General features: G+C 36.2%; 1 protein-coding gene across 7 annotated transcripts; it reads left to right on the forward strand.

The window, feature by feature from the left end:
* The first annotated feature begins 1,141 nt into the window (after positions 1-1,141).
* LOC121730516 (potassium voltage-gated channel subfamily KQT member 4) lies at positions 1,142-56,112 on the forward strand. Of its 7 annotated transcripts, XM_042119595.1 has the most exons (18): positions 1,146-1,312; positions 1,993-2,047; positions 19,008-19,184; positions 22,033-22,167; positions 25,095-25,177; positions 27,181-27,356; positions 38,246-38,374; positions 38,927-39,037; positions 41,824-42,011; positions 42,653-42,804; positions 46,801-46,899; positions 49,935-50,005; positions 51,848-51,975; positions 52,863-52,959; positions 53,295-53,596; positions 53,935-54,041; positions 54,313-54,396; positions 55,625-55,704. In XM_042119595.1, exons 2-17 carry the CDS (start codon positions 1,998-2,000, stop codon positions 54,348-54,350), a joined length of 2,043 nt encoding a protein of 680 aa, XP_041975529.1. In that variant the 5' UTR covers positions 1,146-1,312; positions 1,993-1,997; the 3' UTR covers positions 54,351-54,396; positions 55,625-55,704. The 7 variants fall into 7 exon arrangements, with proteins under 7 accessions (XP_041975524.1, XP_041975528.1, XP_041975523.1 ...); XM_042119590.1 differs by lacking the exons at positions 51,848-51,975; positions 54,313-54,396 and adding an exon at positions 50,765-50,892 and having other exon boundaries at positions 1,142-1,312; positions 55,625-56,112; XM_042119589.1 differs by lacking the exon at positions 54,313-54,396 and having other exon boundaries at positions 1,144-1,312; positions 55,625-56,112.
* Positions 56,113-58,826: the final 2,714 nt, after the last annotated feature.

Genomic DNA, 58,826 nt, shown 5'->3' on the forward strand with positions numbered 1-58,826 from the left:
GTAATTTCTCGGAGCTTTTGTACGATTTCCTTTATGCCTGACTTGCCCGAGTTTGGCTCGCACGTGGCTGGTTTTTTTTTCGCACAGCACAAACTACACGCCACTTAAGAGGAGTCCACACCGCCCATTTTTCCATACAAACGTTGTCCCCTGTTTCCTCCCTGATTTAATGCTACTAGAGTTATAATTTTTTTCCTGAATATCTACGGCCACTAATACAATGTCCCTATGTTTTCTTTTTTTTCATAATTTAATTATTAAATAAGATACGAACGTTCAAAAACCCAAAAAAATGGTCAGATTTTCCGCTGTGTTCAAACACCCAGAAAACAGATTTGGCTAGATTTTACAAAAAAAATAAAACATAGGAACACAGCTCAAGCCTTTCTTTAATCTTTAATGAAAAAATACTTAAATCGGTTAATTTTTGGAGAAGGAATCAGGGGACAACGAATCGTTAATTTTCTGCAGTTGTCTCTATCGCGTTCTGCGGTATAGGCTTGAGGTAAGGGAGACAGCTATATTATTATACGTCTTTTTTTTTCATTTCTCTAGCCCCTGGTGTATCCTCTTTACAATGAACCTACTATGCCGCGCCGCGCCGTGCATTACATGCCGTAAATAATAATATAAATATACGATATAGTAAATTATCAATATTACAATATCCTTTGATACTTGGAATACTCAACGATCATAATGAACTCGTAATAACATCAAAAAATGATCCAATAAAGCGCAGCGGCGCTTCTAACAAATAGAGCGAATACAAAAGAAACCTTCACTTTCCCTCGGTTCCGAAACGAATAAACGCGGGCGTTCCTAACATAAAGGCACTTTTTTATTACTACTTTTACGAAACGTGCATTCTGTATTCGGCCGAAACACGAAATTAATTCATCGAATTTTAAAAATACAAAGAAATTTTTCGTTACAAAAGAAGTTTAGGACTAGGCACGATGACCTGGATCGCGGGAGATATCCAGCAATTAGAATTAGAGGTGAGGCGGGCGGGCGGGCGGCGCTTCGGGGCGAGGGCGGGGGTGCGGCGCGGGTGCGGACGGTGGTGGACGGGGGCGGGGCGGAGGGCGCGCGTCCCGCACTCTGCCGGCAGCCGGCGCCCGCGGTGGTCGCCCCGGTAGTATGCCGGCGCTGCGAGGCCGCTCAGTCGCGCCGCCCCGCGCCCGCGCGCCGCCCGCCCCAGCGCCCCGCGGCCCCGACGCACGCGGCGAGCGGTTCACGTCTTCACACCGGAATGTAAATATTTATGGATGTCAGTTTTCAGTTGTTTAGATCGGCCGTAAAATTTAAGGTACGTAAGTGACACCCGATGTTTAGTCGATGTTTATGTTAGTACGTTCAGTTGCAATTTTGCTGGGTAGGTGTATCGTATCAGAGGAGCGCGTAAACGTAGCATGCTTTGTGTATCGCACCGAGTCCAGCTCTTTTATGAATAATAATAAAAACGTTAGTGGCGCGCGGAGTGCCCTTCTATATTTGGATCAATAGTTTACCATTAAACGTAGTGTTGGGTTCAACTGATTTTCGCATTAAATTACTCGATGTGTAGCTCACTCTCCGATTCCCCCGACGCCGGGGTTACATGTTTAAGAAATAATTTAGGTGGGTTCTCACAAATATTGTCAATGAATACTTGTATTTTAAGTACTTATTACATGTAGTATATGTTTTTTTAGCATTATATATATTTTATAAATTTATCGACACTACAACACAATCATACCCATAACAAATACAGTACATAGAGTTCAGAAAAGCCTTATTAAAAGCGAACAAAAGGGATCGTTAATAAGGGATGAAATCACTCGATAAAAAGAAAAATAACCAAGTAAGACGTTACGATTTTTAGTGAATTATTTGGTTGATTTATGATTTAAAATTTCGGCTTCGATATTATTTTGTATAGCGCTACATTAGTGGTACTATGTATATGTGTAGCATAATAACATATTGATTGGCATAAATGTTTAGGTGAAATGAAATCAACAAGGCGTGTGCGGGTACATGAAGATGCTATTCGTCATAGGTAATAAAACATCGTATTTTGATTAATATTATTTTCATAAATAAGTAGCAACTGCTGTAGCAAATTCTTTTCTTTTACCTAATTTAATATCTACACACGAAATACGTTACATACTATCCTACAGTAGTTAGAACATATCTTATCTAGTGTATGCTATCTAGTATAAATGTCAGCCTACATCGAGGCGCACCGAGATTCTCAAGATAACGATTAAATTTGAACTTTATTTCCGAAAGACAAAGTTTCATGAAGCGCACGACGCGGCACCTCTTTTGAAACGTGTACCTCGTATATTGTAAATAAAGTTCAATTTCAAATCGCTATCTCAAAAAAAAAAGATATATACAGCCGAACGTATTACCTCCTCCTTTTTGGAAGTCCGTAAAAATGAGACAGAGGTTGCGTCTTGATGTGAATTGACCCTAAGACTTGTACATAATACGACACAACACATTCAAACTACAAACTAATATTGTACTATACGAGTATGCCACCTTAGATCTTTAATTAAATCGATATTTGGATGCTACTTACTCTATATTAACTGGGCCTGTTACCCCCTGTTTATTAATCTTAACGTCTCGAGTATTAATAACCCTTCTGCGCTAACGAGGAGAGTTTCCTTTTCCCTTTTGTAAATACGATCCTCTAGATCCAGCCTCCACATTTGCACGCGATGATTGAGAATGTTCCATAATTATTATAACCCCTACTCGTGTTTGCATATTACACAAAATAAAATATAATAATCTTAAACTAACAGTTAATATGTTAAATCATCAATTTAATTTTTTATTGCATTCCGCCGAAATTTCAAAATGATTTTTTAGATAAAACATTAAAGAAACAACACCGACATCATTCAATATTATAAATAGAGCACTGAGCAGCGTCGTGTACATAGTCCAATGCTTTTAACATTGACGAATGAATTAAAGGAAAGAACAGTGAAAAGTGTGTCATTGCGTAGCAGTACTACGCACGTAGCAGCTCGTAGCGTGTAGCGGGGCTACACGACGTAATGCGTTTTTCATGTCATCCGTCAACTCCTTCGGGCTACGACTACCAACTAGGTATTTTATACATACGAGCAGTTTATGTAGAGTATAATTTTAAAATTCACGCTGTTCGCGTAGAACAATTAACTAATTAAATTGTTGTATGAGCGACTCATAAAATTTAATATTTGAAATGATTTACGGGCAATCATATGCCGCATGCAAACTCATTAAACCAGAAAAGAATATATCCTATTCTTCATAAAAGCTATGGAGTGTAGATGGAGGAGAACTATCTTATATGGGGGATATTTGAAAAAGTGTCCAGCTGTACGTAGTAAATAACAGTTGAAAAATCCTCCAAGAGTGGCGCTAGCTGCAGCAAAGGGTATGGAATGAATGTAGCCGTTGGTGACAAAATATAAATTGAAGTTAGCCGAATAGCCGAGTCACAGAATTACTGGGTACCAATATATTTTGAAAAATATAACCTTAAATAGAGGAAATAAAAGCTGCTAAATGATTTAAAATTTACCCTGTTGCTACTGTAGCGCCACCCTAATTTAACACATTTCAGCGGACACTTTTTACATACAGAGATAGTTCTCCTCCATCTACACTCCATAGTAAAAGCCCTTTCTCACGATTTATCAGATAGATAAACTCGGCGTTTGTAAGTGTAAGGATTAGAAAGGACTTCGATGAGCTGCGTGACTTTGTCCTATTCATTATACCGTTTCCCCTTCTGGGAAGTCTATTAAGAGAAAATCGTTATTTCACTGAATTGTACCAATGTTACTGACACAGCTTTTAACTCGGTACTTTTATTAAAACAATGTAGCAGTGTAGGACAATCAGTGAAAAATTTATATACTTACGATACTTGATGTAAAAATATTATAAAGTGTTTTAATCATAACATAAAAATCTAAATGCCGTTCACAGAATGCATTTTAATTTCAACAGTTTAATAATTTTTATAGTCTCAAAAAAAGTGTCTGTGATATGCTGTAAATGATAGTGAATATTTGTGCCGAAAAGGCGAAGTTAATGAAATAACCGTGTCGTGATAACGGCGCGGCGAGCGACGTGCGTGCACCGCAGCGCCATATTATCTGCGAATATGGGCCAGATAAATTGCCAAATTACTAAATGACGTGATACAATACCGTTTTGAATACTTTAACCCGTTCACTTGTGATTGATCGCAGTACCTTTCAGTGTTTTTAGGGTAAGAGCCTGCGATAGCCAGACTTTCCTTCGTTTCGGAAAGCCGAAACTTAGCTGTTTGTGACCTTTACAGAGGTAATAACGTCCAGCAACTATGGAGTTTCGGTCACGGTTACTTTAGGAGGTATCCAGTTCTGAAGGTCTACCTGACCTTCGAGAAAGAGTAAAGCTCAATTTCATAGCTTATATTCTTCGCGGTAAGTGGATGAATCTCGTCTTCCAGTGCCGGTCGTTTTTGACAGTTACCGGTATTAGACTTTGAGGATTGACTAGCTGTGGAAAGTAACTGTCAGAAATTTCCGACACTGGAAGATGACATTCATCCAATTACCACGAAGAATATAAGCTATGAAATTGAGCTTTACTCTTTCTCGAAGGTCCGGTAGTTGCTGGTCGTTCTTACCTCTGTAAAGGTCACAAACAGGTAAACTTTCAGCTTTCCGAAACGAAGGAAGGTCTGGTCACTCTGACCGTCGCAGGCTCTTGGTCCATTAATTTTCACTTTAAATATTATAAACTAAATAATTATGCGCCTCAGTATTCAGTGAGTATATTTTATAAATATTTTGTATATAATACTGTCATCAATAAATTCTTTAGATTTTCAAAAATGGTCTAAATTTTCACATATACCTACACGAAATGTAGGAAAAATCTATGAATGATGAAAATGTTATACAACGCTTAGAATTTAAATGTTCAGAATGAATTGACAAGTTAAATCAGACCGTTCAGAAGAACACTCTTTGAAAGGCTTTCACAAAACGGAATTTTATTTCTACAAAATATCCAGTGAACGTGAAAAAATCGCTATCGGCTGGCATGAAACTGACTCAAGAAATGGGAGTCTGTATAAAGTGAGCACCGTTTATTGCACGACAAGCTTGCTCAGATTTTTAAAATAAAATCCGATTCAGTAAATACGTTGAATCACATCTAGACTGTATTATTTTCTATAGACTTTTATTTTATTAAATATCAAGTAGGTAAGTGAATCTGTGCTTCACATACTTTTATTTGTTTTTAAGGATCTTTTTGAAAAAAAAGATACAGAGGGAACGGAAAAGGTAAAAAAGTCGTATACGGCTTATTTTTTTACATTTCATGAATTTATATTTTACATTGTTACATAATATACGGGTATTTAACAGTAAGTTGAGTCTGACGATGATATCACTAGAGCTCATTACGAAACACAGCGCGGCGTAGATGTCGATAACGTGCGGCGGACGGCTGTATCCTGCTAATGTGTATGTATAGCCCGCGGACGCCAGTCTCTATTGTCGGAATGCAAATAAATGTATCAGTTTCATGATTGCCAAGATAACGACGTATCCGACGGCAATAATTAAGTTTCATTATTGTACTCCGACCTGTTTCGCGTCGCCGAGCAAACAACGATATACGATACCCCACGAGGGGACCCTGTTGTGTGACGACAAAAGGATGTTTACGATTTGAATCAAATGTAAAGAAAGGAGTTGACGGCCGGTATTAATTAAGATGGAGCAGTTAAGTATTCGTAGAGAATTTTGCGGCGTTATGAGTGCTCTTTAATTTTGGCAAAGAAATAAAAGAGACGATTACAATTCACGAGCTTGTAAAATAAAATGTTGTACAGTATTGTTTTTTTTCTTTTTACATTATTATAACTTAACCACAATAAAATTAAATTCAAGACGTGAGTGGAAGACGTTTTTTTGCTTAAATAAAGACTTTAGGGCCGGAAAGATAATTTGAAATAGAAAAATTGTGGATTATGTGTAGCCAGACATATTAGTTAGGTTATGAAGTAGGTAAGTTACAAGTTTTAATTTGTAACTTACCTAATGCTCGTTTCAAGATATAAGAATATCTTATAAACGAGCAATTCTTGATTTCTTCATGAAATTTAGTATACAGTGTGTAACAAAATTGAGTGATAATACTTTAGGGTGTGTACGTGTTTCTTGTAGAGAGTTCACTGTGAAAGTTGCAGCTCTGAAAGACAAAAAAAAATTTTCACTTTTGTATGGGCAAGGGTCCGAGCGTCACGAGTTTCCCCATACAAAAGTAAAAAAAAAAATTGGTCTTTCAGCGCTGCTACTTTCACAGTGAACTCTCTACAAGGAACACGTATGTGTACGTGTTCCTTGTATAGAGTTCACTGTGTACCCTAAAGTATTATCACTTATTTTTGTTACACACTTTATAGAGGGTTTCGGGGGCGATAAATCGATCTAGCTAGGAATCATTTTTAGAAAATGTCATTTTATTCGTGTTTTATCGAATACCGAGCTAAGCTCGGTCAAATAGCTAGTGAAAATAATACGGGAAAGAATGAGTTATTGTCTGCATGTTACGAAATGTTACTTGTTCGATTCTTCCACTCACGTCTTCAATTGTAGTTGGCAAGTCACGATAATCCACTTAAAAATGCGGGCGTTTTCGTGTTCGAATGTCGTATTTATACAACAAACAGACTACAAAAGCAGTCATTGTTAAGTAATGAAAATACGGACTGTCCGTTAAAGTTTGTTTCCACTGCGAAGTATAAATATAGTCGCGTGTTTCCAGAATATTATCGTGACAAGTTTGCTTTTGCGGCTGGTGTGAACGGCGTACGAGTAAATATGCCGACCGGAGACAAAGTTCCCCGCGCGATGATAGGAACGCCCACGGAACGATACTTTGAGATACTATTTATGTATTTTGGCTCCAAGCTTTAAACATTGTTTGCGGAATCTAGTTTAATAATACTCGAATTAAGATCTGTGATACTCGCGAACTCGAGGAAAACTATTTCACTCGCTTTACCCGTTGCGAGGACTTTATTAGAATTATTAGAATTCTAGGCTACAAGGACAAAATTATACAAATTATTACCTAACACTGGTAATGAAATTATTTAATTATACTATATGGCATGTTATGGGGCCCCGTTTTTGTGTTATAATGAGTTTATTACTTACTCGATATTATTATCAGAGTAGTACTATTTTGCTAAATATTTAACAAACCTTTATGTAAATCTAAATACACACGGTATCTATTGCTTTTCCTTCAAGCGGTTGCCAGGGTTACCTCGGGAAAAGCAAACTTTCGTTTCAAAAAGTTAAACATTTTGATTAAGAGCTTCGTCTCTTTAAATATTTCCAAAAGTTTCTAGCTTAGTTACTTTGATAACTTTATAATAAAAATAATATATACAAAGTGTAAATAAAATAGAAGAATAACATTAATTTGGAAGCTAAGTATTTATTTAATGCAAATTAAAATGGCGCCAAAAACACAATGTACTTTTTGTCTGTCCAGATTATTTCTGGAGCGGTAAGACCAGTTTTGACCACTTTTTATCATCATCATCAAAATAACGTCTCAGAACAAACTTGCACAATAATGATTCCATTCATCACGTTCATCACGTGAAGCCCAAAGTTACCAAATGTCACAAAGAGGATTAAGCATAACATCGCTTTTTTTTCTAAAAGGAAATAGGTTTTTGTTATCACAATTTTATAAGTCGTTACACTGATAACTCTCTTACCCTTATTTACTGTTTACCTTCTTCTTATAAACAATTGCTTTTGTCACAATTTTACCGGTTTGTTGAACTTTCTTTCATTTTTCATTAATTTTATGTGACGAACGACGTATTAAAAGAGCGTTTATTATAGTAATTACGTCTCCCTCGCTCGGTTATAATGAGTATATGTTATGTTTATGTAGAGTTCCCTTGACATAAAACAACATAACACCGACGCGTCGCCACAAAAGAAACAAACAATATCAACATAATAACCATACACGATTTATAAGCAAAATGTCAACACAACAGGGAAAATAGACGCAGTCGGGTTATACGATAACCGAACAATATGAGACAATTACGCATTGAATAATGTTTCCTCCTTAACGAATACATTTTTCCTCATAAGAAATAAAAATACAATTTCCACGTAAGTACAAATCTACAATAACTAATTTACCAGAGCATAGTACATACACGCATAATCATAAAAAGATTTATTCATTACCAAAGCAAATAAAAAAAAAAAACAAATTGTGGTAGTGGTTTATTATTCTTTAAAAAATAGAGCGCACTAATATCTGGAACAAGTCGTAAGATTTAAGGAGCTATAGAATGTTACATAGCCTGTTTATTACGAAAACGGGAAATACTTGGGGAAAACTAGGACTGGACTTTTTATGGAAACATCCTTATCTATTAAATTATGGCCTTAATATATCATAATGGTAAAAGGAATGGACCTACCCAATGAATGTCCTTTTGGAGAAATGAGGGGTGGTAATGTAAAAATATTTATTTTATCTTTTAATTCGTATTATTCCATTTCGAAAGGATTGGGAATAACTAAAATTAAACGATTAATTTGTTAACCGATAAAATTCAAATTGACCTATATAAAATATGTAACTTCATTACTCTTACAATAATTATTACCTTACAAGTTTAATTCCTATCATTGTCGTATATTTTAACTCCGTCGGCAGTAACTTACTCTTACTATTCCACCGAACTCGCGTATAATTATGAACCCAACACCAAATTGTCGTAAATGTGCTACTAACACAAGCCTAAGCTTCGTATCTAGTGCTTAATTGCTTTGTTTGTGTGCTTCAAGATACAAATAACTCGAAGTCTAGACTCTAGTTTGCTTTTTTGTTTTCAGAAGGCAGTGAAGGTAATGTCGCAAATTCTGTTTAGTCCACTCTGTGTAGTTTGCTTTATTGAGTGTTAACGCTTCTTAAGCTTGAAATACAAAGTGTTGTTACTCTTTACTCTTCCTCGCGTATATTGAACCATACGCTTTTTATAGGAAGTTAAGTGAAATGAGTTTAGTAGAAGTACAAATAGTGAATCTCGTGTGGTCATATGCCGTGTTACGTAGTAAAATTTTTATTTTCGCATGTTAGTCTTATAATTTGAGACGATATTAATTCTGTGTTTATATCCTAATAGTCGATGCCACTCTAAACGTGTCTGTAACTGATTTAAATTTCATCAAACGAATTCTGTAGCGGCTGATTTTACAGACAGAGATTTGTGGGCAGAGCAGTAAATATTTTATGTGCTGTTTACTGTCTATCAATTGTAAAAGTAACAAGTATGTATTTAGCTTTACTCGTTTTTTATCCCTTTCCACTAGACTGTACGTCGGTAATTGAAAATCTTGTGTGCCAATTTTACCGACATCCGTTAAAGTTAATAATTGTCGATCTAGTATTATTACCCTTCCTGATTTTCGTAATAATGAAAGTGAAAGGAGTTAAATTAAAACGAGACCTTAATTTTACAGGCATGAATCAATTCATAAGGACTAGAATATTTTAATCTAATTTTCATTCGAAAAGAATATTATTTAGCTGATTTAAATTATAGTACGGGAGCCGTAGAACAATTTTTGTTTTATTACTAACAAGAAAATTTTTTGTGAGTAGTTTCATTTTGATAAGACGAACGACATTTTTATCTGCGAAAAATCTTGAAAGTGGTAGCTAACAGAAATAGAAAGGATTTCATACTTTGACTTGATGGTCCTTAAATATGGATTGTTCTATTTGTACGACAATGTTACTTTTAAATTATATATCTATTAACCTATCAAAATATACAAAAAATCAGCTTGTTAGGGTTCCGTTTTAAGGTTCAGTAGTCAACCAAGTTTTGTTGATTACAGAACCCTAACGAGCTGATGTATGTTGATAGATTAATAGTCATATAATTTAAGAGTAATATTGTCCTACAAATAAAACAGTCTATATTTTTGGATAAAGTATATGCTGAGTTTAAAAGAAAAATTGTCACGGCTAAGAAGGCTTCTTAAGTTTTTGAATAATAGTCGATCAGCTAAAAAAAATTTCGGCGAAGTATAAAGGAACTTTTCGTTCAAATTCCTTTGAATGAAACTGAAATTATGTTATTAGTAGTGTAAAAGACGTTATAAATGTACATTCATTGACCATACAAAAATTATCAAAAACTAGCGGTACTACGGAACCCTATATTGCGCGTGGCCCGACACGCACTTGGCCGGTATTGTATTGTTGATTTAGTGCGTAATTATAATTTGTATTAACATTATACAGGTAACAAAACTAAGTAATAATACTTTAGGATGCATAGGATGTACGTGTTCCATGTAAAGAGTACACTGTGAAAGTAGCAGCGCTGAAAGATCTGCTGAGCTGAGCTGAGCTGAGAGTTTTCCCATAAAAAAGTAAAAAGAATTGCTCTTTCAGCGCTGCTACTTTTACAGTGAACTCTATATACGGAACTTATACACACCCTAAGGTATTTTCACTTAGTTTTGTTACAAGTCAATAATTTTAATTATGTAAGTAATTAAAATTATTGACTTCTTGTGATTTTCATAGCAACTGCTAATTAAATTTCCGTCCAATTTCACTAATGGTTCTGTGACAACGACCCAGCGATATATTAAATATTAATAAAAAAGATTTATAGGTTAAGTTGAGAATCACGGGTGAGAATCCACATACATAATATATTATTGCGCGCTCGTTATTAACGCCTATTGAAATATCAAAAGTGCTTGATCGAGTGCGGCCTTACAAACACTATGGCCTTTAATGAATTTATGAAATGAATATTTACAACAAGAAAAGTTAAATTTCTAAAGCGAAAAAACGAGAAATGAATATTTTAACCAATTTTACTAGTAAGAGTCATGTCGTAACGAAATTTAACGCCATTTAGACACACTAGAGCCTGTCCTTACGACTGTAGTATATTAAGGCAATGTTACCGAAGTAAAATTTAATGTCCTTTTGTTAACGTTTTTATGTTCATTTCGTGTTGAAACAATAAAATTAAATGGAAGCTTTATTCTTTAGTTATCACCTTCGTGATACAAAATATTGTCTAGTTAGTATTTAATTTATTCATCCATAAATTTGTACAGATGAAATTAATTCTGTTTTTGAGACCTATATTCGAAAGCAAATATACAAAATTAGCATAGACAATTAAAAACTTGGCACAGATTTCTGTTGAATATATCTTAATTGATCGAAAATTACCATAGCGACAAATAGATTGAATAAATAATTCTGCGATGTAGTTATTTCACATGAATCAAACACTCAGCATTTCTATTTGACATAAAAACCTTCATGAAAGGACACATTATGTCCATATCTGTCCATCTACGTTAATTTCAAATCTACAATCTATAAATTGCAATAGTTTCCTTTACGTTACTAAAATAGCATTAGTGAAAAAAACCTCCAATCACAAAATGGTCCAAACTCCAAAACAACGTGGAATCCAGGAGTGTGCGTGTATTTCAAACGCTTTCGAACTTTTGTAAAGAAAGATTTTCTTGTAAAGAAAGTGAAAATCAATTTAGTTAGAAAGAAAGAAATAATACACTGTCAAAAGATATTTGATATATAAATTAAATATATAACATTTATATATAAATTATTTTGTATAATTCTAAAAAGAACTAAGAATATCAAATAATTTTGCAGCTACGCTCGTGAAATGAAAATGTTCTACGCACTGAAACATATTTTATCTGACGACATCATTTTCTATAATTTCAGATATACGTGTAGGAGGCACCCTACTTTTTCAACTTTGCTCTTCCTTTTTCTCGACATGTTTATCATCTATTTCCACACCAAAACACATCTATAAGTCCCTGTTTTAGGGCGCGGAGAAGCTAAAACATATAATATCTTCTAAACTGTTAATATGGATAAGTAATCATTAAAATTTAAAGTTATCGGCTGTAAAACACTGTAAGTAGTCACTAGTCAGTAATAAACTTTAAACATCATTTTGTTTGACCTTATTCTTGTAATTTTATGTTGTACATTGTATGTTTTATGGTTAATCACTCGATTTGTATCCTTATTTAGTTCGACGAATACGTAGGGGCCGGGACACATTAACATGACACGACGTCGTGTCGTACCACGATGCGGCATCGTTTCACGATGCGACGTTGCGTCGTGGGAATCTATGACGAGCATCGTAAAAACTACGTCGTGACATCGTAACGTGCTACGATACACGGCACGACGTCGCGTCGTAGAAATTTACGATGAGTCATCTTTGAATTTTGAATAACAACTGTGACACTGACACAGGAACCCATCGTAGAAATACGACGCGACATCGTGCCGTGTATCGTGGCACGCTACGATGTCGCGACGTAGTTTTTTACGATGCTCGTCATAGATTCCCACGACGCAACGTCGCATCGTGGTACGACACGACGTCGTATCGTGTTTATGTGTCCCGGTCCTAATTTGGGGAATATACAAATCGTGTAATCATAGGGACTATTGCGTAACCACTCAAAGGGGCCGAGGGCGAAGACACAGAGACGGCGAGGCGCCGCGATTGTTACTGGATGAATAAAGATGTTGACACCGCAGCCCGGTCGTTATCCACTACAGCCATTAATTAAGCTCCGTCTGCTAGTGCAATTAAAACTGCTACCTGAAGTCTGCACGCGCCATAAAACCCACATGACCTATTACATTTCTAACCGAATTATTCCGAGGCCGGATAAAAGAAATACGAAGGTTATTAACGCAAATGGACATAATACAGATTTTTGCTCTGTTTATTGCTTTGTAGGTTATTCGAAGATATATTTTGTATAGTCGCTCCTTACGACGTCCCAGCAAGATCACAATACTGCGTATTCAGAATTCTTTCGTTGTGTGTGTGTCTTAAGTAGTAAACAAGACAATAGATCTGCCGCCGGCGCTACGGATTATGAAGGATAAATGTGTATTAAGAAAATGATATTAAAAAATCGAACCCTCTAATCAATGTTTCAACGACGACGGGTACTCGATATCAAAATCCTATAAAACAAAGATTATAAAACTGAGAGCACTAAACTATGAAAACACTTTGAACAGCACTTCGGTACTCTCAAGATTAGATCAAAAGATTAAAAACAAAGTCTATTATGCTACATACTATACAAAAGAAACTCTTAAATTGTAAGCCATATTTTTGTTATATAAAACATTGTCAAGATGATCACCACACACCACACCACAACACACAACCCGCAGTTTCGCAGTTGTCATTCTGTGAAGACGCACGTTCAAACACAATGTTAATATCTCAGTGCTAATTGCGATAATACTCTTTAGAACGTATTGTATATGTCTTCAACAAATACTATTGTTCGTTTTGTAAGTAACATATTGTGATAAAATCTTTATTTATTTAGAGGTAAATTTATTATTACACAACTTTATCTAGTAGATATTTATGCTTTTGTTCGAAAATAAGCTTTAAACTTACTGGATTCATTTTACCTTATTATATATTTCGTATATTTCCATGTCATTTTGCGCACACAAATTCGTTGGCAACATTACATTTTTAGTTGACCGTATCGCTGCTTTGGTTTAAAAATAAAAATTCAATCGTTGTCAAATGCATAAGAATGAATGCGCTATGCCGAGCTTTAGATTAACTGGCGCTTAAATTAAAATGAAGTATACACAGCGACTGCATACAAAAAGAAACTCAAACAAGAGTGGCGCGGTAGTTGAGATTTGGCAAATTCGGTAGGCAAATTACGGTGCAAGTTGACCTGGGCCCATTATGCGAGGTCCGTGAAGAGAACTACATTTCGGAGTGGCATATTTTCTACCAAATTTAATTTAATCAAAACGAAACTGTTGTACGACTGAATATTTTGTTTATTTCGCTAACGACTCATAAGTTCTAAAATGTCCAAAATTATTCAGAAATAAACAAATTAGAGTTTAACCACGCAACGAAACTGATGAGACAACAAGCAAACACTTTGTTAAGATTTATCGTTTATCGTGAGATAGAGCAATTATAGTCCACATTCACTGGCATATTGTTTAGAGAGTGAAGCATTAATATGTGAATTAAGCATTTTCGCAACGCGTCCAGTGTCCACCCACATAATTATTATCATTGTGGCACTGATAGATTACCTATTCACTAATATAGAAATTAATTTTTACTTATAAATTCTTCTGGAGTAATAAGATTTGTTTTTAGTCTTGATAATATTATTTTCAACTTAAAATATAACAATATAAATTATACATAATATTATGTATAGTCGACTAGCCTTAACAATTATTGGGCTAGTTAGGTTTACTAAAAGGTGACTAATAATATATTAGAAATTTAAAAAAATCCTCATTGTTCTTATATCTTCGCATCGTTTGACAATCCTAAGCACAACATTTAGATTTGAAGTGCCTACGAGACTTTGAGAGAAATGAATCTTCATATCTTTTGTGCTTGTCTATTTGCTCTTTAAGTTTGTATCAAAAGATCTCGCAAAATAAGCCGCTTAGGGGATATTATTTCTTAAGGCGGTATTAACTCCGAAGACTTAACTGAATCATAATATTTTGAACTTGAATAAATTGCTGTCAATTAATATTGTTTATAACAATGAATTTATAATGGTAACAACGTTATAAATTCTCAAAAGTTTTGGAGGGAACGTTGTTTTTGAGTTGATTTTTTTGCGTATCGGAAGAAATTCTTTATAGTGAATATTGGAAATAAAATAGAAATTTGGCAAATTATGATATGTATATCGTTTGGTTTTTAGAATGATGAACGAAGTTCTGCCATAACTACTTTATTAGCCATTTAACTTCCTTTAAACGTTATTTAATTTTTACAATATTTTTCTCAATATATTTTCTTTGATCCGTTCCTCAACTATTATTGCTAAAGGAAAATATTGTAATACTTCAGCTAAAATTGCTTACAGGATGTTCTACTAAAATATATAGAATATATTTAGGAAATATGGATGGAATTCACACATTCTTATTACATCCACATATAATGTTAAAAATTATAGTACTTATAAAGATTGTTTTGATCCTGTTATATTATATTCATGTCACACGTGATGCTACGATTAAATATTTTTCTTCACGTATTAAATATATTTTACAAACTCAGGGTAAAGGCTAAACTACTAACATATAATGATGTCTACAGTTTATTAAAACATATTTTGATGCATCTTATTTATTTGCCTTATGAGACCGTTAGATTATTTGTAAGCTTTCTTAGAAACAATATTATGTTAGTAGTATATCCTCACCAGAAGCTGCTGAAAAGCTACTCAGAGACAATGTAAAGGAATGTGATGTCAATTTCAAGTTTAGGGAAATTAGCCCTAGAGATATTATTGATACCTTTAAATTGTTGAATATTAAAAATACTACTGATCTCTGGGGCATGTCTACAAAAATTATTAAATCGATAATTGACATCATAGCTCCTCATCTGGCAATAATTTTCAATGACTGCATTAAGAGTGGTGTTTTTCCTGACTTAATGAAGTAAGGTCGTACCTTTATTTAAAGCGGGAATTAAATCAGATCCGACTAATTACCGGCCTATTTCGATTTTACCGACTCTTAGTAAAATATTTGAAAAAATAATTTTACAGCAATTACTGTTACATTTTAATTTAAATAATTTATTACACAATAACCAATACGGTTTTACTAAGGGTCGTTCCACAACGGATGCTGGTATAGGTCTTCTTTGTAGCATATTTGAAGCTTGGGAGGAGTCACAGGATGCCTTAGGTATTTTTTGTGACCTCTCTAAGGCATTTGACTGTGTCGAGCATGCTACTTTAGTCAAAAAATTGCACCACTATGGCATAAGGGACTCAGCACTCAGCCTTTTGACTTCTTACCTCAAAAATAGGACTCAAAGGGTTGAAGTTAATAGTAAAAGATCCAATGGGACCAAAATAGAATTAGGTGTACCACAGGGATCCATTTTAGGACCATTTCTTTTTCTCATCTACATTAATGACTTACCTTATCTAGTTAAGGATAATGAGATAGTACTTTTTGCTGATGACACTTCACTTATTTTTAAAGTGAAGCGACGGCAGTCAAATTACGACGAGGTAAATAGTGCTCTCTCAAAAATAGTACATTGGTTTAATGTTATTAACTTACTTTTAAACTCTAAGAAAACCAAATGTTTAAAATTTACTTTGCCCAATGTTAGGCAAGTTCAAACCAATTTACTATTAAATGATGAGAAAATGAATTTGGTGGACTCCACTGTATTCTTAGGCATTACATTAGATAGTAAATTACAGTGGGGTCCTCATATTGCTAATCTTGCAGGTAAGCTCAGTTCTGCAGCATATGCAGTCAGAAAAATTAGGGAAATTTCTGATGAAGACACGGCAAGACTAGTTTATTTTAGTTATTTTCACAGTAGAATGTCTTATGGTATCCTTTTATGGGGAAACGCTGCCGACATCAATACAATTTTTGTGCTGCAGAAGCGAGCTATACGCTCAATTTATAAAATGTCAGCTTTTGAATCTCTGAGAGAAAAGTTTAAAGAAATTGGTATTCTAACTGTTGCTTCTCAATACATTTTGGATAATGTATTGTATGTTAGAAAGAATTTAACTAAATTTAAAACAAAAAGTGATAGTCACGGTAGAAACACTAGAAATAGGCACAAGCTGGAAATACCAGTGATCAGACTTAGCAAAATAAGTAAATCTTTTAAAGGTCAATGTATACGCCTTTACAATAAAATCCCGGAAAACGTTCAAAATCTATCAATTAATAAATTTAAAAAAGTAATTAAAGAACGTTTGTGTGCCAAAGCCTACTATACGGTCAAAGATTTCCTAAACGATAGCACATCTTGGGAGTAGGATGGCTGCTTGCAAGGCTGCTTCTACATTTATTATATGTGACTTACAATTGTGTATTCATATTGTATAGATTAAGTTATTTACATTGTAAATTTTATTTTTTTAAAAGACAAATTTTCCACTTTTTTACTAAAAAGTGGCCCGTGCGAGTTTCTTACGCCGGTTCTTCTCGCCGGGTTAGTTCCCGAACCGGTGGTAGGCAACATGTAGTTCAACATTCTGAAAATATTTGATTAAAATTTATTCAGAAATAAAACAATTTTTATTTTTATTTATTTTATTTAAGAATAAAAATAATCTGCCAGTAATATGAGAAGTATGTGAATCAGTAGATACCGCGACTCTTACTGTATAATATTATACTGTGAAGTACACGTTCTACGACATTTTTTTTATTTTCGAAGGTTTGCTGGATAAATCTCTTTTGATATAGCGAACGTCAGCAAGAACTTTGAGTGCGAATAGAAATGAAATTAAAATTCATTTTTTGCGGGCAACCGGACAAGCGGTCGCAATGCAGGTTACCGCAATAGTGGCTGACACGAGTCACGACAGCTGAACTGGCTGAAATAATCATAAATAGAAAATATACCTACTACGTAAGACAAAAGAAACACTTTAAAGTATTATATTTCACGAAGAAATGGTATTTTCTACTTAGGTACTTAAGCATGCATCGGTACAACGAATATTCTTTTTTATCTATGGACGTCCCATCAGTCTGGCCCCGTGCTAAGTACCCGAAGGATTTGTGTTACGGGTACCAGACAACGGAAATATATTTAATACTTTTATAGTTACTATACATTTTTTTATTGAAAATAAGGGGGGCAAACGAGCAAACGGGTCACCTGATGGAAAGCAACTTCGGTCGCCCATGGACACTCGCAGCACCAGAAGAGCTGCAGGTGCGTTGCCGGCCTTTTAAGAGGGAATAGGGTAATAGGGCCCTCCCCTATTAGGGAAGGGAATAGGGTAGGGGATTGGGCCTCCGGTAAACTCACTCACTGACCGAAATACAGCGCAAGCGCTGTTTCACGCCGGATTTCTGTGAGAACGTGGTATTTCTCCGGTCGAGCCGGCCCATTCGTGCCGAAGCATGGCTCTCCCACGTATATTATTATATGATACACATATTTAATACACATCCAATACCCAGGAACTTTGAAAACTTTTTGTTCCGTCGGCGGGATTCGAACCCGCGACCCCCGGCTAGAGCTACCAACATCCCACCAACTGAGCCACAGAGGTTTAATTTATGAGAATGTATAAAATTGTTTCACTAAGCAGTATAATTAATATAAACCTTTCAAAACATCATCAATTATAATCTGTAGTAACTTCATTACTTACTTCAGTTTGTTTCTAGGAGTGACAAGCGACAATTGCTTGTTTGTCGTTCACGATTACGTCACTTTAGTGAGATGTGGATACATTCCCGCTATTGTATCTCATTCTGAGTGCCATTACCGGTATTCGATTGCTCTGTTTTTCGTATCTCTGTTTGTAACGTAGTGGTACCTATTCGAGTTCGTATAACAAGCACGATCCCGCTCTATGTAAATAATTTGTCTCCTCTAAAATTCCCCTATGTAACAATTACTTTGCGACCGCACTAAGCGACACCGCGTATGATTTATAGAATAATAATGACGCAATACTTTGTACAAAATTATGTAGCGCGATGATGACAAATTATAAAGCGACAGAGCACGGACGCGCCAGGGGCGTAGGTAGCTACGGGCGTATCTATAGGCGTATCAATTACACGCCGGGGCCCCAGGGCGACGCGGATACGTAACGTCGTACGTTTTAACTTTTCCTAAACATATTTTTACGGGTCCTCATTGAGGCACGCTACGCTTCTGGTGCGCGCATCATCATAATAAATTTCAGGAGTCTTGTCGCTCGCCGTATCGCCTAGTACTGTTTGGGTACGCTCCTCTACTATAACTCCTTCGTCCTCGGCACCAACTGGCTACCTTTATATATCTATTAACATGCGGTTGTTGTTTGCAGTGAGTGTAGTAAGCGTGGCGTTGACCGGCTGGCGACGCCGCGGATGTCGCTGTTGGGCAAGCCGCTCAGCTACCGCGCCACGCGACGGGACGCGCGCTACCGACGCCTCCAGTCCAAGTTCTACAATTTCCTCGAACGACCCCGGGGTGCTAAGGCTGTTTTATATCATATGATTGTGTGAGTATTATAATTACTATTTATTACCTAATACCTTAATACATAATATCTTCTGTTTACCCTAAGCAACGACCTAAAAGTTTACATGTCATTATTCTGAATATCAGTCTAACTTACTATTTATGTTAGGTTTATGCAGTAGGTCAAAGTTCACGAGCACGAATTCAATTTGGTTTAGGTCAAAACGTCATGTTAAGTACATAAACCCAAAACTGCAAATGCAAACCGAGATTATTCAAGAAATTCACTCCCTCGCCACACTTTAATATTGAAAGGCAATTTTACAATTCATAAGTAGTTTGACTCTAGCTACGCCGCTCCATCAATAGTTCATAAGTAAAGTGTCAGGGGAAATGATGCAAGTCATATTATCATCCCGCATAATGTGAGAGTGTAAGAAGACACGCCGGGGAATACCCGACTCCTCCCCGTGCTGTGGAGCGGCTCACGTCACGCCTCCTGCATTTAATGACTTTGTGCTGCTCCGGATTTAATAAACATCCACTGCATGAGTTATTAAAGTAATTATATGGATATACCAGTTACGAAGTCCCTTGGGTAAAGAACTTTTAAAGCCGTATTCGGTCGGTATAAATCATATTAATCTATGATAAAATATTTCACGAACCAGCATTAAATTGTTATTCTGATAGAGATTTAACCAATTTGAGTTCGTTTATTATTTTAACGGATTAGGCTTACGGTCTGAATAATTTGGAACTGTATTCATTTCTCGTAATTAATTTATTTGCAATGATAATTTATGATAAATCGCTTAAACCTATACAAAACTTGAAATATTTATTTGATTCTAAAACGTATAAATAACAAAATCGTTTACATTGCTTTTATTAGTTTAAGTTTGTTTATTCTCATACTTGCTCAAAAGCGCGTAGCTCGCGCTACGCAGGCTACGAATCTCGTAGCGCCGTAGCCCGTAGCGCTGCTACACGTGTAAAGTTTTGGGGCGGGGGTTAGGGGGCCTAATCTGCAATACGAAGTTCCATACCAACTCTCACAAGTCAATTTACTAATTCGCTTAATTTCCCGCTCGGTACAAAATCTAAGTACGTCACTTCTGCAAACTGTATGAAGGAAATGATCGATAACTCATCAACTTATAAAGTCTGTTGGCTTTGATATTTTTTTACTTTGAAAGTCTTCGTAACGTTGTACACTTAATTTATTTTTAGAATTTTTATTCAAAGTGCTTATAAATTTGAGGTTTCTGTCATATATCATGAAACATAAATAATAGTCTCATAACAGATAATAGTTTTAATCATCTACAATTTCAGTTGTCTTCAATTCCCGTGTTGTGATAAATAACGTAAACAACCAAATTTCTGTTGTTCGAAAGAGAATCAGGAAACTTTTATAATCTAAGTATGTCATGAAACATTGTGGGTTTTCCTTGTTTTTGATGTTACAAATAAAATGTGTTTAGGGGTTTCGGTCGCGGAATTTGTTAATTCATTACCGTCATTTGTGTGTGTGTGTGTGTGTGTGTGTGTGTGTGTGTGTGTGTGTGTGTGTGTGTGTGTGTGTGTGGCAGGCAAGTAGCTGGTAATTCTTCATTAAAATTGTCCTACAATCCAGGTGAATTTACGTCCTTCATGACACAGAGTTTCAAACTTCGTGGCGCTCACTGTACTGTAATTGAAATATCAGCTAACAGCTCTACAGTCGCGCTGGCAAGTAAATTACACATACGAAAGCAGATATCACGATATATGCTTCGGCTAGCTGGTGTTTTGCTTGCATTGTTTGTATTAGAAAGCCCGCTTAGGGCGAAATATAGCCAGTATTAGTCAGACAAGGTGATTTGTAGCAGCGGGAAAGTTCCTACGGACGACTCAGCAGTTTTACTGTATACAAACAACCAGTGATATAGAGATATCTATATTAATACTAAGTACTAGGGTGAATGAACTTTGTCTGCTTTAATTCAAAGACAGAATAAAATTAAAAATCAGAAAACATCATAAACTTATAATATACTGTCGGAAAACATAAAGTTGCCAAAAAACTGAACAATATGTCGTTTCGTTTAAAGTGTGAAAGATACAGGAAAAACATATTATGTTATACGAACGTTATGTTTCTTGGTACTATACTCCACTCGGGCTAACTTGTCGCAAGCGGTCATTGACTCCCTGTCAAAAACTTGTCATTTTCCATATAAACCGCGATTAACAATGAAGTGTCAGATGTTATCAATCGTGGTTTTATATGAAAAATGACAAGTTTTTGACAGGGAGTCAATGACCGCTAGCGACAAGTTAGCCCGAGTGGAGTATAGTTTTTATATATTATATTGCCTACAACTTTCATGCCGCGGCCGCACATGCGTCTATCGTCCGAAGCTTCGTGCTATGACGATACCATTGGACGATACACGCAGATCGTCCTATGGTATCGTTTTAAGCACGAAGCACTACGTAGGTGCGGCCCGAGCACCTTTGAGTTTTATATATACAACGAGCTTTTGCTCGCGGCTTCGCTCGCGTTAAGAAGTATTATTATATACAAATTTTCATCCCCTATTTGAACCCCTTGGAGTTGGAATTGATCAAAATCCTTTCTTAGCGGATGCCTACGTCATAACATCTACATGCATGCCAAATTTCAGCCCGATCCGTCCAGTGGTTTGGGCTGTGCGTTGATAGATCACTATGTCAATCAGTCAGTCACTCTTGAGTTTTATATATATATATATATATATATATATATATATATATATATACATAGAAGAAGAAGATAGAAGATAGATATATTAACAATATGGTCGCTGCATCTATGTGTATTGTGTAATCAGCATAGCAGTACAGTTGTAATATATTTTCAGGTTCCTAATGGTGTTCATGTGCCTGTCGCTGTCGGTGTTTTCTACAATCGAAGAATACGAAGCTAAGGCTGGGATAGTACTTTTCTATATGGAGACTGTTGTAGTGGTGTGGTTCGCTATTGAATTTTTTTTAAGGTAATTTCCTAATTTTTAGGATTCCGTACCCAAAGGGTAAAAACGGGACCCTATTACTAAGACTTCGTTGTCTGTCCGTCTATTCGTCCGTCTGTCTGTCTGTCTGTCGCCAGGATGTACCTCAAGAACCGCTATAGCTAGACTTCCGAAATTTTCACAGATTGAGTATATCTGTTGCGTCTATAACAACAAGTACTAAAAACAAAATAATATTAATATTTAAAGGGGGCTCCCATACAACAAACGTGATATTTTTGGCCTTTTTTGCTCGTAATCAATAATGATAAGAGGTAGGCACTTGAAATTTTCACAAAGGCCTTAAAATATATACTTTAATAATTAATAATAATATTTAAATAAAATAAATAATTAAGGGTGGCTCACATACAAAAAACACAATTTTTGGCCCATTTTTTCTCTATAACGGTACGGAACCCTTCGTGCGCGAGTCTAACTCGCACTTGGCCGATTATTTTACTTGTATTAGAATCAAGGTCAGTTCATACCAAACGATACGTAACGATTCATGGGATACAAAATTTAAATATCAAGTTCCGTCATCACACTATTTGACTATATCTTTTTGTATTGTTTTTACACAAGTTGTTTCATTGTGACCTGACCCTTTTCATTGTTACATGGCTCCGTGAATTTAAAAAATTGTGTAATCGTGAAAAAATGAAGTCAAGGTTCTTAAAAATTCCAATCTTAAAATATGCAAATAAATCAAGTGGAATATTTTTCAATGCATTATTGTAACCGGCTCGCCAAATCCAACCACTCAGCGTTAAGCTGCACCGCAAAAATACATTTTTTCGCAAAGGCAGGCAGCTAATCCAGCGATTTATCTAATAAGTATTCGTTGGCCCGTTGCCTAGATACATAAGCGAAACATTCTATGTTCACCCACTGAAAACAACTTTCACTTGATTTGTGGAGACGTTCTTTAAGTTGCATAAATTAAGTGTAGCGTGTTTAATGTGAGTTATACTTCTATACTAGAGTAGTTAAGTACTTGAGTACATAAATTTAGCATAAGATGGTGCAAAAGTAAGTGGGTAAGCTATACCTAATTGTTAGAGTACACGATTGTTTAAAGTTGTTTTTATAATACGAGATCCGTCATGGTTTCGCACGGATGCAATGCTGATCCAAAATGTATAACTATACTTGTAAAATATTGACTTTGTCTGATCTACTTATCAAGCATTTACTATACATATTTTCCCCTAATTTTACACATCCCAAAACTACCCTATCTAAAAAAGTATCGCAAACAGTATGAACCGACTTTGCTTTACATATTGTCATGAAAGTATTTTGGTATATTTTTTATATTACATTTCCATGGTACGTGAAGAAAAAATAAGAATACCCTTTCGTAGTCATACAATGGATATTGGTTAGGGTCTGTTTACATTATTGCACAGCTGTTGAAACAGGCTATATGTGCATGCGAACCCCGGCCAAGACGACCGCCCGCCGCTACTTCATTATGCCGCTACTTCATTATGCCGCTACTGAGAGCAAACACAAGTGTTGCATCGATCCCACGTAGATCAATGAACCTTTATCACAGAGTTTAAGTTAAAAGAGTGAATATGCAACTAAATATGCTTAAATCCACTATAACATTTAAGATATTGAGTGTATATCTGAGTAAGAAATGAAAGTTTTCAGCATTCAAATAAAAATAAAATTTTTACCTCGTAGGTAAGTACAACCTTTTTTACCTAAAATATGAGTGTTAAAAACATAAACGCTACACATTACTGTGCCGGCGCAAAAATACTTTTACAACCGTCATGTTATTTAGTTTAAACCAGCTTTATGGCCTCGTATTTTTGCGTGTCATAATATTTTTTGAGGCTTGACCTACAAAGCTTTAAAAACAAAAAATAGGAAACACAGTGAACACTTTGTTCAAATACACCTAACGTACTTTCTGTTATCAACCAATGTTATTTGTTCCGAATCCCGATAAATTCTATCCCGGTACTTTACATCTGTAGCTTACTATAAACTGTGATAAGCAGACAGCGAGTACTCTAAAAATAATAATTCAAAGGCAAGTTTAAACAAATATTTGGCAAATGTCCACTTTTACATTCCACAAGTGAGTCGTATATAATGCCACCCGAAACAAAGGCATTACTCCCTAGCCAGTTTCTTTTTACACTAAACTTTCGGGATCAACAGTTGTTCTTTTGAAATGTAGGAGTCCCTCATTAATTTGAGTCATACGCATACACACATAAATACGCAATACACAATGAAAGCTGGAGAAGCAGTTAGGAACTTGGTTTGGGTTTTCTTAATCAATATTTGACTAAGCAACCCCAAACCTATTACATAGAAAGAAATTAAAAGCGAAAATTTATTTTTAGTTACTTTTCTCTCCCAATATTCCTTACAAATGCTTTACTCGAAGTTATATTTTCGTTTTAACTAAGTTTAACTCTAAACTCAAACAACTTTTAATAGAACGATCGCCACAATTCCCGATTGCAATAGAGATGTATTTCTATTTCTAAGTTTTGAAAATCCATTTGGATGACTTCAAATAGGTTACAAACAATATTTACTAAGTTAATAGAGCAGATTCGTATTATGTACGGCCGTAATAACAGTCCGCTCTAAAATGACAATGCTAATAAGGTTAGTTTATTAAAAGCACTTTGTGTAAAGGCTGCTCCGAGCGGACGCGGCTCTATTTAATTTTTCACTGTGCAAGTTAACTATGCATAACTTTAAGTTATTATACATAGGACGGACCGCGGCTGAACAAGGACATGATTATGTATGCGAGACGCAGACATTATGATCCATTTATTATATCGTGTACCATTATTGCCCGGGGGAAACACTTAATAGAATACGTAGGAGACTCTAGCCAGTGTTATTAATTTTAACTCGTTTGTTTCAAGGCTGTGGTCATCAGGATGCAGGTCACGGTACCAGGGATCGATGGGTCGCCTCAAATTTTTGAGGCGGCCTTTCTGTATTATAGGTGAGTAATATTCGATAGCTTAATACAACGATAGAATACTCAATAAACGATTAGCGTGCAGGTGTAGATACTGGCATTTAAAGCGATGCTATTTTCATGACTTTTTATCCAACCAATTATAAAATAAATTGCACTCGTTGACGTCACAGTATGAAACAACATTGATTAAAATGATAATGGAAAATCCGATACTAATATTCAATGCACCGCTTTCGTGTTATATAATAGTATCGAGTATAATATTCAAATGATCGATAGGGAACTTTGAAAGACTTTGATATTTTAAAATAGTACTATCACGAATGTGATATATTATGCGTTAAAATATCTAGAAAGGGGATAAAGGTGAGATTACGTAAATCTGAAATCTTCGAAACTCCTAATATAATAAAACCCTGCAAGAACTTTCTGTATCGATAAAGCTATCCATCGTCGAAGGGGACGCCCGTGATATACCTGATGCCAAATAAGAAAAACTTAGTTATGTATAATTCAAGGGCCTACAGATATACAGGGTGTAACAAAAATAAGTGATAATACTTTAGGCTGTGCACGCGTTCCATGTAGAGACTTCACTGTGAAAATAGCAGCGCTGAAAGACCAAAATTTTTTTTTTCACTTTTGTATGGGGAAACTCGTGACGCTCGGGCCCTTGCCCATACAAAAGTAAAAAAAATCGTCTTTCAGCGCTGCTCCTTTCACAGTGAACTCTCTACAAGGAACACGTACACACCCTAAAGTATTATCACTTATTTTTGTTACACACTGTATATTATGTTAGTCTCTTTAGATCTTAAATTCTTAGGTTAATATTTTAATAATGGCAACCCAATTAAAACATTACATTACATTCCAAAATACAAACGCAAGTGGATTGTTTGTATGAGATCCACGAAGGCTTCATAATTTGACGTCAACCTTTTGTTCCTCGAGTGCGGACGTCACGTAACCGCTATTCCTACCCCCTGGGAGTACGCTTAAGGCCGACCTATAGCCGGCAAATATCGTCACACAATGTGCCGTCACATTTTTATGTACAAAAATTGTCGCAATGGGTATGTTGACCTTTCGCTTTTTGTTTACGAGGATAACCCAGTTCCGGCGTTCGGTACTAACGCGTTCGTCGAAACTCTTTGGATATTACGCTCGATGATAATTGTGCGTTTGAAACAATTTTCTTTGTTATCGACCCGAGGAAAGTAATAAATCAAAAGCGGCCCGCAAAGTTGTAAAAGGCCCCCGAGAGAGGGGCAACGAAAAATAAAAGACGTTTTTGAAGTTTTAATTTGGCTCCACATCCGGCGCGACCTCTTAATTCAATCTCTTGAAGTCGAGTCCGTCTTATCTTCGCAAGAATCCGAGTGTCAAAAATCCAAGAGCTTTTAACGGACAAGTGTCTTATTAAAAGTTTGCTCAAACGAAGCGACACTAATTGCTTAGTGAAATAAAAACATGTTTAAAACCTTACCGCTATTAAAGTCCTAGACAAAGTTGTAGTGAAGGTGACTTAAAAGCGATTGACGTGGCCGGCTAGAAAAGCTGTTTCATTTTTTTTTAATTATTATTTAACTTTTTCCTTTTATTATGTCGGGTCAATATTTCAATCTTCAGTGGTAACGGGTAGCTTGCACTTAATTTGTTAGTCTTACTTTATTTAGTTCCTGAAGGTTTTTGACAGGAGTTTGTTTATCTATTCATTAGCGATTTTGATTTGCTAACGTCAAAACGAGAACCAGTCAACAACTGTGTCAAAAAAACCTTAAAAAACGGGCATTAATGAAGTATCTACATGTATATAATATAATAAAAATCTATCGCTAAAGTCCTTACGGCTAATTGAAAAACTTCATATAAAATATCAAAATTTGTATGAAATGCTGTGTCCAGACATTTTAATTTTTGATGTCCCCATAACATAAGACTTGTTTTTTTGCTTTCTTTTTAATTTTTCTTTTTTTCGTCCTTTTGCATATATTATATGTAACAAATAACGTGTGTTTTAGATGTCACCACCATCCTGGCGTCGATGGTGGTGCTGGGGATGGGGTCGTCGGGCCAGGTGTTCGCGGCGTCGGCGCTGCGCGGTCTGCGGTTTTTCCAGATCTTGCGCATGGTGCGCATGGACCGCCGCGGCGGCACCTGGAAACTGCTGGGATCTGTTGTATACGCGCATAGACAAGTAATTGTTTTCTTTTTTAGCATGTATGCACTAAGCTGTATAACCGTACCTATACGTATACAGTAGGTACTAGGTACATTATAAAGCTCTCGTAAGTTGTTATTTTTTTTTCCTCTGAACGATAAATGTCCTTAAACCAGTGCAATACTTATAATATAACCGTTAAAAAAGTAAACGGACATTTAAAGAATTTTATTTTCATCGTAACATCAATGGATTCTAAAAAGCGACGACGAAAAATAACAGTAGCCCCGCCAGATAAAGTAAACAATAATAATGAAAATGTTTTATGAAACAATTTTGAATTATCTACTTTGTTTACGCTTTACGTACAACTTTAACACGGCTTAAATATTTTATAACAAAAGCCACCCCGAGCGAGGATATAAAGTATGGAGCTAAATGCTTTTCCAGTTTCCTGTTTATTATACCGTACTTACTTAGCCAACTTTGACTATAAATGCACATTACTGTATTAATCAATTATGTACTTTATTGGAGTATCGTAAAGCAAACATTTATAGTGTAACTTTTTAAATAAAAGTAAGTATTGAAAATTTATATTTTGAGATATTTTCTGTTTTTGCTGCAATTATTTTCTGAGATATTTTGTAGCAAAATATTAGATATTATGTTTGGCTATGTTATTTATATGGGTTAAGTCAAAGAATTGACTATTTTAGCTTCACACGCTTAGGATTTATACTTTCTGGCTATAAGTAGACGTTTTTAGCTTGTGATCTCGAGACATTATAAATAATCAACACTGAAATACTTTACCTATATTATAACGCTTCTAAAAGTTGTGCACGTGTTGCAAACTTCCGAACTCTGCGTTCATTCAACATTTTTAAGTCGGCAATTATGAATGAAATAATTTTGATTTCGCGTAAACACCCGTAGTATACTCTCATCTATTAAGACGCGCATCATAAATATTTTTATAGCTCAACAAGTTTTTTTATCCGGCGTTGCTATCCTAACATTATCGTTAAAATATTTACTCCACCGAATCGCTCGAGCTCGTTACTTTAAACAGACGTAGGTATATTACCGAATGATTTATCGATACAGATTCTGTAAACAACAAAACATTAACTATCTCCACTCGGAGTTCATTTATTTCGCAGATAGTGGGATATTAATGTGCCCACTTCGAGCACGAACATTTAAAGTACGCCAATTACAAAACTTCGCAGAAGTTCCGTTAGGATTCCTAATGGAAACCGCTGCGGGTGTAATATTTTTCTTTCGCTTCATAAAATCCTAATCGTATCGTTTGCATAATGCCGTCCGACGCTCCTCCGACGCCGACTCGCATCGGACGGCTAATAATATGATTACAATAGAAAGCTCGCGCTGGATTTAGATTTTACTACCAATCGATTCGATTGTATTATCTGAATCAACTATAAAAGCTTTTAAACCGTGCCGAGGTCATTTTCTATTCAGTCAACTGATCAAACAAGACTGTTACGCAATCTAAATATCATTCGATAATCACAGCGGTAACATTATTTTCCGGCTCCTATAGAATTCGGTTGTCTGGAAGAAACTGCTTAAAGCAGTAAGACCGCCTTTTTGCATAATTTTGTAATATTTTATACTTTTTTTGTTGTTATTTCTTTTATTTTTTTTTGTCTCTTTTATATGCTTTTATGTCTTTTCTTTTGTGTGTGCAAATAAAGAATTTATTTTTATTATTATTTACACGACGTATATTCGTAATATTTAAGTCCGCAATCTTTGAGTTAAATATAACCGATCCATTGAGTTGGTTGATGTAACATTAATTTCACTTTCACGTAAATATTTTATTAGATAACTGTTGCTGTAAATTGTTGCTTCGAACTTCGATTCATGCATAATTGTTCTCTGCCATTAAATATCAAAACGGTTACAAGTATTGCGCGTAATACTGCCCATAGTAAAAGCAGGGCTATTTTTAGGCGCTCTCGTTGTTTTATTTTTGCACAATAGTACCGATATAATTCACTATTTTAGTTCATGAACTGAACCGTTTTATGAAATACTAGCTGTTGCCCGCGACTTCGTCCGGACAACATTGACAAAAGTAAAATATAACCACCTCCTTTTTGGAATCGGTTAAAAAGTAGCCTAAGTTAGACCTTACTACATCAGCTATCTACCAAATAAGTCCCGGCAAAATAGCCCCAGCCGTTTCAGAGATTAGCCGGAACAAACACATACAGACAGACAGACAAAAATTGTAAAAAGTGCTATTTTGGTATAATATGTACCGTATGTACATTCATATGCATGTAGTAAAAAACGGTTATTTCAATATTACAAACAGACACTTCAATTTTATTTATATGTATAGATGTATAGATGTACTAGCTGTTGCCCGCAACTTCGTCCGCGTGAATGTATGTTATTAAAATCGAGTTACGACTATTTTATTTGGATCTATATTACATACGAAATTTTTAATTTACATCAAAGACCCAGGAAACTTGAACCTCAGATCCGTTTTATCGTTTTGAAAAATCCTTTCTTCGAAGGGAAACAAATTGGAATTTGTTGTGTTAGACTGTTGCAAATAATAATTGTGACAAAAACACTTGAAGGCACGGAATAAGTTCCTATAGCGCTGTCCACTACATCACCGTAGTATGCGACATCAGATTTACACTGTAGGTTGTCTAGCATTGTAGTTCTGTGCAGAAAAAACTTTCCCATAGAACATGATGATAGGTTTATTCAAATATACTGCCTTCAAAAAAAATCAAAAAAAAAAAAAAAAAAAAAAAAAGTGTCCATGGCGTGATGGACCACAATTCATTAAAATTCATAATATTATTTCAATTATCCTTGGTGCGAAAAATCTAAATAATAAAATAACAAAAAAAGGATATGGACGAACAGTCCATAGACGGCCACAATTTTATAATAAAAAAAAAAAAAAAAATATACTGCCTTCGGTCAAACATATTCTACCATTTCTACCTTTGTGCTCGACCGATAACTTAGATCCATTAAGTTTGACTTTAAAATTTCCATGGCCGGTAATGAATTGAGATACACAGTTTTCAATATCCATCCAGGGTTTGGATAATCGTTTACGAATATCAGGAAAAGTTTTAAAGATCGACCTTTGCTAGAATTATTGGTAATCACTTTGGTTGTCGTTATAAATTTCGAGGAGTTCATTCAATTCCATTACTTATCAAGTCACCGTTTTTAGGATTCCGTACCCAAAGGGTAAAAATGGGACCCTATTACTAAGACTTCGTTGTCTGTCCGTCTGTCTTGTCCAGGCTGTATCTCAAGAACCTTTATAGCTAGCTAGAGTTCTGAATTTTTTTCAGACTGTGTATATCTGTTGCCGCTATAACAACAAATACTGAAAAAAAAATCAATATTTAAGGTGGGCTCCCATACAACAAACATGATTGTTTTGGCCTTTTTTGCTCGATATCAATAATGACAACAGGCAGTTGAAATTTTCACACAATCCTTAATTATATGTGTACTTTAATAATTAATAATACAATTAGAATATAATTAAAATTTAAGCCTATTTTTTCTCTATAGCGGTACGGAACCCTTCGTGCGCGAGTCCAATTCGCACTTGGCCGATTTTAATGTAAGCATGGTATCAAATTCGGGCAATCTATACAACAAAAAAAGAATTTTGAAAATCTGACCACAAACAGCATAGTTAACATTAACTCCTCTTTTTTTTAAGTCGGTTAAAAAAAAGTATCTAAGATGTTGACCAGGGATGTAAGGTATCATCATGCCAAATTTCATTGAAATCGGTCCAGCGGATTCAAAGATTAGCCTGTACAAACAGACAAACAGACAGAGAAACAAAAATTTCAAAAACAGTTAAAATGTGTTCTATTACTTTTCTACTATGCCCCTGACTCGTTTTTCCAAGTTTATTTTCAATGTACAAAAATGTTACCTCTACGATTTTATTATAAGTATAGAATAGATAGATAGCATCTTGTGGTATTTATTCTACTTGCATATCGTTACTTTTCGTGTAGGTATATACTTTAACCCCCTTATTAATAAACATTGTATAAGCTTAGAATAGTTATGGAGTGTTTTGTTCCTGTCACACAAGTGACATTTTTAATTGGATTGTAGAAGACAAAACATAGTATAACTATTCAAAGCTTATACAACGTTTATTAATAAGGGGGTTAATATCTTGTTACATACCTAATCCCTATTTTATACAATACGCAATCTTAGGTAGATTACGTATTGTATTTTATAAAATACCCGTGAACGATGAACGAATGAACGAAGGAACATAAACATAATGTTTTAATAGTTGTTTAATGTTTATTTAAGGATGTGTAGTCAAACTCAGTCCGAGCACACACAATTTTTTTCCAACATCATTACTTTGCCGTATTAATTTGGCGCGGTATCATTAATGAAAAGTTACATATCGACGTCCTTCGCTTATACAATTTTTGCATCAGAACGATGATCGGGCATAACGGAACTGGCGGCAATTTCCTTCGCCCGTAAAGTAGATATAAATACAAGGCGGGACTCAATATCTTCACCCGCGGACTGAGGTTAAACCTGCGCGATCACAATGGAGAACAAATAAACGAAATTCACATTTTTGTTGTCTTTCAGGATATTGGATGAGCAAATACTATTCCGTAAACACTAAAACGATCTCTTTGAAAAGCTTCTATACAAACAATGAGTAATCGATGATCGCGTACAAAAAGTTTCTCGTCCATTGAATCGATGAAACTTGTATGAAATTACAAATAGTGTCGTCAGTCCGAAGCTTCTACGTTAATAAATTGCATATGAAATATAATATTAGGTCCTTACATAAGTATGAAATTGGCGTTTTGTATGGGAGGAATATTAAGTCGTTTTTTTTTTTTTGTATAATAAATTTAATTAACCAAAGTATGTACCATTGTTATCGATGCATTTTTGCCATCTTAAGGGTAGTTCGTTGATACCTTTACTAAAAAAACGGAGGGATGAGAGTCAATAAATTCTTTGAATGTGGTTTGGACACCCACATCAGAGTTGAATTTTTTTCCTTGTAGGAATTTATTCAAATTCCGAAACAATGGTAATCTGTTGGAGTATAGTGGATATCGCAGACATTCCAATTGCAGCTCCTCCAGTTTTGCGGTCGTCTGTTGTGCAATGTGTGGTCTAGCGTTGTCTTGAAGCAGCAGTGGCCTTTTTTTAACATGGGGAAATGCTTTACGCATCCCCGGCAAATTGGGGATATCGGCCGGGGTATGTGGGACTACTAAAACCCCATGGTGCTCCACTCATCGCTTAAGGCAGAGTTGCCTGTACGATAGAACCTACCGCAACGCTACCAGCGACCATCTACAGACCCGACACCACTCCGCTACTCGGGGGGCCGCGATGCGCAGGAACACCTTGAGCATCACGGCTCTCTCTCTAGGACTCGGTGCAATGGGCGGCGGTGTCCCCACACCAACGCCCCGAGTACCCGGCTAATGTAAGTCGCCGCGGCCACTCCGTCGCGTGCGTCTTCTCCTCGACCGTCACAAAGGGTCGAGCGCCTCCCGTTCTCTCCTACGCTCGGCCTCCTCTTTTGCGGTGATGACTTCCTGGGCAAAGTCATTTACTGCCTGCCATGTGATCTCACTGCTCAGCATTGCCCGAATTATCGCTGGCAGCGAGAGGTCAATTCCAATGACGGCCGTAAGGGCCGTACGTTGCTCCATCCAGGAAGGGCACGTAGTCATTGTGTGCTCGGCTGTGTCCCTTTCGTCAAGGCAATGGTGACACCTTGTGTCACATTCTCTCCTAGCTATCTGACACAAATACTGACCGAAGCAGCCGTGCCCGGTGAGGATCTGCGTCAGATGGAAGAGAGTGCCCCGTGTTTCCGGTTCACCCACTCTTTAAATAGTGGCCGGATTGCCTCTATCATGGCGACGCTTACCAGCGGTTCTTGTAACCGCTCTGCCCAGAGGTCTAACGACCTCTCACTAGACTCAGCCCTCCACCGACGCACGCTTCCACAAAAGCCTTTAATTATTCATTTTGGTCTCGGATCGTCCACGGGGCTTGCTCTGAAGGTCGTTTCCAGAACGAAAACATTGGAACCAAAACCGTACAGTGTTTGCTTTTGCGACACCAGCGCTATACACATTGTTAACTCTTCGAGCTGTTTCTGCAGCACTCGTATCACGGTAGAACTCATGTTCGTAAATAAAGCGATATTTCAATTTCAAAATTTTTCAATTGTGTGATATGAACGACTCCAAAGAAAAAATAATCAAGAAAAAAACAAATGAATGACTGCAGTTTTGGAAACTCGAATGTACCAAATAAATGATTATATTATACATTTGAATTTGGAATTCTTAACCAAAGAGGAGATATTTGAGATCAAAGTAGCATATACAACAAAACGCCAATGTCATATGTAAGGACCTAATACATTACGTTTCCAGAGTCTGGCTAGCGAAAGATGAGACTGGCTTTTTATTCCAAAAATGATTATGGTAACACTGTCACTAACGTCATTGTCACCTATAGCATCTGTTGTTTATGTGTCAAAGTGAAAAATATTTCTGTGGTTTACGTGATTTTCTAATTTAAACGTGATGAAAACTTTGAAAAGAAATTTGCGGAAACTGCTTTTAGCTATGATTAGTAAATACGAACAAAAAAGAAGTGAAAAGATGCAATTTTTAAACAAAAACAAGATTGTTTACATGAAATATCCCAGTGCGTTGGTAAGTACAGGTAAAAGATTTTGATACTTTCAATTACAATTAATTAAAATCATTATTATTTATTATGTAATTGAATTTATTGTTTTGAAGGTAAGATGGATCATGCAAAGGATTCAGTTATGCAAGTTATAATATCAAGCATAAATAAATTATGAGATATGTTCCAATAAGAGTGTTTAAAGACAAAATCAGTTCCTTGATGAGATTTCTTCTTTGACCGGTAAGACCCTAACGTTACAAAAAAAATACCTGAAAGCAACCTTGTTATTGAATGCTAACTTTATTTATGAACATATTTTCAGATGTCAGTGTTTGTACCCTAAAAAGGATTTAAAAGAAGGCCAAATAAATAAAGGGGTGTGGTTACGGGAGTTTGGCTGGGAGGCATCCGCCGTATAGTCCTGACCTTGCACCTTCAGATTTCCACCTGTTTCGGTCGCTGCAGAATTCCTTAGGCAGTGTCAGCTTGACATCACAAGAGGACTGCCAAAACCACTTGTCGCAGTTTCAGATCAGAAGCCCCAAAATGTTTATAGCAATGGGATCGTGACCCTACCAACAAGATGGCAAAAAGTTGTCCAAAAAAAAGACACCTATATATTTTAGTCAATTGTAAATAAAGTTTATAAAAAAAAACCTTTCGAATGTTTATATAAAATGCGAAAAAAAATATTCCGCAACCTTTGATTTTCTGTGTTGTTTTTTCATCTCCCCTTAATCCTTGGTTTTTAATCAACTTGCAAGGGGGGTTATTAGTTTCAGGCATGTACAAGTATGTATTTAATAAACATATTTGAGTATAATTAATACAATCTATGATGCTTGCGAGAATTTGTGCTAATACACTTTTAATTGCATAATAATAATAATATAATATAGGAAATTATTAACTTAACATTTAAATTAAATTATATTTAAACTTAGAAACAGTAAGGACAATTTAGTTTAAAAAAATGAAGATAATTGTTTGGTGAAATTATATTTTGATATATATTTTATGATGTACGGTAAGTATTAAAGAAGAAGAACTTATAATACCTACTCCAACAAAAACATGCAAGAGTTTTCGTCAAAAACAAAACATCATGAAATGTATTGCAAAATAAAATTTAAGTAAACAACAATTACAATAAACTTGTTTTTCTAGAAATGAGTTATCCAAACTAAAATATAATATTATTGTCATAAATAATAATTAAGTATCAAAACTATAATTCCGACTATAGACAAGGTTGCCATACGTAGATTTTTTGAATTTGCCACCTTTTTCCAGTCTCATCTTTCGCTAGCCAGACTCTAGTACAGGTACAGAATACGATGGATCGTATTCTGTACCTGTACTAGAAACGTATAAAGGAGTAGGTACCCGCTACAAAGTTGAAAGTTCGAATACGGCACATTCTGTAACTTTATCATTTGAAAATGTTCGAGCTCGTCTGATGCTTTATCCTGAGCTTTGATATAAGATGTTTCATAATCTCAACGCGAAGAGTCCTAAAAGACGGGCGAATACTTGTCTAGATTCTGGAAAATTCGAGGAAAATGGGGCTCTAATAAAGGGCAGTTATAAGAAAAAGGCATTTAATTAAGGTTAATGAATATGCGCCCCAAGATTCTTCAATGCTTGCTTAAGTGCGTTCGCGTTGAAAATCATTACGTAAGACTAGAATATTTATCTTGAGGACAGTAAATGGACTACATTGACGGGAAATTAAGGTCACCATTATAAATGGTCTCCATACTGTCAAAAGTTTATACTTTTATACTTAATCAAATAACTTTTCGAGGAAAAGTAATAATTTGAAGCATGTATATAAATATATATATAAAATTCTCGTGTCACAATGTTAGTTACCGTACTCGTTCGAAACGGCTTTACTGATTTTTATCAAATATATGCATATTCTTTTCATATTTTTTTACGTGGGAGTGCCATGCTTCGGCACGAATGGGCCGGCTCAACCGCTCACAGAAAACCGACGTGAAACAGCGCTTGCGCTCTGTTTCGCCGAGTGAGTTTACCGGAGGCCCAATCCCCTACCCTTTTCCCTTCCCTACCCTCTCCTATTTCCTTCCCTATCCTCCCCTATTCCCTTCCTTACCCTCCCCTATTACCCAATCCCCTTTTAAAAGGCCGGCAACGCACCTGCAGCTCTTCTGATGCTGCGAGTGTCCATGGACGACGGAAGTTGCTTTCCATCAGGTGACCCGTTTGCTCGTTTGCCCCCTTATTTCATTTAAAAAAAAGACGGGTTGCTCTCCGGGAGTGCCGGCAGAAGTGAAAACTTGATTATTAACGTTGCGCATTATTTTTTTTAACCCATTTTTTATGAAAATCAATTTTTAAAAAATCATTTTTTTTAAATAATCGAAACCCTACAATCGATGAAATTTTTAACCCATTTTTTATGAAAATCGATTTTTAAAAAATCGTTTTTTTAATTAATCGAAACACTTACAATTTTTTTAACCCACTTTTTTATGAAAATCGATTTTTAAAAAATCGATTTTTTTAATTTTAAGTAATCGAAACCCTTACAATCGATAAAAATTTTAACCCATTTTTTATGAAAATCGATTTTTAAAAAATCATTTTTTTTAATTAATCGAAACCCTTACAATCGATTAAAAATATCGACAATCGAAAAAAAACAATCGATTGTTCGATTAATCGATTTCGATGTTACAACACTACTCTCCAACCGTCTTACGGTTTTTCGATCAGCACGAGAATCTGACGCGAGTTTCACAGTTTTTACCCATCCCACAAAAGTGCTCAACGCCGCTAAAGAAGTTTTCACTTCAAAAACAGCAGGGTCTGAGAATCGGCTACTGGCTACTTTATATATTGATAAGTGCATTTGTTGAATAAACAATAGTAAATAATTACATCAAGAGACTGACGGCGACCATTGTTCGTGTGACGGGATAGCGATGGACGTTACCATAGTGCCATACTTATTTAGGCACTTCAACAAATAATATGGGCGAAATATTTTATATGGCAAAACAACGTTTGCCGGGATAGCTAGTAAAATATAATATTATTGTTTGAAGTCGTCAAAATTTAAATGGAAATCACATTTTACTTCGATACTGAAATATAAACTGCAATGACTAGATTTAATAATTATTACAAATGAATTATTATTTAATATTTTCAGGTTTTGATCATGTAGATTATAGGCACTAGGCATAAGGTGAGAGAGCATCTAGAAATAGAACTACGGCAATATTTAGTACAGTTCAGAAACTTAGTTAGAAACTGTTGTCTGAAAATTAAATCATTTTGACGGTTATTGATGAGGACCTATCTATCGGAGGCCGAATTATAGATAGGAAACTGCCATATCAATTTGCGGAAATTCGGCAGTGATTCAGTTTAAGATTTAGCACCCACGCCTACCTTACGCCTTATAATTGAAGTGTAACAAAAGTACAATCTAGATATGGTTTAACGTTTGTAACGTGAAAATCTATACATATTATAAAACAAAATCGCTTTTTTTCCCTCATGTCCATTTGTTCCCTTTAATCTTTAAAACTACGCAACGGATTTTGATGATTATTTCAGTGTTAGATAGCCCATTTATCGAGGAAGGCTATAGGCTATATTTTGTCACTCTAAGACTCATAGGAGTGAAGAGATAAAGGAAAATGTGGAAAAAAACATGGAAAATTATTTGAAAGGCCTAACTTGAACGCGTTAATCACAGGAACTACTGGTCCGATTTAAAAATTATTTCAGTGTTAGATAGAAAAAGCTTATCTCGCGAACTACTGGATCAATTTTTATGTTATTTGGCACAGATGAGAAGCAGACCACGTGAAGGATCATAGGCTATCGATTTTAATCATTTTTTCAGTATCGATTTTATTTTATATCCGTGCGACGCCGGGGCGGGTCGCTAGTATCAATATAATATGTAATATTTTCTATATGTAGGTCAAATAAAGGCAGTAAAAGTAGCGTGTGTGAAGCTAAACACGGTCATCAGTAGGTAATTGTACGCTCGCGCATTTTACGCGTTTACCCTAATATGATATTGTAGCTCTAATTCACTGTAATGTTTTAGTAATTTTCCTATTTTTATGTAGATTTTACGCTTTAATTCATTGTTTTTATGACTTTGTTTTTTTTTTCAGGAATTAATAACGACCTTGTACATTGGTTTCCTGGGTCTGATATTTGCGTCGTTTTTAGTTTATTTGGCGGAAAAAGACGTCGCCGACACTAAGTTTAAAAATTTTGCAGAAGCTTTATGGTGGGGGGTGGTAAGTATTTTTTGGATTTACATTTATTAATTCAATGTTAAAAAGCTTTATTTATGGTCTTTCCAAACTGGAATACAAAACAAAATAAGACAGTTTCGGAATAAAATCAATTTGTCACAAATTGAAAGCTCACACTCAATTTCCAGCCATTTCCATACTAAATTAGTTCAAAATAACCCAATGCTATCAAAAAATCCGTAGAATTCTTTGTGAATATATTCGTAAATGAAATTACTTATTAATTAGCTACATTAAAAGTATTTAAAAGTTTTATTTTTATTTAATAGATAAATTGTAAGCATGGACACCAATAATTGTTCATAGGATAATAAGATAACTTTCAAAAATATTCCTTATTCGTTTCGACGAAACTAGAGAATCTATATGCACAATGCAATAATGATGCTGCCGCACACTCGAAAACAGTTGTGCAGTGCGGTGGCGTTCAAGTTTGCAATTTAGGCGTTTGTGTCGCAGATTGAATTAACAGATAAATCCATTAAGAGGGAAGAGTGCTGGTTGTTGTCGGTGCTCAGTGTTGTTTTGTTTTAGATCACGCTGTGCACTGTGGGGTACGGCGACATGGTACCGCAGACGTGGCAAGGCAAGTTTATAGCATCTTTCTGCGCGTTACTAGGAATATCATTCTTCGCCCTTCCTGCTGTGAGTACCCTTACCGACGTCTCTCCAATCCAGTATATTGGCTCATTTTTCTCACCTTTGGAAGCACTTTTTGTCAGCTGTTCGTATTTGATACACTAATCCTGCACGCTATAATAATTATGTTACATTATTCATATTTCAATTTCCTAATTAGAGTAATATTGTGAGTAGGTAAATTAGATTTTAAAAAGTAATTACTTAATTAAACTGAAGTCTGTGAAAATGAGGTGGTAGTAAATATAAATTAATTTAGTTTAATTAAAAATGAAGTTAATTAAAATTCACTGTCTTAATAATAACTGCAGTCCATTGTAGAATATTTTTGTAATGTCCCAATAGTTTGATCGAGCTAAAATTATCGCATGAGATCAAACCCGTTCCAAAACTACATTCTGGCACTGGACGTAGATAAACAGACAGACAGAAGTGTTAAAAATCTTTTCTTGTAATCAATTAATTTTTGGCTCAATTTCAATAATTATATGAAACACATATTAATTTAGAAAACCTATTTAACTCTACTGTTTGTGTTAAAATGTTTAGAAATAATTTATTATAAGTTAAAATCAATTGAAGAGTAAATATGAAAAACATGCTTTACAAAAAGGTAATTAATTTGATCCTGTCAAATGCCTTGTTTGCCGCTTTCATCGCCTAGCTACATTATATTTAAGGCTGGCTTCTCACGGCGTGTGATATCACAAGCCGCGCCGCGCCGAGCCAGCTATTACGAGCGAGCATGAGCCACCCCTTCTCACGGCGCGTTATATCACAAGCCGCGCCGTGAGAAGGGGTGGCTCGCCTGTTTGCTCAAGCCGCGCCTTTGAAGTTACCGACTTTAATCGGATCGGGACGCGCCTGCACGAGCCGCGCCGCGGCACCCCTTCACACGGCGCGTGGCTCGAGCGGGCGCGGCGCGGCTCGTGGTAGCACGCGCCGTGAGAACGCAACCACGCCACCACTTCCTTAGGGCGCGTGGCTCGAGCTGGCACGTGATATATATTTTTTTTCCTATCTCCACAGGCCTAGATGGCCCGTGCCCTGATTAATTTCTTTTTAATATTAATATATTTTTCTTTTTTATGATATCGTATTGCGTCGGATTACATTTCATATATTTTTTGTCATGTATGATGTTATGATCTATTCTATATTCGCAAAAAGTGCTTTGCCCTGAAGGGGCTCTAAGTGTCGTATTATGTTGGCCACCTTATGTTGGTGCGTGATATTAAACACGCCTGCTCGAGCCAGCCCGAGCCAGCCCTTCACACGGCGCGTGGCTCGAGCGGGCGCGGCGCGGCTTGCGATAATCCGCGCCGTGAGAAGGCACCATAATAATATCCTAAGGGCGAACCCACACGTACCACAACCACACCACATCGCAACGACAAAATGTCGTCGAGCACTGAGCAGTGGTTACGTGTGAATGGTGTCGATGTAGCTTTTTGGTAGCGATGCGCGCACTGTCACTGCATTGACGCAACGTTGTGGTTGCGATGTGGTTGCGATGTGGTTGCGATGTGGTTGCGATGTGGCCGGTATCACACCAGTGGCCGCCCCCCCATTCGTGTCGAAGCATGGCTCTCCCACGTCAAAACGCTCTCACATGGTGTGGTTGTCGTATGGTTGTGGTACGTGTGGGTTGGCCCCAATTGGGAAGAAAACATGGAGCTTCATTTTAGCCGCTACAACTGTGTCAGCCGGCAGCCCCAGCTTCATTTATCGGAGATTTTTATCGCCAACCAACTCAATTGACATTTTATTTGTTAAATATATAATATTGTTCTTTCCTCTGTGCCGCTTTTTTCTTAATTTTAAAATGTTGATTTTTACATTATTTCCATATTATGAAAGGATAATTTAATTTTTATTTCATTCACCTACCTCTGTTTAGGTAGAGTTGATGTATGTAGATGCTCTACCTGTATAAGTATAGGATTTAGAATCAAATTTTGTGTCAAAGTGTTTTTTTTTTTTCAACTTTTCTATCTGTCTGTTTGTCTTTTTCATATTTTCTAAAACCGGTTGAGATGTAGTACATAGTTGATTCGATTAGAAGTTACGCGCAAATCTAGTCTTTATGACTATAAGATAGAGGCATTAACTATTACCTACTTTACATTTGTACCACAATATTCTGATAGTCTTAAGAGTGTATCCTCTTAAGACTATCAGAATATTGTGGGGCTAGAGAAATGAAAAAAAGTACTTGTAATATCTATAGCTGTCTCCCTTACCTCAAGCCTATACCGCAGAACGCGATAGAGACAACTGCAGAAAATCCAGAAAATCAACGATTCGTTGTCCCCTGATTCCTTCTCCGAAACTTAACCGATTTAAGTAGTTTTTTCATTAAAGATAAAAAAAGGATTGAGCTGTGTTCCTATGTTTTGCTTTTTTTTGTATAATCTAGCCAAATCTGTTTTCGGGACGTTTGAACACAGCGGAAAATCTGGCCATTTTTTTGGGTTTTTGAACGTTCATATCTTATTTAATAATTAAATTATGAAAAAAAAGAAAACATAGGGACATTGTATTAGTGGCCGTAGATATTCAGGAAAAAAATTATAACTCTACTAGCATTATCCAGGGAGGAAACAGGGGACAACGTTTGTATGGAAAAAAGGGCGGTGTGGACTCCTCTTAATAGGTTTACTTTTTTTTTGTACTGTTGTGTTTATTTATACTTTGGAGATACGAGTGTTTAAAACTTGAAATGTAGAATCCACGCCCAATCGCTTGTCATTTTGTGAAATGTTTTATAATACGTATCACTTTGTCGACAGGGTATATTAGGGTCAGGTTTCGCGTTAAAAGTGCAGCAGCAGCAGCGACAAAAGCACATGATCAGGCGGCGGCAGCCGGCCGCCACGCTCATACAGGCGCTGTGGCGGTGCTACGCCGCTGACGAGCACTCCATGAGTATAGCCACGTGGAAAATTCACCAAGTGCCCCTCCCTAGTCCGCAAACGAGGTAAACTCATGCACGTCACACGACTATACACAGCTCAATATGTACCGTCAGAAAAATTTATTTAGCGTAACCCAAAAACGACCTTTACTTAGCTCTATCATCTGCCGATGAATTCATTTCTCTTATGGTACATGAACAGACTTTCTATCTGTAACCGAACTGTGAAATTTTATTATCAAATGTGTCACAGGACGTAAATTTTTTAAGATACTTGCTGTTATATATGAAACCTAAGAATTTATATTTCAAAGTGTCTACTGTCTACAACACAACATTTTTATTTTTATACACGGCCACGAGCCATATCAATCTGTTGATAGCGAGGGCGGCTAACTGGCGGGCACCAACCTGCTCTAAATCAATAGGAGGCCCAGTCCTCGGTGATAAATTTCCCCTCGTACCTAATCTAAGCTCATTCTCGAGCGCCCCGCGCCGAATAACTTTACAGCTTTCCTACAATGTGTTTTGGTACTAAACAATATCTCACAAAATAAAATATGTGTTATTAACGTTAAAAAATATTACCAGTAAAAACAGACAAATAAAACGCCGAATCCGAACACAGCGGGGCGCATAATTGACCAAAGAAAAGAATTATTCGCTCGGAACACAAAAGAATAACGTCTCCAATTGTTTGACAGCCGAGTGATGAGTGCTTCATTCAAGAACAATGCTTCGTTTGTGTCGCGGCTGCCGACGATCCGCCGCCACAAGAGCACGTCGCTGCACTCCCCCGCGCCGCACTCCAAGCCCGCGCACCGCTACGACGTCAACGCCAGCGCCGAGAACCTCGGTGAGACCACTCCCCGCCTCGCCCCCCCCGCCCTAGCCGGCTCATTGTGCTCACCGTTCCGAATAGTGTTTCTAGCTTGTACACATTCCTTTTGTTATGTATGTCGTAAAACACACTACAATATAAACGAATTACTCGGGACCTAACCCAAAATTAACCCTAGCGATAGCACACCCTAGTGAAGATAAAAAAAAATTAAACGATCTAACTCTAAATTAGCTGCACCACTCGAAAATAATAATCCTTTCTGATGCTGAACAAACGTCATTCAGGCCTTAATCGTTTTTATTCGTTCGTAAATTTTCCGGAACGAGGCTTTAAAATAAAACATTTTATTGCTCATACACTCGACCGATTCTTCCAGACATCGGCTGCGATATCTGCAGGAGCCCGAGTCACGACAGTTTCACTACAATTCGGAGCAAACATCGATAAACATCACAATCGCCCTACAAGCTGAATATTCTAATGTATATAACGCGACATATTTATTGCCCTGTTTCGTAGATAATCGTACGTCGAGCGGGGACCATGCCTGTTGTCTACTTCATTGTTGGAAAAGCTGCTTTCAAGGTTCTATTCTTCATCTTTTAGAGGGCACTATGGCATGACAGTTACAGTCGATAAACTTTGCTGCGTTTCTTACTACTCATTCTTACTAGTATGAATTTCAAACCGACATGTGAATACACGAATTGCGTTGGCCGTTGAGGTGACGAGGTAGGGCCACGTCGCCGGCCGCTTCCGGTGGAGCGGGCAGGCGGCCTCCGTCTCCCGGCTCCCCACACGATTGCTGACGATCAACTTATCTTCTGTTTCTTTCTATTTTTCCACTTTTTGAATAAAATGCACCCGCGTAGAGAACGCTTCCAATCGTTACGAAACGCAAGCAGGAGCTTCACATACCAACATTTGTTTACCAAATGGCTTCTCGAGTTTTTGATGGCTTTTGCGTAAGTAAAGCTAAGCTAGACATGTCTATAGGGGATATTGACTTACGAAGAATGCATAATATCCTGTTCGTTCGTTTAGCATCATAGTGCGCGGTTACCAGTGATCATTGAATATACGAGTCGATATAGAACTACTCTTACTGGAATGGCTTCATTCAGAGCTTCATATCTTTTTTGTTTATATAAATTTAATAAAAGGTCTGTAAGCAATATAACGCCGCTTTGCATTTTATGCATGAAAATAGAAATAGGATTCATTTTATTTTTCAAATACAGGAAATTTACATGTGACATCAAACAGGCGAGAATCAGAATTCTGAGGTTTTCAAATCAAACTCGCCAATACATTTCATTTCAAAATTTAAAATATTATATGTAATATACCAAAATAAATTCTATTACAAAAGAAATAAATTTTATGGGGTTCCGTAGCTTACACATAGCAACACAAGGAACTAGACAGAAACTCCCTAACATCTTTAATAATATTTGGACCTTCTAGGTAGTTTATTTTTATAGAAACAATGATTGTTATTTGATCATTAAAAAATAATTAAAAGTTCACGTGTATTATTTTACTGAAGAAACTCTATAACTTATCGACAAATATTTACTACATATTATTACTATATGCCACTAAGTTACTGACTTTTACTAATTATTAAAGCCATTTATTTTCACGACATTTTTGTGCTGAATTTCTGTATATATTGTATATGGTCCAACGTGTAATTTACCACGTACTAGCTATCTACAAAACGTACCATGTTTTATTCCAAATTAACATATATAAGTTACTATAAAACTTTTTTACGAAAGGTTTTTTAAACAACAGGTGCATTACAAAATCTCTACCTCGTACCTACACCGACGGGTATTTTATTTCATTGAGAATGTTTGTACAAGAATGTTTTAAATATTCACTGCCAGGGTCCTACCGAAACAATATTCACAAAGCAGTCGGAATTGAATAAACCAAAGCTGGAGATGTTTCCTTTGTTGTTGCGCGTACAAGAAATTTCTGAGCATCGAAAAATCTTACGAATTATGTAGAAGGATCCTTTGGGCGCTCTCGTTAGATGCAAATAAACAAATTGATTTTAAAGTCTAGGTTTAAAATTATGTATATTTTTTAACGAATAATTTATTGTTGCTAAGAGCCATAATATTCTCAGTAACATTATGATCTCCGTGTAAACCGGGCCGTCTATTACCATTTCTTTTGTAAATGCCGTAACCATTTACACAATTTACATCCCCTTGTGTCTGCGAGACTCGCTTGCGGCGCCCCACCCTCGCGCCTATACTAAATGAAAATTTATTCCATCAGGAAACTTCATTTGCATATTACCTGATTCGAGATCTGAAAAAAAATCTGTCGATAAAGAATATTATAAAACGAGGGCCCACGTAAAGGAACAACATTCTATTATGATTGAAAGAAAATTTATATTAAGAAACGAGGATAAACGATGTAAGCACACGAGTCAAAATTATTATAATGTATATTTTTCCAAGCATTCTATTGAGTATCCAATATTTACAGCATACGAGTGAAAAACATAAGTAGGCTCTCTTTCCATGTTGACATTCAAAAAAGTTCTCGTGAGGCTGCTACGGAAAAACAGGCGCTTTTCTCCCTCATTGAGCTCGCATAATTAGAACGTTTATGAAAGGCATGCGGGAGGTCCCATAACAAGAGGGAAGCTGACGTCAAATTGAAATCTATTCACGTCGCATTCCGTATTAAGTTTTCTTTTAACGTTGAAATATTTTATGAATGGCTAATCCGTGTATTTTCATATCGATCCGAGCCCCGCGAGCGGCGAGCGACTGAAAAGACTTCCAGTTCTTTGGAGCCGTTGCTCGGGGCCGTTAAAATTAACAATTGCGATAAAACCTGCCACTCGGTGGGACATCCGAAGGCTTCTTATAAATTTTAATCGAAAACCACAATTGAAGATCGCCAGAGCTCGCGTAAGAAAGAGATACCACGACGATCGATAGTTTGCTTAGACGTTAAGTGGCAACCACTGCATTGACCTCATTATACAGGTATTTCCATTGCAGTACCTATCAAATCGAGGGCCGATTTGCCTTAATAATACAAAATTAACTATACTAAGTATATAGGCCGAGAAGTACTTCTACACTGAAATTTATAAAGAAAACTTATTCGATTGTTTGCTTATGGTTATTCCAGAACTACTAGACCGATTTTAATGTTTGGCAAATATATTTTAAAGAACTCAAAAAAATAAGTAGGATATTGTTAATCGTCACAAAATATAATTTATTATGATTGTACCAGCCTATTTTACGGTCAGGCAGATTTAGAAAAAAATTTGTCCCAAAAAAAAATCACCAACGGTACCCAACTAAAATAAAATACTATAATATTGAGTTAGCTATTGTTACAACCTTCCATAAGTGTTAACACTGGAAGCTTTACGGATGTAACAACGTTAACTAACGTGTCACTTTCATCAGATATTATCTTCACAAGTACAAAGAATAATTTTATTAAATTAAAGCTGATTAACACTTAGGAGTTAAGGTTATCACTCAATCTGTACTAAACCATGAATGATAAAAATTAACTAAACCTTAAATTAAAATTATTGCACATAGCAATTACTTCGCTTGATAGTAATAAATATCTAATAATGTCTGTTTACTTAAAATTACCTAAGCACAAGTTTTCATTGTATCATTTTAGCTAAGAATTTAATCAAAGGTATAATTATTAAAAATTAAAACTGTAAAACCTAACAAATCACCGCATTCCTGCAGTTGGACATGCCTAATAACAGATTTTTGTGCACTTTCAAAATTTGATTGCGACTTTTTTGCATTGCATAACGTAGCACTGCTTACCCGAGCATTTTGTGAATACAAATCTAAAGGCAGGCGGGAGTCTCTTCTTTTCTCACGCCACAGTTTTTGAATTTTTCTTAGCACGATTTTGTCTGCGTCGTACGACCCAGTAGGGTAGATACTTGGTGATGGTTGAGTGTTGAAGTCAGCGTGTGTGGGTTGGCAGGCGCGACGCTGCACGTGCACCGCGGCCCCCGCGGCCCCCTCCACCCCTCGTACTGCGGCGCGGTCGCGGAGACAGCGCTCTCCAAGAGAATCTCCGACGGTAAGACCTAAGGGCTAGTCCACACGACGCTTCGCTTCAGCCTCGTGCGACGAGGCTGGAGCTACGAGCTGGAGATAGCACTCACGACGGGCGTTTCGACTTTCGTCGACCCGACGTCTCGTAAGACGGGCGACGTGAGAAAGATGTCCTGCCATCTCGATGCGCCGTGTGGATTAGCCCTAGTAGGCCGGACGAAATAGTCCTCCTAGTCTGATTGTGCACTGTCGCTTCGTAATCGATATTTCCGTGCCCGATTAACGAGCTCTTCGATGTGCGTACTAGAATGTTTGGCCACTAAATCTTTAAGGCAGCTTTTCAGCGCTAGAAATCTAAGTTATAGTTTTTGTATGCTTTGTCCGTCCGCAGTACCGCCAGAAACCCGATAGTTTCAAAGTAAATAGCCTCTGTTAGCTTTTGTAAATCGACATCATTAACGTACACTAATATCGATTGTAGTTTAGTTGGACGAGTGGGTATCATTTGCCGATCTAAGTTTATTATGAACCTTTAACAAATTATAATTTATTAGCTCCAATATCGTAGAGGGTGAACAACTGAATACCGAACGTACCTTATTATTTAGGAGACCGGTGAAGTCTCAAGAAATATTTAGTTACTCCTGCTTCTGAAATCCCAGAAGACCGGAAGGTGTATCTTATTGTCCTAACACGGCATCCACTTTTTCTGTATTTGTTTGAAATAATATACATAATAATAATAATAACGTGTCTAGACACGTTTTCACGTGACCCAAACTTATTTCTTTCTAAGGACGATGCAGTTTTTGACAGTCAAAAAGATGAATAAATAGTTAAGTAACTTTCTTTTTCTCATTTTCATTTCATTTTAGAATAAAAGTTGTAACTTACGTTATTCATTTATCTGTTTCATATATTATTTATATTGAGGTAGAAATAATAATATGTTTAGAACCAAACTTACTGGTGTATTTAATATTAATATGTGTATGGTAGAATTGGGTAATGCTTTACTTTGCTTTTCATATTAATACTCCGTCAATAAAACCGAATAACCAGGGACATGTTCTGTACACAATTATATAAAACCCATTGACACTCACTTCCATATGTTCGGAATAAATTTTGGCCGTCGTAAAATAAAATATTCAGATAGCCAAATGCTCTGAGTAACTGATAAAAAACAAATAAAACAAGATCTGAGGAATTGTTTTATTTGTACCTTTTTTTTAATATACTTACTTATTTGTTTATACTTACACCTAGCTTTCGGAGTAAAAAAATGTCACTGCTACGTAGACTTTTACTTGTAAGTTTCCACCGAGTTAGGCATTCATAAGTGATAAAATATATAAATCTTTTTCATATTGAACACAAACAATGGCATTGATATCTGATCTCACGATACTGACTACTGCAGCTAAACCTATGTTTATAAAATACTAGCTGTCCCGACAAAGGTTGTTTTGCCATAAAATGATTTTCCCTGTTTTCCTGCCTTTCTCTTGAAGTTTTTTCTGATATATTTTTTTCTATAGACCTCACGGAGCCTGAGACCTTTCCAACGAATGCAAAACCGTGGAAATCGGTTCATGCGTTCTGGAGTTATAGCGTCAGGAAGGAAAACCCGACTTATTTTTATATATTAGATTATATATTGTGCAAGTAAAGAGTTATGACCCCTTTCGTCCAAAGAATAGGTCAAAGTCACTCTTTTTTTATCAGTATCTCTAGTAGCTCCACATGAGCTAGAAACAGGCGGAAGAATAGATTCGAGTCAGTCTCTCCCGGCCGGCGGCCCGCGTCCCACGATCGGGCATAACACACAATATTTACTACATATTGGTCAGTGCGCTCGTAAACCCGCCCACCGGCCATTAGTGTAGTTGTAACGCGAGATAAAGCCTCGCCTATCGATTGAATCCGATATTTTACAACCCCGTCACCGAAATCTCTATGGGCTCTGAATAGATAACCGTAAAAAAGTAGGTGAATCGTGGAAACAGGGTTTTGTCGAGTTCGTCTGTTTTATTTGGATTGGGACATTTTTCGTCCGATAAATAATATATTTTATGTATGTCTTGTGTACACCGAGTACCGGGAAATCACATCGTACCAAAAACGGTGAAGGGAAAATCTTATTTTAGTTACGACTTAAATAGAAAATGACTGCTTCGAAAATATATGTAGAAGGTACTGTCAATGTAGAATCGTGAAGTTATGTTAATGTTCATGTAAGTTAACTACAATGTCAATGAAAAAAGGTGAATATTTGGATTTCCAAAAAAATTATAAGAAAATCGGAAATATTTATGCTTTACTATAAAAATAATATCAGCATCAGATCGGGCCTCTTATGCTACCTACAATTATTATAAGTCTTGATTTATTTTCTAGTGACTTTTGTACATGTAGAGTCGTAGTAAATATCTTTAGCTAAATCCTTTAAATCCAGTTCCTACGTAGAACAAATAGTTGTGGTAGTAAAAAAGTTGACTTTCCAGGTTACTTAAATTAGGTACACATTTAAAAAAATACCTATGTTTAATTGATTCTTGTAAAATCACAGTAAATTTCTAGATACCACGCGTCGCACTACTTCAATACCAAGACATGATATCTAGCTATACAAGTTGTTTATACATATTATAAATCACAATAATTATCGCTTAAGAAGAATAAAATGTACATGATATAAGAGTTGTGTCAGATAATCTGCAGTGAAATGTTTGTTATCATTTTTGCACACTCGTATATAATTACAGCCAATTTATCCACATACCCCAAACTCCACCAACGAATGAAAAATAAATTACTCGACGCTACGGAACCCAAGCGAAGGTTAACTGGATTCGTTTGAAATTGTAAATTACAATTATTACTGTACATACCCAATTCAGCTCACAAATTGACTTTCGAAGGAAAAGGTTCTTATTGCACACGAGCCCGTACTCCATTTGCGATGTTGCTTACCCATCAACCCACTTCCCGCCGATCTCGCTTAAAAACGTATTACATCGTTTCTGTATTTTAATTGAGTATTACATTTTGATGCAGACGAGGACGATGAGCCGCGCTGCGTGACTCTGACGCCGCGCCACAAGGCAGCCATTCGCTTTATAAGAAAGGTACGTGAGCTTCCCCTATCCAGCTAAAGCTTTCAATTACTCTAGACTAACAAGTCTCCTCGAACACATCCGACACGATATCGTTACCGGACGTTGCGGCAGCACACAAAATACTACGTTTTCTTTTCTGCATTCGAAAGCATTATCACACAGCCTTTTAAAGGGTATAATTTTATACTATGGTGTTATTGGTGCTAGTTTCAACAATAATATTATAATTTGCTACGAGAGTTTATTTTCACGCTGCTCCGATGAAATTGTAATACATTTTTAAATTCTTTAATGAAAACAAAACCTCCTCTCTCGGCTAATACATAACTGAGGAGGTGGGCTACGGAGCAAAGTGAGGTAGTCTTTGGGGCGCACTGAATCATTTATTAACTGTATTTACAATATTCAAACTTACCACTCGCTCCGTGTTTACTTATACATATTTTTTACGCCGCTGGCACTCCTACCTCGATAGTTGATACGTGATACGCTACAATATTTCCACCTCACTAGGTAACCTCGGAAGTGTTTCTATTAACGTAGCGCCAGATGTTTTATAATTAGTTCAAAAGTAATACGAACTTATCTAGTAAAGAGGTTAGCGGCGTTTATAGCGCTCTCGTGGTTCGGTGATATTATATTGCAATGCACAATTTATCGTGTAGCACGATCATTCAAATAACGAGAAAGTAACACTTTACGACAATCGCAAAAATAATAAATCCTCCCGAAAGATTATTTTACATGTGTCTTGTAAACTTGTAACAGATGAAGTATTTTGTGGCCCGACGTAAATTTAAAGAAGCACTTAAACCGTACGACGTTAAGGATGTAATAGAACAGTACTCGGCGGGCCACGTCGACCTGCTGGCGAGAGTGAAAAACGTCCAGACTAGGTACTGATACCACGGCACGAGGCACGCTAGACCTACATGAGCTATTTCATCAGATTCTAACGTCTTCAAATCTTGAATCTAGTAAATGTCGACGTCTACTCAGATCTTGCATTTAGTTACGTTGTCTTTTGAATATGGAATCTGATAAAATAGTTCGTTACTATCTAGTGTCCTTAATGTATTGGCCGGTGTTCCCCCTTAAACTCCGCCGCATAAACCCACTGTACCTGTATTACTCTCTGTACGATATATTGTTAACCCTACTCGTTAGACGACACCTCATAATCCTCGTAGACAAGTTTGGCTTTCTATACATCACACATTTTATGTTCTCTATAATATTATAGCTAATGTGCATAGAGTGTGTTGCTATAACGAATACCATAAAGTTTTCTAAGTTTACTTTCGGTGTTTGCCTGAACATTTTTCCTACTTTCTCAAACGTAGCACCCGAACTAATGTATAATAAAAACTGTACTTATTCGAAATCTGCTTTGAGATGTAATTAAAAATGTTCAGTGCAATACACAACTAACGTTGTTGGCTAAGCGGATGATGCAGGTGTTACGAACTCTAGGTAGAGCATTGTGTTACACGTTTAACGATTTCTCTACAACACAAAACGAACCTCCTTTCCATGCGCATGACTAATCTGTTTCACCAGAACCTGACACGCGTCACTGAAATTAGACTGCCTAGCTGTAATGCTAAACTTAGACTTCTTGGAACTACTGCGATTACTCCTTTACATTCTGACCACTCTGAACTATAAGTAGGCACAAACGATCACATGAATTTTATTCGACTAAAATGAAGTTAAACTATTTCTAACATAACACGATACTTTTTTCATACTAGACCGAAATACCTACGAAAGTATCACGATTTCCGTAGCTCTCATTCGAGTCTCGCGTTCTTTGAATAATAGAATTAGAAAACTTTTATTTTTATCTAGCTCAAGTATTTTGTCGCTCGCAAGAGATTTAGAGAAGCATTGAAACCTTACGACGTGAAAGACGTGATAGAGCAGTACTCTTCGGGCCACGCCGACCTCCTAAACCGAACCAAGAGCCTGCAGTACAGGTGAGAGTTAGACCACGTGGCTCGGGTGCGGCGCCAGCCCTCACGACAGCTGATACTCGGCCGCAGACCGCTGTGATTAATTAATGTTCCCCGACTTGTCCGTGTTTAATAGACTTCATGAATTGAAACTGCAGTAATTGTCTGCTGTAACTGTTAAAAAAACTGTATTGCTGAAATTAGATCCCGATTGAAACAGTTTGTCCCTACTTATTGAATTTTATTAATTGGTTTTATCGTTCAGTTATTTTATTTTAAATTGTGTGTTAATATTTTTAGTATATTCGTAGATTTGTTATTAAATTACTGAGCACTTGAGGATTTTCTATCAAAGTATTTATAATTACTTCCTAATTCCTATTTTATATTACTTGTTTAATCTTTATAATCTATTAGAGCTGTGCCATCTTTGCATGAGTTTGGTGGTAAACGTGAAAACATCGACGCGCGACGCTCGCACTTTTAGCCTTTGAGGCTTAATTAATTTGTATGAATAAATTTAAAGAGTCATTAAAATTTATTTAGTTAATTTGTGTTCCCTCGAGTGTTAATCTATAAATAGAGCAATCGACACAATTACAAGGGGAGTTGATAGCCAATACTATTACGTAGACCATTACAGCTCTTTGTGTTTTCGTTGTTTGAATGTCGGTTCGGTTTGATATTTAAGAGAACATTCGGATTCAGGGTTAATAACAAACAACAAGAAGTTATTATTAACGTCGATGTTTTCGCGTTCGCCGAGTAGATAGAAACTGAGTTTAACTTTAGAAAAAGTGTGTTTCTCGTAACGTGTCTTTAAAATATTTTCGTCATTAAAAAGTCCTGTGCCTTACACAACAATAACTATTTACTTCGGTACTAATCCTGTTTCTCTTATGTATTTTCAGGTTAGATCAAATTCTTGGTAAACAAGGCTCAAAAGCTAAAGACGTGTATGCGTCAAAAATTAGCCTAGCATCAAGAGTAGTGAAAATTGAACGACAAGTAAGTAATAATAACTACAATTCACAAAGTTATTATAACCAATGTGACAATAGGCTTTATTCACAAACAGTTACAAGTTTTATTCACAAATTGCTGTTTAATTCTCTCATAAATTAGGTGTCTAGAACAGGCCTAACTTCGGGTAATTAATTTTGTTCAAACTCTACCCCGTTACAACTTACAATTATTGTATGTTAAGTGTTAACCTCGACAAATGTTTTATTGGTACTGGGGAGTGTTAACAAAATCGAATTTTGAAGGTGAAAGTTTCGTCCTAAATCACAAAATCGAGGCCTACAGGTGTACGGAATAAAAAATCATATCGATATTTTCAGGTAGATGACATAGAAAGTAAGCTAGACCATCTGTTAGAGATGTACGAGGAGGACAGAAGGCCTCCGAGGAGGATCTGCGGCGGGATGTCGGGGGGCACGGGGGGCGCGGAGGGCGGCGCCCCCGGGGGATACATAAGGCCGGCCCTGACGGAGAAGCAGTGCTCGGAGCCCAACTCCCCCGTGTCCAGGTCGTTCGAGCAGCCCGTGCCGGCCTCCGCGCCGCCGGTCCCGCACAAGAGGCCCATGAACCGGGGCTACTCCGATCTAGGGACTAGATTTATGAAAAAGAAAGTTATTGTAAAGTATGTATTATCAGTGGTTGTCATTTGTCAATTTTAAAATGTACTTTACTTTACTGTAACTTTATGTATACTGATTAACTGATGCGATTCAATAATAATATACGAATTAGCTTTGAAAGGTCGCTTCGAACATATTAAAGACCGCGTAGACTAGAAAGATGCATATGAATTCAAAGGTTGTTGCAATAAATCAAGTAGTTTTTGGAAAAACTTTCGAATGTGTCGAAAAACTATGTTGTTGAAAGTTGGTAACAAGAACAATTCATTTATATAATAGGCTATCTGCTCTATAATGCTTCATTAATTCTTATATCTAATATCGTCGCTCCAATTTTCAGGACGTCTTCGAGTAGAAATGGTGGATCACCTCGGGAAGACGAAGTAGTCATAGTAGTTCCCACCGACAGGGAGGATACGCCACCGAGACTTGTCACAGATAGTTCAGGTAATTCTATGATATTACTTATTTCTTTCGAACAGTTTACATAACTTCAATATAATACTATAACAGGCTCTATAATTTCACATACTATCCTATCAGCTGATAAAAATAGGTTTCAAAAACTAACATTACATTCAATATTTGTTATATTCTTTTAAATGTATATTACAACAAAATATTGTAACACTTCGGGATCGTTGTAAGGTAGTACTGTGTTTAACCTATTAACCATCGTTGCCATAGGTATAAATATGCGAATATTACAAAATTGCAGCATCTTATGAAGATTATTCGTCGTCGACCTCTCTCTGACCGACGTCGTCGGACAGCCCCATTCTAACCGCCCACCGCCGCCTTCGTGAGTCCTTCACTTTGGTCTTTCGATGTGTGGAATGTGTATCGTATTGCGTATTAGTTTTCCTTTGTACCTCTCGCTGATCCTACCTTACTCATGAATGTACCGACGGTGTTGTATCTAGAGACTGCGCTCGTCAAGGACGGCGCGGCGTCTCGACACGTTTCCCTTCTACTTTTAATTTTCGATTTCGCCGGTCGATGCCTCCCATAGAACTTTGATCAGTCGATTTATTTATCTGGTTTTTAGATTTTATTGTTTACTTTTGTACTGTGTCAGAATGTTTATCATGTTATTACGTTTTGGAGCATGTTTGTAAATTTTGTGCTTAGACTAAAATATTTTGGTATAAACGATCATTAAAATAACAAATATTGATTAATTTCTTTATGTTATTACTTACATATTTTGTGAGTATAATTTTTCATTACATCAAGACCCAAAAATAATCATATTAATCAACTAACTACATCAATATAAACAAAAAAAAACACCATAAAATTTCAAAATGTAATGAAGAAATAAGAAGATGTATTATAAAATAGTTTATAGTTATATTGTAAAGTAAAACGAATATTGCTAAGAGCAAAACTTACAACAAAATGAACACGGAAAATGTTATTTAATTGCGGTGCTGTTTTTCACTTTTACAAAGTTTCGAGTAAGTAACGAGTCTTTCCAGCTAAACTTTTATTTGTGGGTTCACAAGAAGAAAAGCCAAGACCTTTACAAAACGGATATTTTCTGACCTAACATAATATTAAGGAGTTAGTCGATATTAAAATTATTATTACTTACATTGAACAGTTAAAGGTAATATGAACCTATTCAATAAAATGCTTAAATAGAAAATATCTATCTATCTCTATCAAATAACATTTTTACTAGAGACTCCGGTCATAGAGGGCTATTATACGGTTTACTCAAAACTTTCCATATCTATCTTTTATTCCATAATTTAAGCTCTAATTTAGCGTAAAGAAATTGGTTGAAACATGCAATATTTTATATTGCATGTTTTATCCAATTTATTTTATTATTATTAATTACAGAGTTGCCATCAATTATATTGTTTAATTATATAATATAATATATCGAGGTCACTTTCAGCATTTTTGGATCGGACCCCTATCTAAATCGAATGACTTTTGGATAACCAACCGAACCTAACTATACAGTATACATATTTTGTGTATCCATCACGCGATATTCACGAGCCATACAATTGCAGAAGTGTGCGCCAGCTGCTCGGTGGAGGTGGAGACGGAGGCGGGAGGCACGCGCTCGGCCAGCTCGGGCTCGCCCTCCTGGTGCGAGGGGGACGCGGGGGACGCGGGTGACGCGGGGGACGGGGGGGACGCGGGGGACGAGCGGGGGTACGGGTCGGGGGACTCGCTGGCGGAGGACACGGCGCTGCTGGGGGCGCAGCCGCCGCCGCCGCGCCTGCTGCGCCCGCAGCGCCGGGACGTCGCCGTCGACCTGCATCTACTGAGACCCGACGTCTAATACTCGCTACAAAAGGAACGATACGACGGTGTACAGTTCGGTCGTTATATTGTAAAAAACGCTTGGGCGTGTGTAAGCCGGTATAGTATGAAATATTGACGACCACTAACAGGATGAATTTAGAGAATGGTAGGCGAGACCTGAAAGTAAAGGCTATTGTACTTACTAACCTTTTTTTTAACATTGTCGAATTATTTAATTTTAGGAGCCGATTCTCTGTTAAAATCTGAAAAACTAATTAAGTAAGTAAATAAAACACCAAGCTCCCAACTATTAAAAGCAATTTTTATAGTTTCGGATTTCGCCTACCAATTACCATCTCTGTTTCGAAATTCGCTCTGAAGGCCGTGTAAGTGTAAAAGTTTACAGTGACCGAACTGTATAGGATATATCGTTGCCGTCTGTAGAGAGGCTATAAGCTGTCCGTTCCGCACTACTGTCCGATTAGCGTCCTATGCACATTCGAGGTATTCATAAGTTTAGCCATTACAATATTGTACGCTTCAATTATTTTACGTTCTAAAGTTGTAATTTGCTATCATTAGTTGAACACCAATATTATTTTCCTGATCTATGATGACAGTTGAGATCTAAGAATAATATTGTTATGGACTTAATAGCAAAAGAACCAATCTCACCTATGTAACTAATTCTTTCTGTAGCCACTGGCTAATTTGAAGAAGAAGAAATTTTCAAGCTGGCTAGCAGCCAAAATTTGCTTGATTTCCAAATATCGTTATTTAATAATAATATAAGCGAAAAACATTGTTAATTTGCATAGCTATCATTAAATAAATACTTTGTACAGCTTAATGTAATAATTTAATAATACTTAGGTATTTCTTTAAAAAAATTATGCCATACATTAATTATATAAATAGAAATAATAGCCTAACGTACGAAGACTTGTTGTATGCTAGGTAGGTAAAATTATTAGTTTTATTTATTGATTTGTAATGTTTGTACAAACCTACGCTTACTTAACAATAATATTAGGTTTTAATCCCTCATCATCTCCTCTTAAATTGTTGTTGAAATTATTTTATGTAAAGCTTGCACTTTTGGTCGCTTATTACGTTTTTACGGTTTAAGAGAAAGTCGTCAATACTCAACCTACATTTTCGGACTGCGGATAGTCAGTACTGAACAGTAAGTGTATACAGTTGCAAATATAACAAGAGACGAATGAGGACCGAGCGCTAACTACGTCTGGCTAGATCGTTTACTGCAAACCTGCTTCCAGTAGCGTAGATAAGGTAATATTAGAGGTATCGGCTAGATAGGTTCGATAAAATATAGCTCGAATGGTTTAAGTGAGATAGCGTGTGAGATTTTAATATCTTTTGGAATACGAGTAAGAAGCTGCATAATTTTTCAGGCCTTATAGGTTCTGAATTCGTCTCTTGTGGGAAGTGACCGCGGCGCGAGATACTTTATCTAGTTAACATCATAGAATATTATAGTATAATGTAAGAGAGCACAATTAATACGAATAGTTTTACTGTAATATCTTTTATATGAGTAATGTGAATATATGATTCTAGTGATTAAGTAAAATAATATAGTTAATAATACGATCGAGTGCGGCTAAAATCCTTTAAAGTTTTGCTTTATTATTGGATAATAAATAGATGTAATGCTAGTATTCGACAGTCTTAGTCATCCAAATCGTAATACCGACATGTAATATAAACAAAAATTTTATTTAGTAGTTAGTATGTTATGCAACAGAACGAGTACTCTTTTTACAATTTCTTAAAACAATGGGAAATGTTAGCTGTTAAATGCAGTAGGATGACAAAAAATCATAAATTACTGGTATAGAAGTAAAATTATATTTAATTTGGTGCTACCATATTAAAACGTATATATTACGTTATTCAAAGATTGTATAATAATTAACATCTTTTAAAAATGTATATTGTTTATTAAATAAATAGACTTAACATAAATTTAATTTCATAAAAGTAACATTATGTCAAATGTTCCTTTCAACAAAGGAACCGTGGCAAGCTGCCGCCCGCCCGCCCAACGAACACTCGTCGTAGCCACAGTTACGGCCTACGAAATGGCACTCTATCGAATGTTAAGTTCACGTGAATTTTTGAAACAAAGTGGACATAATATTACAAACGTTATTTCGCGAAAACATAGTTGCAAATGGGAAAATAATTGATAACTTAGATTTTATAGATAGAAAGCTATTTTATTTTACTATTGAAATAGGTATAAGTACCAAAGTTACATATAGAATTTATGTTATTACTATGAAATAGCGACTGTTTTAAGACACACAATAACTATTTTACACGTCTACAATAGAAGTTAAATTGTAACTATATACTCTACAATTTTATAAAAGCGAATATTTTACTAGCGTAGAACGCCTTTCCTAATATTTTATGCGGTTCTATAGATGAGACCTTTCGTTTTGCACGTTCCCTCGCATACTTTATAGAAAATCTGAACCAATGAAATCGATAAAACCTTTTTAAAAAGAGCAGGGTAAAATTATGCCTGACATTCAAAATAATAATAAAATAGTATGTATGTTATCGGATTAAGTAGATAATTATATTATATACATAGCAGCGGGTTACGACCCGACACGCGACGCCCGGACCTACCGGTTCACGTTTCTAATAGCTTATACCTGGTTCAAAATTTACCAGTCACAGTGGGACCTAGTTCTGCCTATCTATCTATCTAATATTAATGATCTAACTGTAAAATGTCAATAACTAGTTATACTCATAATCATTTCGATTACATTCGCTGAGTCCTTGCATTTTGGTCCAATTTTATAGTCGATCGATTTGTAAGATTGTGTAGAAACTCGAACTATTTATTGCTGACTGTACCCGTAGCGTGTCTCTAAGCATAATTTTGTAGCTCTATACACTGGAGAGTGGTCGATTTATAGAAAG

Source organism: Aricia agestis, chromosome 9 (genome assembly GCF_905147365.1).
Source record: "Aricia agestis chromosome 9, ilAriAges1.1, whole genome shotgun sequence".
Classification (NCBI taxonomy): Eukaryota; Metazoa; Arthropoda; class Insecta; order Lepidoptera; family Lycaenidae; genus Aricia; species Aricia agestis.

What these genes read in the sequence shown, in the direction of transcription:
- LOC121730516 (XM_042119590.1), top strand. Translation starts at nt 1,998, where the DNA reads ATGAAATCAACAAGGCGTGTGCGGGTACATGAAGATGCTATTCGTCAT. An exon ending in AAAAAGAAAGTTATTGTAAA is followed by an intron (nt 53,597 to 53,934) that starts GTATGTATTATC and finishes TCCAATTTTCAG; the next exon opens with GACGTCTTCGAGTAGAAATG. An exon ending in ACTTGTCACAGATAGTTCAG is followed by an intron (nt 54,042 to 55,624) that starts GTAATTCTATGA and finishes ATACAATTGCAG; the next exon opens with AAGTGTGCGCCAGCTGCTCG.